Genomic DNA, 71,906 nt, shown 5'->3' on the forward strand with positions numbered 1-71,906 from the left:
TCCCAAGGGGTCGATTCCTCCTCCACCAGCTGGCTCTCCTGGTAAACCACCAGAGATCGCAGAGGCTGTGTACTCTTCGCATCCTCTCCATCCACTTCTTCCAAGGGTCCCCCAACTTTATCCAGCTCTCACCTGAAACCCCCGAAGCTCAATTCCTTCTTTCTGGGCTGAAGCCGAGCCTGCTGCCTGTGGAAAAGCCCCCGCGCCTAGGTTGCAGGCCACTTGTTTAACAAGTCCAAAGGTCAACTAAAGTCTGGCTGATAAACAGAACCAGTAAAAGAAGGTCTTCAGACCCCCAGCGTGAGTACAATGGGCTCTGGCAAACCGAGCTCCTGATCCAGGTCTCCGGCTCCCCACGACTGCCCCTGAGTCTCTCCCTCTCTCTCGGTTCCCCCCCTCCCCACCACCATTTGCATCTTGCCGAAAGCTGGGCCCTTCCCACTAATTTGCATATCTTATATGGCCTAATGGTGGCGATCATGGCAAGTTAGAAGTTTTCTGACTCCTCTCAGAGGAGACTCCCGGACCCCGGGGGAGTAACAGGTGTCTGGAGGCTGAAGGGTGGAGGGGTTCCAGAACTTGGGGCTTGCTTGTGGAACTCCCCTCCACCCTCCTCACTTGCACCCACCCACCCCCTAACCCCCTTCTTTTCCGTCCTTGGAAAATGGTGTCCAAGCTCACATCGCTCCAGCAAGAACTCCTGAATGCCCTGCTGAGCTCCGGGGTCACCAAGGAGGTGCTGATCCAGGCCTTGGAGGAGTTGCTGCCATCTCCGAGCTTTGGGGTGAAACTGGAGACGTTGCCCCTGTCCCCTGGAAGCGGGACAGATCCCGACACCAAGCCGGTCTTCCATACCCTCACCAACGGTCACACCAAGGGCCGCTTGTCCGGGGACGAGGGCTCCGAAGACGGTGACGACTATGACACCCCTCCCATCCTTAAGGAGCTGCAGGCTCTCAACACCGAGGAAGCAGCGGAGCAGCGGGCGGAGGTGGACCGAATGCTCAGGTAGGCAGCAAGCTAGGTGCAGAGTACCTGCCGGCGTCCCTGGCGTCCCCGGCTCCTGGTTTTGAAGGAGCCTGGGTCGACCACTCTCTCGGTCGGTTTTCTACCAGAGAAACCGCCCCCACCCCGGGATGCTCTGCTTCTCTTCCAACACCTGGACCCTTCCCAGTCCCTTAGCCAGGTGACCCTAGGGCCAAAGGCTTCATCTCTCTTGGCCCCCAGGCTAGAGTGGAAAGACCCATGGGCCTTCCCAGTGGGACTGGGACTCGGCCTGAAAGAACCCAAGGTATGAAACCTTTTGACTGGAGGTTTGACCCTGAAACTGAAGGTGCAGGTAGATGCAGTGATTTTCCTCAGGAGCAGAGGCTTGCGACCCCACAAACTTCAGGCCACTCATTTTTCCCGGCTCGGCCAGGCGGGCCTCTGGAAGAGCAGCGATCTGCCATTCTTTACCAAGGGACTGGCAGCACTGGAACTAGGATCTGGGAGGCCAGCTCTCTGGTGGGCAGTCCCCTCCACAGCAACTATGCAAGGGTCGGGATTTTCTCGAATCCCCACGCCTGTTTAGATTTGTAAAGGGGAACTTTTGCTTGTAGAGTGAGAGTGGACCCGCACGGGGCATAAGAAACCACAAATCTAAGCAAGCCGAGATGGGGTGGGGTAAATTCGGATAAGACCCCTTTCACAAAGATTTGGTCTCAATCTGAGAAAGCAGGGCTTGCACACATCTCGCCACCAGTTCTGCCCCTAGGAGAAGTCAGGCAGGTTGGAGGTCTCTCCGGAGGCCCGGGGTCGTTTGCTGGTCTTCCCCAACCGGCCTACGCTTTGACAGCTAGTTACTAATTATCCAAGGAGCCAAGCGGTTCCCTTAGATTGCACGTCGCTCCCGGGCCACTCAGCTTTAGGAAGGAACCCCTTGCTTGGCCTCAGACACTTAACCGCCACGGCGGGTTCCAAGGTTTCAGGGGCCAGTGCAGAAATCGCGCCGGACTCAAGCGGCCTCGGTCGCACTCCCGCAACGCCAGTTTGGGGTGGGATATGAACTTGCATTTGAATTTGTGCTCTGAGAATCCCGGAGACTTGCCCTCTGGCCAAGGCTATCCAGGGGACTTCCAGATCCCCCTCCAAAAAAAAAAAAAAAAAAGAAAGAAAAAAGTGTTTTGCTATAATTTGTAGACTGGAGGTTCTTCCCTCGCCTTTTCCCCGCTTGGTGGTGATTTCTCCCCGACCCGGGTTAGGGAGCAGGAAGGTGTGGAGTCGAGAAGGCTGAGTCGGGTCGAAGGAGGAGACCCTTGGAGAGAGTCTGGGGCTCCAGAGCGATCAGAAGGTGTTTAGGGCCTGGTGGACCAACCGGGCTGCCGCCGCCTGCCATCCCGGCCTAGGTCGTTTGTGCCCGGCCTCAGGCGGCCGCTGCTTATCGTGGCTCCGGGAGGAACAGGGGAAACCAGAGGAGAACTGGGGCGCCCCTCCGCACGCGGTCTCTTTTGGGGCTGGACGCGGCTGAGATGTAACATAAACTGTAGCACGTGGAGTTGGGGTGTTATTAATTTATTTCTATAAATCATCAACAGAAAGATACACAAAGAGCCGTGATTAGGTTGAAACGAGAGGCGGGTTATTCATTGGTGAAGTTGTAAACGCGGCTTAGAAAGGGAAGGAAATAAAAACGCCGACGCGGGCTTGCTCCCCAGGACACACGCACAGCGCTGCGGGGCGCGTCCCCCCAGGCCTCGGCGCCGCCCCAGCGCCCGCCGCAGCAGCGCGGCTTGATCTCTGCAGCAGCCCGCGGAACTCCAAGGCCGCGGACACCCGCAGGGCCCTGCCGACCGCGAGCCAAGGCCGGGTCCCGGGGTCTTGGGACTCAGCCCGCTTTCCTCCCCAAAGTGGGTTGGGGAGGAGGGCTAGGGAGGCCGAGATTCTCGCTGAGGTAGGGACGCAGGACAGACCCCGAGGCTTGCCTCCCTTTCCCAGGCGAGCGCTGCCTTCTCTCCACCGCCCCCGGGAGTGGCCGACTTTATTAAAGCAATTTTTCAAGAAATTGCTAGCGGTTCCCAGGTGATTGCAGAGTTGGCTCCAGAGCGCCAGGCGAATGCATTTTTCCTCCCACCCTGTTATCTAAGGCGGGAAAAAAAGAAGGAAAAGAAAAGATCACTTTGGGGGAGCGGTTGGATGCTTGGGGAGCTTGGACGCTCCACAAAGGAGATAGGCCAGAAAGGAAAGGTTGGGGACTGCGCGCTTCCCCCGTCCCCGGGTCCCAGCCGAGCGGGCTGCGTTAGGGAAATCGAGTGCTGGCTAGGAAATGGAGTCTGGGCTTCTTCACGAAAGCTTGGCTACCAGGAGTGGGGCCCTCCAGGTCTTTTCTGCTCCTGGGCAACAAAGTCATTGTTTGAAAAGTGTGTCGCGCGGACAATGCGGGCGCCGAGTCTGGCGTTTGACACCTGCGCTTGGAACACAATGGCTGCCAGCGAGCGCTCCTAGGGAACAGAGCCTTTATCCGGGTGCGGAACACCTGAAAGTGAGCTCTATTTTTCAAATAATAATAATAATTAAAAAAAAAAAAGTAACCAGCTCTCTGAGCTCTTCCCAGGGAATGCACGTGAATTCTCGGCTCAGAGAGGTATAAAGGTATAATAACTACGCCATCTTACCCCCCAACTCTAGTCTTTTAATTCGTGCTTAAAGGTTGGGCCTCAGTTTATGAGGTTTATTGTGAGCTTTGAAATATTATTATTTATCTAATCATCTCGATCTTTGAGCTAATTCCCTCTTTTCACAGAAACATTCGCACTTGGTAGAACGTTAGGCTATTTCGATAGATTTCTTAGGCACGCAAAAATGAGCACAGGTAAAGAAATTTAAACAAAAGGAAAACAGCCAGAAGAATCTGTTAAAGCGATACAGTATTAACTTTTAAAACCCAAATATTTTTTCCCCTAAGTTTTGAAGCTATTGTTCCTATCTGCTGAAAGTGTTTTCCACCCTAAAAATATCTGTGGAAATATCCGCCAGAAATAAGTTTTTAAGTGATCTCTGATGTTTACATGAATGTCCGAAATTTTGCCTATTACCTTGTTTTTCTCTTACTCGAAGTGAATTCTCCACGTTTGAAACTGGAACTCATTTTTTTTGTTTTTGTTTTTGTTCTTGTTTCTTCATTATGTTGTAGTCTTTGGAAATTCTTTTGTAAATACTTGAGAAATTCGTTATTAACTACTATATAATTAATCTGAAAGTTTGCATTTCTCAGAAACATCTCTTTCAAAGCCTGGATTCTCATATATTTAATATCAAGGTCTTGCTAAAATAATCACAACTATGCAAATGCTTATAAAATATCTCCGTTTGATTACTGGAGATCTTTTAATTCATTAAACAAGATTTATTTGACATAGAGGCACCAATTAGAAATAAATGATTATGCATTACAGTAGGGTATCTATTTTGGCCTCTGCTTTAACTCCTATTTTTATAGATTCATCTGAAACTAATTTTTCCCTTTATTTTTACGTCCTCTCAAAAGGATATGTGTGTGTGTGTGTGTGTGTGTGTGTGTGTGTGTATATATATATATATATATATATATATATATATATATATCAGCATATACTAAAGGAATTTTTAAGTTAACTGTGTAGCTGCATTTTTTTAAATTACCTATGTGAATTAGTTGCTTCTTGAATAATTTTATTCTGTACTCTGCATTATCTTCTCTTTTTACATCTTCTATTCAATAAACAAGAAAATATATTAGAAAAGTTGAAAATATTTTAAATAAATAAACCTCAAAGTCAAATACGAGTTTTTTGCACACTTATGTTTATGAGAAATGAAATGTATGACTACATTCCTAGCTCATGCTTGAAATTTGTAAGAAACATTACCTTCCAGGTTCCCTTCCCCTCTCAGAAGAGAAATGTAAAAATACAGGAAAGCAAGGCACTTGGGATCATTAATGTTTTACTCCAAAATTGAAATCATTCCTCCCCATTAAGTTTTATTTGGGAAGTGCAGCTGTGGATAATTTTTTTTTTTAACTTTACTTGCCTTGCAAGTGGTATGATTCTTCAATCATGTTATTTTATGAAAATTTTTCCAAAACACTGAAAGTTATTTGATATTTGGCTAAGAAGTCCTCCTTGCTTCTCAGGAGCTGGACCCATACAATCCACACCTATTTCATAAGAGACCAAGACCGACTTCTAGAAGGAAATCTGTGCAAGGGAGTTTAGATAGAAATTAAGTGAATTTAGAAACTGACATGATCTCCTATCATTGTAGTATCAGCCCGCCCCATCTCAAGCTTCCTAGTGGGCCTCTCACTTTTTAAGTCTCTTGAATTACAGGAAAATGAGAGAAAGCACAATAAAACATGGATTTGCTTTCTGCTTAATGAGAGAGAGTGCTGGTGGTCCTTGCTCATTCCTGAAAATGAGCAGTCATCTGTTCTCTGCTGACATCAGAAGGAAAAGAGAGTACTTACTGTTCAGGGGCCTGTAGCTCCTCTTCTGATTAGATTTGACTTTAACCTCACACCTCTCTCAAGGTTGTAGCTTGAACAGGTGGAGAAGGCCATGAAGATGGGTTTTATATAGAGTATAGGTAGAGCCCTAGCAAGAGCATATTTCTCCCCAGACATCTCCCACTAGCACCCTAACCATCTGCTTCTCTGTCTAGTGAGGACCCTTGGAGGGCTGCCAAAATGATCAAAGGCTACATGCAGCAACACAACATCCCCCAGAGGGAAGTGGTTGACGTCACCGGTCTGAACCAATCACACCTCTCTCAGCACCTCAACAAGGGCACCCCTATGAAGACCCAGAAGCGTGCCGCCCTGTATACCTGGTACGTCAGGAAGCAACGGGAGATCCTCCGACGTAAGTGTTCTTTGCCTGCCTCTGCCTCAATCTGGAGTGATCTGTATCCTCACTCTGACTTCTGTGGGCTGCCTCGGTTTCCCCTTCATCACGAGATCCATCGTGAGCACTTGGCAAATATAAGGAAGATGGCAGGTGCATTTGACCTTCATAGTTGATACACAGTGGGTTCACTTGTATCATTTTCATCTCTCCCAGCCCCTTACCATCCAGCTAGTTGCTCTGACAGGTCCTTTACCGTGTGCCATGTACCTTGAATATTTTGGTCCTTCTTTCTAATTTCCTTTTCTTTGACACCAAATGATAAAAGAGTGGAATATCTTCCACCAAGTACACCCAGCATCCCCCATTGATACATGGCCCCAGGCCAGAGTTTCCAGAGAAGATATTTCATAGCTGTCAATAACTTCCAATCATTCATAATAACTATTCTTTTCCTCCCTGCTGGAAAAAGTATTTAAAAGTAAAGGTGTTTGTGTAGATAAATATATGCAGAACCTGACCCTGTTCTTTAGGAGGGGAAGTGGTAGGATTGAATCCTGAAGCAATTTAAAGTACTGATGCACATTTACAAACATCAGTAGTTTGGGGACCTCAGCTGGTGACTATCTAATGAAGATTATACTTATGACTGAGGAAGGGCATAATAAAAGTTTCTATACTTGGAACTTTGACCCATCCATTCATGTTATTCCCACCCTTATCCCCAGATTTTCTTTCTGTCTCAAGATTTCTTTTATGGAATGATACTGGAAAAAGGTCTTTGGTTTGAATTCTAGGGAAGCTTGCACTGCGTTGGAATAACAGGGGTACAAATAGCACATTGTCTTTTAATTTTAGGACAGTAACCTTGACATCACACTTTCATAGAGTTTGACCTGGACTACTTCCTAGGAAAATTTTTTTGTCACTTATCTCTCGCAGCACACCATTCTCTGGGCCATGGCTGTATCTCCTTGTCAAGAGGTTTATTTCCACCGCTTTCTGGGTAGGGCATTCTCCCCCGCCCCCTTGCTGGATAGTCACTTTGAAAAATCACTAGTTGTTTTATGCTACACACTGCTCTGAAGCAATGGTGACCGTCTTTGTGATCTCAGTGTCTGCTGGAAAGCCCTTCACTGTGGAAGGAAAGGTTCTAGGTATTTATCTCATGTGCATGGTGGTTTGCTCTCTTGTTGGAAGCATTACATGGAGTGATGGGAAGAAGCCAATCGAGAACCATTTGTGGCTTGGCAGGGGAGGCCTTTTAAACTATGGGTTGACCCCCATCCACGATGACTAGCTCTGGAAGAATTTGTGTTCCTGACATGAACCAACTCAATAGTTCTTACAAAGTCCAAGAAAAATCTCAGGAGCCACAGTCTCCAGAGGCCCGAGAACTGTTGGGGGCTCACTCTGCACCATCTCTGGTTTGCTGCCTCTCTGTGTTCACTGGGAGTTCCTTCAGAAAGGACAAGGGGGCAGGAAAAGGGTGGCTGGACCTTCTAAAATGGCAGACGTTCCAGATTCTTAAGATGCTCAAGAAGGAATGATTTACAAAAGATGATGGTAGTGTTTGCAAGGGACTTTCTGTTGTCATTGTTATTGTTTTTAAGTCACAGGAGACATAAAGCTTAAGAAACATTCCTTTCCTCTGTTAATATCATACACACACCTAATATGTGCCCAACACTATGCCAGGCTGTGGACACACAGGTCCTTTTCTGCAGGGACTTACAATCCACTGAGGGAGTTGAGGTGTTTGGGTAAATAATGACAGCTGCTAAGAGCTTTTATAAAGGTGTACACAGGGGGCAGCAGGGAAATTACTAAATCACCTGGAGACATCATGGAGGGCTTCCTAGTGGAGGTGACATTTGAATCAAATCTTGAAGGATGAAGACAAGACACATAGCATGGGATCAGAATTAGGAAGGGAGACGAATAAAAGAAGAACACAAGTGAACGGAGTGAGTGGAAAGAGAAAGAGAGAGGGAAATTTTTTTTTAAAAAGATGATACACGAGAACAGATTTTCATAAAAAACCAAAACTAATAAATGGTAATATTCATGGGTCTGTCTGCACACAGAGTCTCCTTGTCTAAACTACCCCCCAAGCCTATAAAGAGATTGCTTAAACCAATCTCTCTAAGTTAATTTTATAGGCAAAGAACATTTTCTACCTCCCTCCCCCTCCCAATGAATCCAAAAGGAAGTGGAGGATTGGAGGTGGCTGGAAGGCAATCTAGTGGGAATCTAGTTCCTCAAGCCCCTGAGGTCAGTAGACCTTGCACCTGCAGGCAAATCCCCCTAGCTGATCCAGGCATGCTCTGGGCCAAACACCATTCAGGCTGCAGCCTCTTGAGGGCAGGTGACTGAGGCAGCCCCCACACTAGGGGAGACTGTGTTTTCCCGACCACAGACAAAGCTTCAGGAGTCAGTTTTGTCGCCTCCACAGAAGTCAGACTTGAGGAGTTTGGGGGTGTATTATTTAGGTTTTCTTTTTAGCCATATGTGATTTATAAACTGGTGGTTAGAAGCCCTATAGTCTCCAGGCTGAGTTTGCATCTTGATTCTTACCCCTCGTCCATGTAATTTGGGACAAGTTGTTTACCCACTCTGAACCTCAATTTCTTCATCTGTAAAATGGAAAGAGTAAGACTTCTCACATAGAGAGTTCTGTGACAATGGGTGGAATGAAAGGATACATTGAGAAGATGTTGTACCAAACTTCACCATAGAAATAGCTCACTACATGTCAACCATGACAACATCTGTTCGTTTCAAATAAAAAATCTTACATTGATCCCAGGTCCTTGGGATTATCTACATGGGGTTTGGCTATGTCTCAAGAGTGACTCAACAGGTGCCTTGCCAGACCACAGAAAGGAGAGAAAATATGGAGTAGACACCCTGGTCTTATGCAGGCAACTTCTCTTTCCCCTTTTTGATCATCCCTTAGGTAATTGCACACAGAGAGCGCCATGAAGACCAAATAACACAAGGAGCGTGAAAGCACTTTGAAAAGTATGACCACCATAGAAATTTGGGTCATTATTGTTGTCCTGACCAGGGGTTAATGTTCTTAAAGACTGTTTAGTGCCCCTTTGGCTTTCAGCCCAGTCCCATTCCAGAAGTGGGGAGGCCGAGTGACCAGGAAGTTAAGCAACTCATCTGGCACACCACATTATCACAAGGAGTCAGTGACTTCTTCCTTCTAAATTTACCAGAGACTATTTTAGATCTCTAAAGGCATTGTTGGGCACCAGAAGAAACCGTCCTAAGAAGGCCTGAGAATCATCCAAAAGTGGGTGAGCCCCAAATCAAAGGCACCAGTGATAGTTCAGTCCATCTGCCAGGGAGAGAGTTCATGATCTGGCCACTGCTTAAGCCAAGGCCCACCCTCCTGCAGCTGGGATACTGGGTCCAGGTTGGTTTCCCTGTGATGGAAATGGATTCTCACAACTGCTGGAGGAAAGTGGACTGAAGGACCACACTGGGAGGGGGTCCTCCCAGTAGAGGGGGTTCAGCTATGAAGTAGTGACTTTTGAACCTTAAGCATCTGGGGTCCAGTTGTCCAGAGGAACAGGAAAGAGTACATTTTAAAATGATGGCACAGCCAGGTGTGGTAGCACAAGCCTGTAATCCCAGCAACTCAGGAGAGTGAGACAGAAGGACCACAAGTTCAAGGCTGGTCAGCGCAACCTAGTGAGATCCTGTCTAATTTTAAAAGGGCTGAGGGTGTAGTTCAGTGGAAGAAGGCCTCTAGGTTCATTCCCCAGTACTGAAAAAAGAAATGATGGTACGTTGAGTCATTATCATAGGGCTCTGGAGGTTATGGCCACCAATGCTCTGAGACCTGCAGGAGTTACTTGTAATTGAGAAAGAAAAACATCAAGGTCCAGAACATGGGGACCAGGAGCTAGTAAATGAATTTATTATATGTCCTTGCTCAACAGAGTGCTTGGCCTCTATGTCTATTCATCTGTAAAAAGGAATCAATTACCCCTGATGAACTCTGCTTCATGCAGAAGCGAGGAAGAGGACACCATAAATCTCTTTAATAAAGTAGATATCGAATCTTATTTAAGCTGTCATAAAGTGAATATAAAATTTCATAATCTGGACCAAGTTGCCATCTTTTTCCATTCACTCAACAAAAATATGTATGCCTGGGCCCTGGAAGCAGACAGGGAACACCATTCCATCTATGTATATCTTTCTCCAACTCGTTGAACCTCATTCCTAGAAAGGTCCTGTGTTTTGGTCTCTGCACTTGTCATCTTTTAGATTTATTAGTAAATCTGTAAGACTTTTCCATCTTGGTTTGTCTTAAATTGACCCCTAGCACCCACATGTACATATACATGCACACACATACTCTTGCTTTTGAAATTACACTTGAAATCTAAAGTGCATCTTCTCTTCTTAATACAAAGCTCCAGGAATGTTTATTTCAAAGCATCATTTAAAAGGTTTTGGGCTTGGTATTTTTCCAAGAACTTATAGAATGCAAATGCCTAGGATATGTGAGGAGACAGGAAAAGTGGGGAGAGCTATCTGCAGTCTCTGAATGTGTTATGTCAGTGTAAATTGCACCTTTGAGCAGTTTCCCCCTGGGCCTGAGACTGGGCTGGGTTCAACCCCTTGCCATCCATATACAAGAGTTCAGGATGCAGAGTGTTGCTTCCTGTCGGAGGGCCAGAGAACCAAAGGAAAAAAAATTAATCTCAAAACAATGGCTGGCTACGTTTGAGCTCCTTCAGGGAAAGAAGGAACCGAGTGGCTTTGCTGGAGCAACTGAGGTGGGCAGTGAGCGGCCTGGCTCGAGGCCTCCCCTCAGGAGCCCCACGTGGAGTCACAGCAGCTTGCAAAGCAGAAGGGAGAGGAATTATGGGGTCTTTGTCTGTCCGTCCGTCCGTCTGTCCGTCCGTCTGTCTGTCTGCTGGGTGAAGGCTTCCGGCCCTATCAAATCTACTCCTTTCTCTTTTCAGAGTTCAACCAGACAGTCCAGAGCTCTGGAAATATGACAGACAAAAGCAGTCAGGATCAGCTGCTGTTTCTCTTTCCAGAGTTCAGTCAACAGAGCCAGGGGCCTGGGCAGTCCGACGACGCCTGCTCTGAGCCCACCAACAAGAAGATGCGACGCAACCGGTTCAAATGGGGGCCCGCGTCCCAGCAAATCTTGTACCAGGCCTACGACCGGCAAAAGAACCCCAGCAAGGAAGAGAGGGAGGCCTTAGTGGAGGAGTGCAACAGGTAACCCCACCAGAAGTCCACCTGTGGACCCAAGATCCATCCCCTCAGTCCTGGGATATTGAGACCCTGATGGTCCAGAGAAGTGTGGCTAAGAGGGATTTCCCAGAACCCCCATTTCAATGTATTGAGAAATAAGTTTGAGAAACATCATCTGGATACTTAGAGAGTCACAACATATGTTAATATATGAATAGCTCTGAGAAGTCCTCCAGCCAAGAAACCCATGGAGTGTTGTTGGTTGTTAACCGTGGCATCTTTCTTCTATGGAATACTGTCCAACACTCCCATCAATTCTTATTCTAGAAGATACTCTGGAGAATTTTGGTATAAAATATGATGCCAGTCAGCGAAGTGAAAAAAAAATTGTTTCTTTGACCTTTTTACAGGCCAGGGCAAAATTATATCTGAGCCACAGAATCTGGCTCTGGCCTCTACCAATTGTTGTATACCCATTGGTCCAAAAGGAAACTTGACCGGAGCCTAAAAATTAGTCAGACGTGTTCTTTCCACTTTGCCCACATTGACTCTAATAGAGTTCTTTTTTGTGTTTTAATAACTATGTGTATTTTTAAGAAAGAACTTTTGGAAATCCTTGGAATATCTTTTTGTTTCATCCCTGCCCTAGTCTACCTGGCTCCAGTACTGACTTTCTAAAAAACCTTCTCTTGACTCTGGCCAGGGCCTGTGGACCCTTTCTTTGTCCCTGGGCTGGGTTGGCTTTGGCAATGGTAGAATGAGGCCAGGAAGCCCAGGCTTGAAGCAGGGAGGCAGAGAAATGGACCTGTGCATGCCACTGGTTCCTAGGGTGTGCTGCTGAGAATTCTCCCCGCATCTAGTGGTATATAAAAATATTACTCACACCTGGGTTTGGGGTTTAATCGTCACTAATAAAACTAGAGACTGGCCATCTCCAGCTGCCCTCCTTTATATCCCACCCAATCTTCCCTCTGCAGGAAGTTCTTGGGTATGAATAAGGAATCTGACTTTCCTGACACCCTTTTGGGGTGTCCAAACCCTGAAAGCCCAGAAGTTCTCTCATAGTTCTATGAAGAGACTTAGTCAGAGCCACCAAGGGACTTTGCCTTTTGTGTCATGGGAAGAATGGCAGAACAAGGAGGTGTCAGGAAACCTTACATGGCCCCCTCCCTGAACTAGCTCTCTTCTTGTTAGGAGCCACACCAGAGACCCAAGCCCCTGCCTTCCGGGGCAGCACAGCCTACTCTGTGTGTGCTAAGGCCTCCCCCTGGTCATCCTATCAGATAACTACATGGATCGACCTTTTTTCAGGACAGGGTTTTCCCAGCTCCCCATTCAGCCATCCACCTCTGCACACTCCTAACCAAGACTCCTACAGTTGTATGTCTGGCAAACACTAGGAACTCTCCTTCCTCCCACCCCCTGCATTCTCACCATCCCCACTCTGTCCATTCCAGGGCAGAATGTTTGCAGCGAGGCGTATCCCCCTCTAAAGCCCATGGCCTGGGCTCCAACTTGGTCACTGAGGTCCGTGTCTACAACTGGTTTGCAAACCGTAGGAAGGAGGAGGCATTCCGGCAGAAGCTGGCCATGGATGCCTATAGCTCCAACCAGACGCACAGCCTGAACCCCCTGCTCACGCACAGCTCCCCCCACCACCAGCCCAGCACATCTCCTCCAAACAAGCTGCCAGGTAAGCAGGGTTTGGGCCTCACTGCACCGGACCTCACCATCCTGGTCCTCCCCACTGGTCTTATCTGGTTCAAGATTTTTTCCCAAGAAGTAAAATTTGAGGATGGCCTTTGGACTCCCATTGCCAGAATATTCTTGTGAAAAGGGTATGTGGCTCTGATTGGATTTCTTCCAAACCCTTATCAAGCTTTGGGTGTAAGGGATAGCTTGGTCTCCAGGGAGTCCTTTGCTCGATTCTCCACTCCCGTTCTTCTCCCTGTGTGGCCGCTGACTCAGCTGGTCAGATTCTGCCCCCGAAAGGCTGCATTGTTGGTATCAGGTCCAAGCTGCAGGCAGAGGATTTGCAGACGTGCATCACCAATCCCTGTGATGGAGAATGGCATCCTAGATACCCTCTGCCATCTCCGGTCATGCCCTACACTGGAACTCTCTCTAGCTCCAGCAGGAGAAGCCCAGTGGCCTTTAGGGAAGGATCTGTTAGTGGCAGCCTCTGCTTATAGGCTTTTACTCTCCATCATGGTTAGGGCAAGATCAGTCAATTGAAATCTGTTCAGTGATGAGTTGGCCAAAACTGGCAGACTTCCTACCGTGTGCCAGGCCGAGGCCTGGATTAGGATGTCCGTGCTGTGGGGTTTGGATTTGTCAGAATGGAACTTTACAGACTCCCTGTGGTAAGCACCCCTATACTGTGAGTGCTATCTTGGACACAAGCTGGGGGTCCAGCATTTCTTCACCTTAATTCTTCCAGGAAAGCTGGCTTCCCAGAATTGATGTGCTTATTTGGGTCTGTTTGGTACGCATGTTGACCAAGTGTGGCACAGCCTCCTACTCTTGGTGAAGGCTTGTGAAGGGAAGCCAGCAACTGATTGTAACTCAGGTGGTTCTGAAACCTGTTCCTTCTCTTGCTTGCTAGTTGCCCTTCTGATGGGAAAGGCCTAAGAACTGAGATCTGACCCAAGTGTTGGAGTGACCATGTCACCGGGACAGGTTCAGAGTCACCCCCTGGGCAGTATATGCAGTATGCAAACATTTGTTCTGAGCGTGACACACCCATAGCATGGACTCTTCAGTGGTCTCTGGGAACCTGATAGTTCCCAGCGTGAAATAGGAGCCTCATCTGGAGTTTCTCCGGCTCCTGCTTCCACAGAAAGGAAGGGCTCAGGTATACAGAAGAAGAAAGTGGGTTATTCTTGAGAGGCAGGGAAGCCCTCAGGAAAACGCTAGCCTCATGGCAAAGAAACTTAGCCTCTTTAAGGCAGTTTAAAGCAGGGTTCAAAGGGCAGGTAGATGGCGTGTGGCCTGCCTGGAGAGGGATGGGAGTACTTGCCCACTGTGGTGATCCACAGGGCTGCCTGGGAGCTGCAGGGGGTGTGGCTGGGTCGAGGAGCATTGTTGAGAAGACAATGGCCATTGTGCTGGGACCTGTGATCTCCACACCAAAGTCAGGGAGCCTGCAAGCCAAACAAAGGCCAGCAGCTTTTTGACAAGCTGGGGTTGTGCTGAGGTCACCATAGGGTCGTTAGCTTAGGCTTTCTGTATCCTGAGGAGAGATACGGAGAACTAGGGCTGCAGGGACAGGGAGCAGGTACTGGAAACAGAATGGGGGGATGGAGGTGCATAGGAAACACAGCCTGGATACCTCATGGATGAGAATCTGATTCTCTGGGATGTCCCAGAAGTCTGGACCTTTTATATAAGTCATGGAATGATAGAAACAAGAGGTTCTTAAAAGAGAGAAACCGAGGCCCAGAAAGAGGTAGTGATTTGACAAGCCACCAAGTAATGAGAGCAAACAAGGACTGGATCTCAGGTCTGCGGACCCTCATGCTATACTTTCCCCTTAACACACACGTTACCATGTCCCCACAACAGTGCCAGGAACTCACAGCCCTGCCCTCTCAGAATTTGTTCATAGGAAAGATATCACACCAGCATGGCACCCCCACAACCAGCTGGGGATCAGTGTTATCTTTGGTGGCTTCCTGGTTCATTCTAGGGAGGGAAAAATCCTACTGCTATTTATTTTATTTTCCTTTCTTTTGGATACCATGGATTGAATTCAGGGGCACTCAACCACTGAGCCACCTCCCCAGCCCTATTTTGTATTTTATTTAGAGACAGGGTCTCACTGAGTTGCTTAGCACCTTGCTTTTGCTGAGGCTGGCTTTGAACTCACAGTCCTCCTGCCTCAACCTCCCAAACCGCTGGAATTATAGGCTTGTGCGACCCTACCTAGCCTCCAGCTATTTCTGGAGCAACATTTTTGGGACTTTGTTCCTATTTTCAATGGCTGCTTCTCCTCTGCCATAATTAGGGGCTTATCACAGGAGTCATTTTCCCCAGTCCAGGGACTGGATTCTGTAGGTATAATTTTGAATCTCAGGTTATGAATGTGGCTAATTCACGTAACTTCTCTGAGTTTCCTCTCTTTAAAATAGAGAAGTAGTACTTCACAGTCCGCATGAGGATTAAATGTTTTCAAGTGTGTGAACGCCACCTTCCCCAAAAGACCACACAATTTTTATCATCACTCCTATTAGGTTAAATAAGCAGTCGTAGAAAGAATGCCAGGTAGCAGAACACTATGTTTTTGTTGTTGTTGTTGTTGTTGTTGTTGTTTTGTTTTGTTTTGTTTTGTTTACTTTCACACGCTGGGACATTATTTCTAATAATGAGATATATGCGATATATCGTGCCCCTGGACTGGAAGCAGAGGCAGCTGCCATGCTAGTGCTTATGGTGCAGGATCAGAGCACTGTGTCCCCATCTCAGGCTGCCGGGATGGCACATGAGCTTCGATGGGGCTCCTGGGTAATAGGCCCAGGGTAGGTGGACAGCAGGTTGGAGCCCAGTGCTCAGAGAAGGCTTTGGCGGTACCCACAGCTAAGGTGTGATCTCTAACTAAGCCCAAAACATAAAACTGAATGCAGAATACCAAAAGAACTCTGTGATCCTGAGGCAAGACCAATACCCAGAGTCAGTGTTAGCAACCTCTAAGTCCCCCAGTCTCATACCCCCGACTCCCCACCCTGTCTCCTCTGCAAACACCAGCACCTGAGCTGGGAGACAAAGGCAGAGCATCCTTTCCCTTACTGAGTCCTTCTCTCCCAGCCACGCTTACTGCCTTGTGGCCCACTTGCCCAAGATGACCACAGTGTGACCCTGGTCCTGGAATGTCCGGCACAATAGGGGTGGCAGGAGGAGCACTTTGCCTCTGTCAGCGGCTGATTGGTTACAAGGTGCCCTACAAACACATTGTCAGCAGAATCAGCTGTTTTCAGCGTTGGCCCTCCTCGGCTTTACAATCCCACACCAGCATGCAGCCAGGGGTTGTCATGGCTTTGTCTCCCTTATGCATGCTTAATTGACAATTAAGTTGGGGCTTTGAACCAGCCTGGCTGCTTCTGATGAGCCTTCATCTTTCCAGGGAGTGTCACAGGGGCACCCTTTGTCTACTCTTCTTGGGGGCCTGAAGTTACTGTAGCAGGCTGCAGGCAGCCATTTATCTTGAGCCTGGAAGGCCTTTATCTGCTCCCCCCTCATCCCAGCTCTCGCCAGCAGGAGCTGTCCCTGGTTATAGGCCCCATGACAGCCTATTCTGAGGCCATTGAGCAGGCTCGGAGTGATGGCCTCTACCTCCATTCTGGAGCTGAATCAAGAGAAAGGCCCCTAAAAGGTCAGAGGGCAGGGCGGCGGCAAGAAAAAGGACTGGTTGGAGACTGGTGCTGGTATTGATGGCTTGAGGAGAAGGAGGAGGAGGAGGAGGAAGTTGGAGTGGGATGGAGGCTGGGCTAGCCTTGGCCCAAACCGCAATATCTGCTGCATGATCTGGGGTGTCCTTGCTCACTGTACATTTCGCTCCAGTCCCCAGATAAGTCACCTGGCCACTGCCTCAAGGAGACAAGGGTGGGACAAATCATCATCCTTCACTCACCCATACATCCTATCCTCACCTTTGGGTAGAGAGGTGGGGGCCCATTCTCCTGGAAAGAAAATGAGGCACAGGGAAAAGACATAACCTCTCCAGGGTAGCTCTGAGGTATCCTGAACCTCAGCCTCTTTCCCTTAAAGGAGAAGGTGTTACTGCAGCTGCTTCTCCCTCCCTTTGACCTCTATTTGTCCCATTCCCAGCCCAACCAACTTGACTTCCCTGACTTGAAATCAGAACTTGCAAAACAGTGCCTGCCTCCCCTCGTCCTCCTTCATACCTCCTCTCAAATGACCTGCAGGAATCTGACCTTGGGTCTTAGACAACCCTGACTCTGGGCCAGGTTGCCTGTGAGGATGCTGTTGTTCTCTCTGACACAGAAATATACAAGACCCAGGGAAACCTCAAAAGTACCCAATGGCAAGATGGTAAAGAATTCCATCAGCTAATGTTGATTGAGTGCTTCCTGGGTACCAAGCCCTGGCTGAGCACTTACATGCATCATCTTATTTAAGCTTCACACAGCCTTGCAGGGCAGAGACCATCTGCACTGGTATCCCTATTTCGCACTCAAGGGAAGTAAGATGATTAGGGTGTAATTCCCCAAGTTCAGAGAGTTAGTAAGTGGTGGAGGCAGGTGTTGAGCCGCCCATCTCTCTTTGCTTTGAATGACAGGGGCTGTGGGAGAATATGGCCAAAGAAATGGTAAGGATCCCCAGCCTGGCTAGTTTACTATTTCCTCCCCAACTGTTCCCCCAGGGGAATTCTGTGGGAAGAAATTGAAGCCCCCTCTTCCACAGCTCATCCCCACATGTGTGGAGATTTGAACTGCCCTTGCATTCGGGCCTGTCTGGGGCACTAAATGCCTTAACAACTTAATGGGGGCCTCTGAGACAGTGCAGGCACCTCAGCTCACCTCTGGGAGCTCCGCCCCCTCCCTGGACAGCAGACAAGGGGAGGGAGTTTATGACGGTAGTTGTAAAAATATTCATTCAGCAGCAAAGGTTCTCAGAGTAAATGAGACCCATTGTCCCTAAGTTGCAGATTATTTCAGTTTGGAAGAGGGACACATCCTGTCATGGGTTGTGCTGCTGTAGGAGACACTTTCATATTGACTTGGGGTTCCATGGTGGACATGGCTTCAGTGTTTTCCGGCTAAGGGACTTTATCTGATTGCCATTTTATCTCTTGAATTCCAAGGTCATTTTATCTTGCGGGTGCCACCCCATTGGCTCCCACTAGATTGGAGAAGACAATCGGGATATTAATGAGATTAAGAGGCCCAGCCTTCAATGTATTCTGCTGTCAGCCTCCCCTGATAGGGGACTATCCCTAGTCTGCATACAAAGAAGCCAGGCTGCTGGGCTGGTGGAGCTCTGACCTCTGTACAGAAGCCGGCAGATACCGGACTCCTATCACTGAAGGCAACCCCTGGCCATGTCTAATCCCCCTGAAGGATCCTTAGAGGATTCAAGGACTTCTCACCAACCCCAGTCTGCTCTGAGGAGGAAGGAAACTTCCTGCAAGCACAGAGCTCCAGCCTGCAGCTTATGGCAGAAGTGCTCTTAGGACCTGTTTGTAAAAGGTGTGATGGGAAGTGACAGGAACTTAGAGAGAATTAAGCACTAGAGGTGCAGAGAGAGGCAGAGATCTGTGCAAGCCTTTGAAGCCACCTGCTTAATGGGAAGGCACAAGATCTGGCCTTTTGCCTCCACTCACTTTTCAAAGGGAAGTAAAAACACAAATGAGGAAGGAGAGGGAATATGTGTGTGTGTACATATATGTATATAAATGTGTACATAATGTACACACATGCATGTGTGTGTGTGTAAATATATAGTTACATATAAAACATATCCCCCAAATAAAATAAAGTCCTGTGAAGCTCTCAGTCCTGGTAATTATCCTGGCTGTTCACAAGTACTCTAGAATAGGGATCAGCAAACTTCTTTGGAAAGAGCCAGAAAGTAAATATTTTAGACTTTTCAAGCCATGCTATCTCTGTCACAGCCACTCAACTGACTTTGTGGCACAAAAGCAGCCACAGACTGTATGTAAACAAATGAGTGTGGCTGTCTTCTAGTACAACTTTGTGGAGCTGAAGTTTGAATTGCATGTAGTTTTCATCTATCATGATATATTCTTCTTTGATTTTTTTTCATCCATTTAAAAATGGAAAAACCATTCTTAGCTTATGCATCATATAAAAACAGGCTGCTTTGACCAGCAGACTACAGTTTGCTGACACCCTCCTCCCCCAGCACATGCCCACTTTGGGACAATGGTTCATACACTTTGACAATCTTTGGAACCACTTGGGGACCTTCTAAAAGTCCCAGTACCTAGGTTGCAACCCAGCCCTGTGAAATCAGAGTCTCTGGGAGTAGGACTAGGCATCAGTAGTTGTTGAAATTTTCCAGGTGAGCCCAATGTGCAGTCAAGTGTAACCCACAGTGTTACAATGCATTGCTTATCAACTGGGCATGTGTTCAAATGCAGATTTTGATTCTGTAGGTATTGGGTGAGGTCTGAGTTTCTGCATCTTGGTGCTGTTGAAGAGGGTGTTCCAGGGTCCACACTTTGAGTAGTGAGTATCTTGGAGGTACACAATTAACAACTAAGCTCCCTTTGTCTCCCAGTCTACCATTGCCAAATGATCACCAACTCTGACATTTAATATGCACTGAAGATACTCTGGGGAAAGACTCTTAAAAAATACAGTAGGCATGGCAAAATCGGAAATCCAACCTTACTTTGGCCACTTCTGTGTGACCCTGGACAAGTCTCCAAAATCTCTGTGCCTCAGTTTATTGATGTATACAGTGGGAATACCTACTTGGGCACATGCTGAAAGGATTAATAGGATGAAGTATGTGTATATGTATATGTAAATTACCCCAGACATAGCAGACCATCATAGATGATAGCTATTATCATTTCTTGCTGAGGCTCATGTTTTGTTTTGTTTTTTTGGGTTTTTCCCTTTCCCCATCTCTCTTCAAGATTTCATTCAATCCTTTTTGTTTTGTTTTGTTTGTTTGTTTCTTTTTTGATAATGCTGAGGATTGAAGCCACAGCCTTGAACACAGCAGGCCAGCACCTCACACAGAGCTGCATCCCTAGTTTTCAATCTGGATTTTTATGGAATTTGAGTATTTCCAACTAGATACTCATCTTGGTGTTTGCAACAGACTGTGCCTAGCTTCTTGTAGCATCTTGGCAATTTCCCACTCCTCCTGAGAGAACTGCTCTGTGATACCATAAGGCATATCCAGGGTCATGAGGCCTTTAGTACAAATATAAGACAGAGTAAGAGGAAGTTGGAAAGGGTCATGAATTGGCATTGGGGGTGAGGGCTCACGAACATGGAGCAGGAGGTCAGGTTCATAAGATGACCATGAATTTCCTATACCTAATAGGGAATTTTCCTCTGTGAATTGATGGAGGTGTGAGCACCCCACTTGTGTGTATTGCTTGTTAGTAATGAGCCCTGGGAACCTGCCAATTAGAGGGGGTGTGGTTCTTTCCTGGTGGAGGCCACCTCTGAAGAGCTTAGTGCTCTTTGTTCTTAGAAGGGAAGTTCCCTCAAACTTCAGGCAAAGGAGCTGTAAGAAGAGGAGGTGAATACAGACCTGCAATGAGCCCAGGAAACCTCAGAAGCTCCTGAGGGCTCATGTTCTGGAAGCCACTTGCCTCACCCCATAGCATGCTTTGCCTTACCCTCTGCACTGACTCAGCAGCCTCAGCAATAGCACACTTGTGTGACTTCAGCCATCAAGCAGTCAATCAGCAAGGGAGGCTGCCACCTTTCTAACACTTTTGGGAGGTCAAGAGCTGAATCCTCTCAGGAGTCATACTCTGCATGTTGGGGAAACACAATGGACATGGTCTTTAGCATTTAGTGACCTGGGATGTCTGCATGTCCTGGGATGAGCTGCTCACAGGTTGCCTCTTTCAAGATCAGACTGAGCATGTGCATCCAGGAAGCCAGGAGTAGCATTCAAAATAGACATGGCTTGAATTGTGCTTCTGTTGTTATCTGACAGTGTCATCTTGAACAAATTCTTTAGCATTTTTGAGCCTCAGTTTCTTTGTCTAGGAAATAGGAATCATGACACCTATCTTCTAAGGGCTGTTGTAAGGCTTAAATATGATAAAACACACCTAGAGCCAAGCACAGTGCCTGACAAGGAAGGTTGGATGCCCTTGGTGAGCAGTAAGGCTGACTCAGGAACCTTTGGGGTGTTGAGAGCAGGGAGGGGCTGTGGATAGCACTGGGTTCTTGGCAAGGATGTGGTTTTGCAGTTTCACTCTGGAAGGATTTTCCTTCCCATGTACTTTGTCATTTGAGATATCAGAAACCATGAAAACCAAGTATTGTCAAGATCTGTGATTCTCAAGTCTCTCCCAGACCACATAAAGGTCATCCAGGGAACTCTTTAAAAGTTCCACCCACCTACTTTAGGATCAGAATTGGTTGTTTCAGCATAGGAAGTTGCAACAAATGTCTTGAGAGTTGGACGCACAGCCAGGATTACTAGTCTAGAGAGAGCAGGAAAGTTCTGGAAGGAGTTGACAATAACCCTCATGGTGCCTTGCTCAAGCGGGAGAGGAGAGGCAGCTGGAATCAAAAGCCCTGAATGAGGATTCAGGAGACCAGAGCCACTTATGAGCAGGGGTGACCTTGGGCAAATCCTCTTACTTCTTGAGGATTCTGGCAAATGAAGGTGTTGCACGAGGACCTTTCCTCTCTGACGGGTTATTTTGGAGATTTGTGTAGCTTCCAGACTTGGGGCCCACAGCTCCGATGCATGAAGTACAGAGGGAGGTTCGCCATTGTGGTACTTTAGAATTGAGCTCATCATCTGCCTCCCTCCTCCTTCTCTCCCTCACTCTCTCATTCTGTCCCCAGTTCAGGAACTGTGTGCTGTTAGAAGCCTTCCACCTTTATTAGGGATCATTAGAGCTTTACAAGCACCAGCAGATCGGGTGGGGCCAGTCACAATAAACAGATTTATACTGGGTATAAATGAGACATCTATAACTGCTGGAGGTTAACACTTTCAGGGCCCCTGAGTGGCAGCCTGTGTGTCCATGCTTTTTGGCCCTGTCCACCACAAGGTCAACATCTGCTGAACTGGGTTGATAGTGAAATCCAAGCAAGTCCTTGTTCAGCAAGGGTGGAAGCCCTCTAAACAGCATCTCCGTTTTGTGTGACATCAGTCTACACACTGGACACCAAGTTAGTGCTTTATTTATCTCTAGGTGTTTTATAGATGGAAATAGAAATGAACAGCCCATCCTCTTTGCTGTCTAGAATCCTACTGCCAGGTGAATTATAGGGTTTGCATCCCTACCTGCCAAAGAAAACCCAAAACAAATAAGCCTTATTCTTACCATGAAGAAGGCCCCTGGAGTTTGTAAACACCTACCTCGCTGTGTGCTTTCTGGGTGGGAGAATTGAGGGTTATACTGACATCAAAGCCAAAGCTGGATTTCTTCAGCCAGGCCTGGCACATAGCAGATGCTCCACGTATTTGTGGAATGAAGGTATCTGTCAGAGAGCTTTCTGTCCAAAAGCATGATGCATAAATGCCCTATTTTGCAAGTTTAGTGTTCAGTTTTAAACTGAGCATAAAATTCAGTGTGTTTGATATAACATCTCTGTGTCTTATTTAAAGCATCTCTTCCCTTTTCGAAAAACAGTGTCAACCAGCTCCACCTCTGTTAACACTGTTTACCTAAAGTATACAGTTCACAAAATAATATCACCATTAATGCTACCAGGAAGTTTTCAAAGAATATAATATGACTTTCTCCCTAATGTTCCAGAAAGCTTAATTTCCTCTAGTCTAGTTTGCTAGTTTAGTCAATCCATTTAGTTTCATTCTACTAGTTAGTTTAATGTTCTTCCAGTTAAGTTCTTTGATAATCTGTTACCAGTAGCCCCAGGGCAAGAAGAGACTGAGAACTAATCTTTCCGAGTTTCCACTGAGTGAGCTGAGTTCTAGACGCACTGCAAATCCAAGCCATCTGGAGAGACAGAAGCCAAAGTGCTTGGCTCTGGGCAGACATCAGTTCTCTGAGGGTGCTCCCTGAGCGCTTGACTGGTGCTTCTGTTCTCCCAGCTGAAGGAAAGCTAGTTATTATCCACCTTCCAAGGTCTCTGCACCCAACACCTGGTGCTCCTTGGGGCCAGCATCCACAAGCCTGCTGGGTGATCAGTGGCTATCTATCATGATGATGATGCTGATGATGATGCTGATGGTGATGATGATGAAGAGGCTGGGGTCTGGCCAGGCAAACCCACATAATGAGGCATCTCTGAAACTTGCCAGGCCTCAAAAGACCTTCTCTCTGGGTATCACCTCCCAGTAGGATATTGCTTCTGAATGGGTTGCAGTGGAAAATCTCTCTTTCCTAAGGCAATTTTATTAGCCCTTCAGTCACAATACAGATGTCTGTTTATAGGGCCTTACTTTGTATGGACACCCAGTGGCTCAGTCTGCTGATGGCTTTATAGCCTTTCTCCCATTGCCCACTCCCACTAGGAGCATCACCATTCTCCTCAACAGCCAAGCCTAGGGGCCTTTGTTGCAGCCATATTATCCCTGCCTGCAAAGGCAGCCTCAGAAAAGACCAGACCCCAGGAGCCAGACTGCAGCAGGTCACTGTCTGTCCCCACAATCTTTACACCTAACAACACCCATGGTTAACCCTTCTTAATTTTGCCCCAGTTTTTTTTTTTTTGCAGAAAAAGGCATTTAAGTTACTTATGTTGCCATAATAAATCCCCATTAGATGACTTTACTCCTTACTTCTGAAATCAACCTAATGGACCCCCAGAATGGGTTCAAACACATCACACTCACCCTTGATGGACCTGTCTGGTGCCTTCAGACATAAAATCACTCAAAATTGGCAGTACTATTTCTCCAATTTTGATTGTATTTTAATCTCTCCTTTCTTTCTCCTATTTTTCCTCCTCAAAAAAAAAATTTGCCTCCTTTTATCACTGAAAACCCAGGAGATTTAGAGGACAGATGTATACCATTCAACTCCACCGAGCCAAGTTGAGGGAGGTGGGAGCCCTCCATCAGAGTTGAAGCATAGGTCATTCATTCCTAATTTGTTCATTTAATACATATTTGAGTGCCTGGCACAGGCTGGGCAAGGTGCTAAGGAGAAAACAGACAAGGTCCTACCCTCATGGGGCCTACATTCCCCTGAAAGGTGCAGCCAAGGAACAAATCTTTAAAATCAGTTCAAATTATTAGTGGGTCATCATGGGTGGTTCCACTTATCTAAAGCTGTTGTGGGGCTTATGGGGAAGAGGGGAAAGTGTCAAGTTCAAAATAACAGACTTGCTAAATGTTCCCTGAGAAAAGGCAGTGGAAATGACCTTGTCCTCTCTGAGCCTCAGCTTTTCACTCTGCCAAGTGGGCATCTGTGACACATTGAGAAGCAGACAGTGGGAAATACTCACAAGGGTGAGGACTGCTCAAATTCTCAAGGGCTTGGAGCGGCCATCTCTAGGCTGAAGTGATCATTACAAGCTTCCTGATGTTTGCCTGCCAAATGCGGCGAGGACAAGGTGGGGCACCTCAGACCCAGTGGGAAGACACTCGAGGTTTCTGTTGTTCTTCTGCCTCCTCCCTGTGTGATGTTTTCAGGTGCATGGGGGCACTTCTAGCTCCTGATCTCAGCCAAGATGCTTTTAATGGAAGATTTTTTTTTTTCTTGGTTACATTTGCTTTGATTTTTTATAAGAAAACCAGTTTGTGGGCTTCCCTGGAGTGTCACTCAACTTTTTACTCCTTGAGTCAAGAATGTTTACCGTCCCCACGGGTCTGTCTGTGTTTCTTCTCTTATGAATTGGGCTCCTACCTAAGCCACCTTAGGATCTGGAATGGAAACTAGCCCAGTGTTTAAATTGCTTTCATCTCGCACCAGCTTTTTTTCCTCCTAGGCTCTCAGATTTTTAATCTCCTAAACTCTTTGCAAACATTAATCTTTTTTCCTTAGGAGGAAATATTATTAAGAATTGGCAAAAAGTACTGTTACAAAGGAGGAAACCGAGGCAGCAATGCAAAGTCATTTGAAAGCTTTCATTTCTAGAGTTCCTGGGTTTCAAGCCAGGGAATTTGTTCACATTCTTCTAACCTCAGATGAGTGTCTCACAAGTTCACCAGACTGGATCATTTGTCTCCCTGCCTCTGCCCTCAAGAGAAGCAACTCGTGCTTGGAGTAGGGGGAGGTTAGAGTTATCAGCACATAGTAAAAGGCCATCAAGACTAGCCTAACCCCTGCCCCCCCCCCTTCTCTCCCCTACACAAAGTTGTGGTTTCGTGGGAAAGACAGCTGTCTGCCCATAATTTATGGACATGGACATTTCCTTTTGGGAGAGTTTTTCCTTCACCTGCTCCCTCCTGCCTGAGTTTAAATTCCCAGTTTCCAGACCCAATGGAGCTGGGCCACACTCTGCATGAGGTTAGGAACACAGGGGAAGAATGTGTGTGACAGAGCCCTGGCCAGTTGAGTAATGTTTACTCTGTTGGTGGCGGGACACTCACTTGTTGGCAGAGGTCCACCAGCCAGAGGAACATTCCTGCATTATCAGGGATGGGAGGTTGGCTTGAAATGTCAAGGGGGAAAGGCATCCCACCAGGTTCTGGGTGGAGCTGGCAGACTTCAGTGAAGGGAACCCCCAGGCTTCAGTGCCAAGGACCACTTGAGGACAATCTGAGCCCCCACATTGCAAGAGAGTCCGCACTTCCTCCTCTCTTCTTATACAAGAACAATTCTGGATGTGAGATCCTGGCTGATGTTGCTCTTTGATTTGCCTAACATTTTGTCTCTCAGCAGAATCCAGAGCTTCTCTGATATTATTCATCATTCTAGTATCTGAGGAGAGGAAATCTGTAGGCCCATTTTACAGATTGGCTGACCCAGAATCATCACATCTTTGAGAGAGAGAGAGAGGATTTAAAGTATCAAGAGATGTCTTGTTGATCTCTGGAATTATGGAATAGGGATTGCAACCATTTTTCCAAGATCTTAGAGAATCATATATCTAGGGCTCTATGAGCTACAGTTATAAACCCTGAAGCACAGGTTTCTATGGTTAATGACACCCTCTGAGCATCTGCTCCCTGGGGTCCTCCTGTAAGACAGTTGTGTCTGTCTTTGAATACATTTGCACAGTCGGTTCTATGTAACCTAAAAATCACCATGCTTTGCTAAGGAAAACCACAGCACTGTTGGGAAAATCAAGTTTAAAGGCACAATTCTTGAAAACCTTATCAGTGACACATTTTAAAAAGATAAGAATCCAATAAAAACTTTAGCAGAGTTTTACACTTGATAGTTAAGAAGTACATAAATGCTATGCAGTCATAAATATGTACTTGAGCTTGAAAAACTCCTGACGTTTGCTTAAGGAAATGGGTGTCAGAGACAGAGGGGTGTCTGAAATCAGAAGAACATTGTTACCTTTTTTGGGGGGGAGGGGAGAGGGTACTGGGGATTGAATCCGGGGCCTTGTGCATGTGAGGCAAGCACTCTACCAACTGAGCTATATCCCTAGCCCCATGTTGTTACTCTTGATGGTCATGAATGTAGCTTGCGGCAACAGAGTGACTGAGATGGCTGGCAGATGTTCAGGATGTGTGTGTGCGTGTGTGTGTTTGCACACGCATGCACACAAGGTGGATTTGGTTTAGTCCTGCACCGCCCCATTCATCTGGATGCAAATTTCTGAATTCACTTGGTGTTTTTCGAATGAATTTCATGTGACTCTCAAAGTATTCCTTAAAACAGCAATGGATTGAAACAGACTCACACTTTTAATACAATTGCTACATTAGAACTGATCATATTTTCTCCTGCTAGAAGCGATGCCCCTTGTTCTGGGACCTGGGTTCTCAAAGCAGCTGGGGTCTCATTCCTTCATTCAGTAGATAATCACAGTTCAGGTGCTGTGTGAGGCTGAGGATGTGGCAAGGAATCTCCTCCTTTAAGGAGAGGAGAATAAACACATCAGGGTTCAGGATAACACAGTCCTGGGGGACGAATAGCCAGCACAAGTAAATACAAAGGATGGAGCAGACAACCACCAGGACCAATCAAGAAGGGCTTCCCAGAGAACCGACAGTTAGTCCTCTCTGGGATGAGATGTGGAGAAGGGAAGAGCTTTTCAGGCAGAGCAAAGAGTGTAAGCAAAGCACAGAGGCAGGGCAGGCAGGGCTATTTGAAGCGGGGCCGGTGATCTCTCTTGGCTGTATGGGATGTGGCAAGAGATGATGCACATAAGACAAATTGTGAAGTCCCAATTTTACCAGTTTTAGATTTCTAAGCAGAGCAGCGACTTGGTATGGTTTTGTTTTAGAAAGAAATCCCAGGCCATAGTGGGGTGAAGGGCATCCTGGAGATGTGTACTGGCCCAGGAGGACAATGCAGGGAAAGCTGGCTCTTTGGAACCATAGGCTTGGTCTGTGCTTTTGACACTTCTGGTCAGTCATATTGGATAGAAACTGGACAATCTGGGTCTGTCCCCTATGCTATTAGGAGTTTAGCAACCACCCAACCCCCATGGAGCTGAGGCCCAGGAATAGGGGAAAGTGGATGACCTCAGCAGGGCCTCAGGAAAGTCTCTCTGCTCCACCCAGGATGCTTTTTCCTTCTGGACACACTTTCTGTGGTTCACTGGGGACATGGTCAATTAGAGGCTTGAATGAGGGAGTGGAAGGTGTGGGCCACCCTCTGGCATGGTCATTTTTCCTTCGGGTGCTCTGTGGCTGATTACCTGGCATTTTTGGCAAGTCGAGGCTGGTCCAGAGCCCTGTCATATCTTCAATTTCAGAGCTTGCCATGGTGAAGGGAAGAGTCATTCCCCTTCTTAGCAATGTGCCTGCATGACAGGCACTCAGTAAGCTTTTGTGATCCCAGCTTTCCAAAAAGTGTCTTAAAGACAATCTGACAGTAGGAGGATCTGTTGTGTTTTCAGCAACAACTATATGCCAAGTATGGCCTGGGTGCTTTCACATCCATTAATTCTGTCTTCTTCCCAGTTGATCTCACAGGTGGATGTTGTAGACAGTAACGAAACTGAAGCTCAGGGAGGCTAAATAACCTTCCCAAGGTCACGCAGCTATTACACGATGGAGCCAGGATTTAAACCCAGGTCACCTGGCTCCACTGTGCACTCCACTTCTATTCTCATTTCAAGTGTTCTTCTGAATTTGTGAAATTTTACTTGGCTTCTCCTTCCTCTAACAAGAGCACCTATTTCTATTACGTCACCCTACTAAAAAAGATGGCTGGCTGGGTGCAGTAGCACTTTCAGGGTCCAGCGAGGGTCCAAATCCCTGTAAGAGGAGCATCAGTAGAAAAGGATGCAGGTAGATCTGGAGTTGAGGAGCAGCCCCTCTACTCCCCCCACCACCTATCTCCCACCATACTGCAGTGACAGTAGCCCCCTTCCTGCAGTGGGCATTCCCTTGGCTTGTAGGTGAGGAAGCTGGAGCTTACCCACAGAACAAGTGGCAAAGCTGTGATCCAAACAGGGATCCCCCTAACTCCCAGCCAAGACTCTATCCCTGAGCCAGAAATTTTCAAAGGAAGGTTCAGAGGCACATCAGTCTCCCAGAGCCGCTCCCAGGTTGTGTAGCTTGTGTAACAAAATTCCACTGGGGAAGAAAAACTATGTAGCCTGAAGCAGCCTTGGCCGAGCTGCCTGGACTCTTAACAAATGGCTCTGGACTCTCTCCTGCCATACTCCCTTCTAAAGAAGGCTTTTGTTTCCTCTAGATATCCTTGGTTAATTATTTTTAAATAAATAATTGTGTAGATGGTGGCAGGGGAGAAGCCTCACTCTGACCCATATTTGATCATCAGGGGACTGGCCATTTTCCTTCAGCCAAATTAAATAGGCTAAATCCAGAGACTGTTTGACTTGAGACCAAATCGATGACGGGGACAGGCTGGGAGGTGAACGCACACCTGACTCCCAGCGTTATCACCATTCTCTCCGGAGCAGAGCATCTTGGGGAGGTAAATAGCTGGTCAGGGAGTCAGGAGAGAAACACAGTGAATTCCAGTTCCTCTGAGAGAAAAGAACAACAGGGCAGAGGCCAGGCCTCCTCCCAAGTTGCTTCCAGGGCAGGACATCAGTGGTTCTGCCTTAGCACCATCCTTGGGGGAGACAGTTGCATTCACTACTTAGAATCTGCCCCCATGTTGTCTAGAATTCTAGATTCATGGGACAAATGTCAGGTCCATCCTGATACCAGCTCCCTCCCCCCAGCATCCCCACCCCCAGTTGCCATGAATTGGAGATTAAGCTAGGAGCTCTAGAAATGTTATCTCTAATCCCAAAATATCCCTGTTCATGGATGGGGCCGGGGGTGTTGTGGCTCAGTGGTAGAGCACTTGCCTAGCCTATGAGAGGCACTGGGTTCGATTCTCAGCACCACATGTAAAATAAAGAAAGAAAACAAAAGTCCATCAACATCTAAAAAAATTAATTTTAATAGTTCTGTTAAGGTAGTATTCTCTTCATTTTAGGAAAGGAAGCTAAGACACGGAGAGGGAAAGCAATGTTCCTATGATCACACACATGTGTGATTAAGAGCAAAGGCAAGATTTGAACCTGAGTTGGTCTAGTTCCAGAACCTACAGTCTTCCCACTGACCCTTCTTGCCAGAAAATCTGTCTTTTTATGGATTGGAAATCTTCAGTGTTCACGAGGTTCACATTTCTTTCTTTTTCTATCTATGACTCTTTGAACTGTTGGCAAATCCTGCTGTAACTGGGTGGCCAGTGTAAGTGGAGAAAAAGGACCCAATTTAATCCAATGGGATGGAGTCGAAGGTGGTGAGTCCTTAGAGGACTGCAGACAGGTACAGAAGAAGACAGACAGGACTGGGCAGAGTCTGTTGATGTGGAGAGATAGAGGCCTTTCCTCTTTTAACTTCAGAGCTCTTGTTCTTAGGGGAGTAAAAAAGTGTAGTGCCCTGGACCAGAAGCCATTCCAGTGCCAAACTCACCCCCATAGCGGCCTTTGAATTGAAGGATGAGGGGGAAAAAAACAATAGGAAAAGCCTGCAGAGCAAAGCATCAAGCCACTTCCTAGCCAAACAAGTTGCTTTGGAAGGTTAGAACCTGCTTTAGCATTTGTTTTTGTTTTTTTCCCCTAGTCCTCTTAAACTCTAGGTCAAACTAGCCTTGGGTCATATCCTTAGGAGGATCCAGGGAAAACTGGCTTGAGTGTCTTCTTAAGTTTTAGATTAGTGAATTCAAGGCTACTGGCTATGACAGCTTGCCAGAGGGGACTCAGTAGCCTCCCCTGGAAGGTGGGACTCTGCTTGGGACAGGAGGCAGGGCAGGGTCAACAGCCACAGAATTTGTATACAGGGATGGTTCATCTTGGAACACTGGGCAAGGGAAAGGATGGCCCAAGAGTTGGCCCGCTTCTTCAAATGATTCCAAGCCTAAAGCATTTGGTCTCCCTCCCTTGCAAGACAGGACCCCCTCCTTCCCAAACCTTTTTGTCAAATCGAAAACCAAATACAAAGTACATTGTCTAGGAGGGAGACGGAGGAGAGATGCCCTCAAGGACCCCCAACCTTGTCCTTGGCTATTTTATGGAGACTTCAAGCAGGACTTGCTTCTGCAAACTGGCCCCGGGTTCTTTGCCCTTCTGCTTCCTTCAGTTGCCTGGTCTCTGTCCAGCACTTGCCCTTTCCTGAGAGCAGACCTCCTTTTTGATTCCTAAGGAGGGTCAGAGCAGTGAGGGTTAGATACACTTGACTCTCCAGTGGTTTACTAAGCGTTCACCTCCTGCCCACGTGTGTTGCCTGCCTCACCTCTGCAGACACACCTTTCCCTGGGCCCTGGAAGTCAGACAAAGGGGACCCATCAAAGGAATGTGGGATCCAGGGCCAAAGACAACTAATTATAACCCCATCCATGCCCTGCTCTTCCTGTGTCCCCTGGTCTCTAGGGCTCAGCCAAAAAGTGGTAGACAGAGACCAATGCCTGAGCTGTGGCTCCTATAGAGGTCCCTGGACAAGTGCTTCTTCTTTGTCAAATGGTCTACTCATACTTTGTAATTCCATATAGCCAAGAGACACCAGGAAAGCATTTCTAGAAGATATATTGAAGAATAGAAGAAATACTCCAGCCAGGATGAGAAGGCTGATCTCAGCCTCCAAATCCAAACAAAACAAAAAACAAAAAAAGCCAAAAAACTATGCTAAAGCAATAACAAGCAGGATTCATTCAGTCTTTGATTCATTCAGCAGAAGTTTACAGATGGCTACCAAGTAGCAAGACTCTGGATATATATCCTATTCTCATGGAGCTTACATTCTAGAATTAAAGTAGAGGCATGCTATTCTTGTTCCAAAGACAACTGGTAGATGTGTGTGTGTGTGTGTGTATGCGTGTGTGTGTGTGTGTGTGTGTGTGTGTGTGTTCAGGGGAGGAGAAGGCAAGTTTGACTTCTTGTCATCCACCCCTGAAAACAAGGGGAGCTGAGTCAGTATTCTGGGGCCCCTGGTGACACTAATGTTCCCTACTGGGTCTGTTGTTGTTTTGCAGGAGTACGCTACAGCCAGCAGGGAAGCAATGAGGTCACTTCCTCTTCAACAATCAGTCACCATGGCAACAGTGCCATGGTGACCAGCCAGTCAGTTTTACAGCAAGTCTCCCCAGCCAGCCTGGACCCCGGCCACAATCTCCTCTCACCTGATGGTAAAATGGTGAGTACACCTGGGCCATTGTAGCTCTGGAGCTGATAAGATAAGAGGCAAAACAAACACAACTTCTCACAAGGCCTGCCTCAAACAATGAACCATTGTAACCCCACAGGGGAAAATGGGGGCTGTCCAGAACTGGAACGGAAAGGTAGAGCTGGTGACCTAGCCTTTGGCGGGTAGAAGAGGTGTTCGGTTTGAACCCAGCCAATAAATCTGACAGAGCTCTGCTCTCATTTTATTGATTGAATGCCTCATAAAGGAGCAAGCCGGGTGGGACGCTGTTTGTTTTGGGGCTGCCAATGACATTTGTGTTGATAAAATGTTCATTCATCCCTCCCCTCCAAGGCCTCCAAAGCCAGTGTTTTAACCCAGAAAGCACCTCACTTTGAAACAAGCCCTCTCTTTACCATCCTCCTTGGTACTGGTGAGGAGAGTCCTTAGCAAGTCAGGATTTAGTGAATAGCAGGAGATGGAAGAAGGTTCTGGAACTGAGATTCTGAAGGACACGCATGTCGTATCTGTGAAGATGGAAGCACAAAATGGCAGGTGGGGTGGGGCGGTCACTTGGAGCAAGAAAGGCGGACTTTGAAGTTACAATTACCTGCATTCGGTTCCAGCGCTTAATAGTGGCATAGCCTTGGGCAGGTTAACTGAATCATACCTTCAGTCTCTTTTCCTCATCTATAAAATGGGGGCGATAGCAATAGGGTTGTTGTGGGGAGCATAACAACACGTGCAATATTTAGCAACAGCATTCAACACAGTCTAGATTTAATAAGTGGCAGTGTTTCTGTTATGTTAAGGTTGATGTTATTCTCATTAAATGAAATTTTCTATAACTAGACCCAGAGCCCCACACCCAGGTGTGAGTTCAGCCAGCCTACTTGGTAAAGGAATGGATAATTTGAATTTTTCAAGGTTCTAATCCTGTGGCAACACAGGGCAGGGGAGAGCGACTTGTGAGACAACAGAGGTATTTCGACACTAGTGAGGGTAGGAAGTGGAAAACTCTATTCTTTGGGTCATGCTCTGTGTTTCGGGGAGGGAGGAGCTGCAGGTTCCTGACTTCCCCAGGGGAGGTGGAGCTGCACACATTCCCGCAAGGCATCTGACCTGGAGGCCAGTGGGGGCCTGAATGGGGAGAGGGCAACAGGGAGCAGATGCCATTTTAGACCTTGACGTGGGTGCTGTGTAGGCAACACAGGAATAGTGAGTCACAGGTGATCAAGCCCCAGCTCCCTGGAGGAAAAACAAAGTGTAGTTTCCGGGGGAGAGCTGGCCCAGCCAACTCCAGTTTCAGGGGACCTGAGCTGGTCTCCCTGGTGAAGGGCAGTGGGGAGGGGATGGGATCCTTGTAAACCAAAAAAGGAAAGGACACCCAAGTGGGAGGCATTTTGCAGCCCTCTTGCCCTTCCCCCATCCCTTAAGAAAGATCCTTCTTCCTGAAGAACAATTTGTGTTTAGCCACCTCATGAGAGACACGGGAAAGTCTTTATGATTTCTCAAGAGGCACGTCAAGACCCAAACAAATTAGAGTTAAGCATTACCCAGGCTTCCCTAGAAAAAGGAAGAGGTCTTCACTTTTCAGTGGATAAACTCTTCCAAGGCCCAGGCTGGGGATGCAGTTCTGGGGTAAGCGCTTGCTTGGTGGTGAGAAGCCTGGGGTTCCATCAATCCCCAGCACCACCAAAAGAAAAGAAAAACCAAGTCTCGGCTCTTACAGCTTAAAAGTCCTTGGGGTTTCCCTTGGAGCTCTCCCACTCTCCACTCTTCCTTCTAAGAGGCCAGCTGCCTCGCCCAGGTCCAGGCTGCTCCAAATACAGCCTGCAGACACTTTTTCTTCCCTTCCTGTTCCATGGTGCCCCACTGGGCAGCGATTATTGGATTGATGATTGACCAAGATAGCGCTCCACACTGTTAGCAAACATCTGGAAGCTTGTTGGCAGGGACCAGATTTTCCCCTGTCTCCAGCACTCTGGCTCTTATGCTATGTCACTATCACTGGACACCCCAAATCAAGAGCCTGTTCCCTGTTAATATATAACAAGTCCATCACAGATCTTGGCCCACCAAAGCAAGAGTAGAATATGGTTCAAAAGGAACACAGGTAAGGGGACCCACATGTCCAAGTCTTGTTTCTCATGTACCAGCAGAAGGGTGGAAAAGTGCTTAACCTCAGTTTCTTCATCTGTTAAATGTGGGATAATAGGGCCTACGTCATAGGGTTGGTGCAAAGATTGCTTACAGCTCTGTTCTAGGAATGACAGTTTCTGTGTCTAACTTTCAATAGGACACACCTTTCAAATCTGCCTCCAGGGATCGGTTTTAGAAATAATTCGATCTATTTGAGCTTTCTTTTGCATTGTTGGCCCCCCACACCTTCTTACCAAAATGATATGCACTGACAAAAAGCTGGCCAGGTTTAGGGTTGAAATCTGTGTGTGTTGAACTTAAAAAAAAAAAAAAAAGCACATACTGGATACTTTCACAGTATCAGGCAATATGGCCCAAGGTTGAAAAGGTCAGGCCTGAGAGGCAGATTATCTGCTTTCAACCCCATTCTACCCACTTGGACACATTTCTTAACTTCTCTAAACCTCAATTTCCTTGTCTACAAAATAGGGGTAATAATACCACCCACATAGGTGGTAGGCATGTGAAGAAATTGGCTCAGGGAAAGGACTGTCAATGGCAGCATTATATAACTCAGCTCTCCAAATTGTCATGTTAGGGTCACCATGATATCCTTGGCAGTTCTCTGGCTTCTCTCAGTCTTTGAGCAAATGAAAAGTAGTAGTCACCTTTTAGAGTAAGAAGTAACTTGACCAAGGTTACTCAAACAATAGTGAGTGGAAAGGATTCAAACTCCAGCAAAACTAGGTTTGAATTCTGGCTTCCTCTCTTACTTATCAGGTGACATAGAATTAGTCTCAACTCTTCTGAGGATCTGTTTCTTGATCTGTAAGGCAGGGACAATAATAATAATGCCTGGGTCACTATTGAGAACAACAAGTAAAAGCAATTAACAAGCTCTAAAGCTATACATATTTAAATTGTTTTTAATCATTGGCATCCACTCGACTGTTGCACCATCTAAACCAAATGTTGAAATGGCAGTAAGATGACTGTCACTTCATTGACTTTCTCCAATGGACTATATTACCCAAGGGATTGAGTCTGAGAGCAGGTTACCAAATTTTTTTTTTTTTTTTTTATGACTCTGACATTTTGAAAAACAAGTCCAGCAAACAGGCTGGTTCTCTCTTGTTTGATGTGGTTGGAATTCCTTCTTGGTCATGTGACTTCTAACTCATTTATTGATGCTCATTTTAAAAACACAAACAAACCTGTTTGGATTTTTTCATTCTTTTTTAAAATTAACCTTGGAAACTATGGATTTGACCAGAAGGGCAGGGCCAGAGATCGAGTCTTACCTGAGCACTGATTTGAGACCCATAATCTGGAAGAGCTCTGGGTAGAAAAAGAAGGAAGAAGGGAAGCTAAATTGCTCAGACACATGATGTATTCTAACCCTAAAGCATCTCCCAGGGTTCCTGATGCTCTTCACAACATCTGAGCTTGTTCAGAATGAGGGAAAACAGTCCTTTCCTAATAACAAATTTAGAAATTATTTTTAAACTATAAATAGCAAACTATCGTGAAAAAAGTGTGTGTATTAAACTGATAACTCTATTCTAATCAATAATAATTAATGGGAACATTAAAAACATATCTGATAACATCAGGATCAAAACAAGCACACCTATTACAGTTGTTTTTGTTTAATATTTTTCAGGAAGTTCTAACCGACAGACATGTAGAAGCGTTTGTTCTAGCAAGGAAGAGCCTCTGTTAACATTTTTTATTGCTTTTTCTTTTTGTTGTTGTTGTTTTACTTGTAGATGAAACAATGCCTTTCTTTCTTTCTTTCTTTACTTATTTATTTATTTTTATATGGTGCTGAGGACTGAACTCAGTGCCTCACAGATGCTAGGCAAATGCTCTACCACTAGAGCTACAACCCCAGCCCTCTCTGTTAACATTTTGTGCTTGTGATGCAATTATACACTTGGAAAAAAAAATATATGAGGGAAAAATATTGGTAGGAACAAGTAAAAGGATTCAATTAAGTGGCTGAGATTAAAGTAAACAAGCAAGAATCAGAGTAGATTTTCCTTACTGTCATCAGAATATAATGGAGAAACAAAATGGGGAGCTTGCTTAGTAGCTTGTCATTACAATATTAGCAGCTTGACAGGAGGGAAGGAAGAAAGGAAGGAAGAAAAAAAATGTATAGTGAAGAGTTGGGAGGAAAAAAAAAACAGAATTATCCAATAATGTTTTAGCTCCCCCAATCCTTAGTAACAATTATGGGGGGAAGGGGGAGGGGTGCCCCACATAACAGATAAGAACTTGGGTTTTAGGGTCAGACAGACCTGGGCTTGAATAAAAGGGGTGCCGTTTACTAGTTACAGAATCTTAACTTAACAAGATACATATCTACTCTGAGTCTCGATTTTTCATCCATGAAATGGGAAGGACAGAAGTATCCTCCTGGGATTGTAGTGGGGTCTGGACTCAGGGACAGTTTCCCTGTGCTCCTGCCTGGTTCCTGAATACTCTCTCCAGGAAACCCCAGGGCATTTCTTGAGCTGTTTTTGGCGTTGTGTCTCTACACCCATAATGTAGAAGGCAGAAGGCAGAACAGAGGGTGCACACAAAGTGAGCTGGGGACACATAAGCAGGATTTCTGAAGCAAAAGTAACGTGCAAAAACGATCAACAAATGCAAACCCCATGAGGGCAGCAGCCTTGCCTGTTTTACTTGCTGCCCTATTCTCAGCCCCTAGAGTATCTGTTCCACAGTAGGTGCTTCATACTCATGAAGTGAATGGATGAATGAGCAAGTTAGCTGTGCCAAGGAATTGCTAAGTCCTGTCATTCTGGAAACTGCCCTCAGTATTTCCAGTTGCACTCATGCTACTCTTGTTTATCCTCTCCAGCAGATAGCAGTCTCAGGAGGAGGTTTGCCCCCGGTCAGCACCTTGACGAACATCCACAGCCTGTCCCACCACAATCCCCAGCAATCTCAAAACCTCATCATGACCCCACTGTCCGGAGTCATGGCCATTGCACAAAGTAAGTTCTCTTCTTGGTCAGAAAACTTGGGGCCAGGGAGAAGAAGAATGGGAAGCAAATCAACATGATTTTTAAAAAGGACCATAGGCACTCCCCTTTGTATCTAACTTCTTTAGTTCCTTTTCTCTCTCCTTAACAATATTCATATTGTTTAGTTCAAAGCGAGAGGAAAATTTTGGAATGGATTTGAATCCTGATCACTAGCTGGACGGCACAGGTCAAATCATTGCACTTTATGAGGTTCAATTACCTCATCTATAAAGTGAGTTGTTGAAGCCATCAAATGGCAGTGAATGCTGACATGCTTGTAAATCTATAAAGCATGAATATGTATAATGTCACAGCTTATGTATGTGGCATATTTTTCATGCAGTTCTTTGTGTTGGTGGGGATGGAGCAAGACATATTGGGTTTCCTTCTGAATAGAGCCAAGACCTCTTTATAACTAAAGTTGAAAATACATGGGGAGGATCCAGAGGGACACTGTCACATTTATGTGTCTGAGCTTTGGAAACTTTAAGGAGAAATAGGTAATTTAGGCACATGCCTAAAGACAGAGAAATGTACCAGTTCCTTTCAGCACCAGGAGGCTCCCGTTCTAATACAGGCTGCTTCCCATCACAGACAGGCCATTCTTGTCCATAGGGAGTCAGAAGCAGGCTGTGGCTGTGGATATCTCTGAGGAGTTTTCATGTTGACAAGTGTTCTGTGTATTCGTAGACTCACTGGGACAGCTCAGGGCAAGTCACTGATTCTCAAAACCACCATGGTGACCCTTAGAAGTATTCTGAGATGACTCAGGAGAGATCTAAGGGTGACACATTGGTCATCTTTTACTTCACTCTGTATTGCCCTGTGTCCTCTTGGCCATTCTTATGTCTATTGTCCATGTGAACCACCTCTTTGTTTGCTTCCTGAATTTTTCTTTCCTTCCCTCATCTCTCCCTAAACTGGCTCTCAGATTTTAGGATCACTCGGAACTGGGATCACTTCCTAAGGGAATGACTTACATGTCCTTTGAGGGCAGAACAGGGCCCTCAGGAGGCACATAGATTTATTGACTGAGTTTGACTGCTGGGAAATCAATACATTCTGTGTTGATTTATGCAGAAGGAGAATGGGAATGGAGAAGCCTTTAGAAAACTTGCAAACTAAAAAGTTATTTAAAATTTACTCTCTTTTCACAAACCCTCTGGCATGTACGTGGACAATGATAACCAAATTAACACCAGGGTTTGGATTGAGAATGAGATAGGATACCTGAAACCAGCTTGCTTGCCCTCTAAAAGATTTAACTAAAAAAACCCATGGGTAAGATATGCACTTCCATACTTCTGTAACCAAAATAATACACCAGTGTTCCACTTGCCTTCCTTCTTCCCATGTCAAGCTTTGGCTGACATACACAGTTGTATATATTATTTTGGGTACAATCTGAACTAAAGTTTTCTACAGAGCCATTGCATATTTTTCAATTTTGTCCTTCTAAATCTCCTCTGCCATACTTCTCTGTCTTCCCACAATGTTCTCTGATAGCAGGTGGGCAGCACTGGAAGGTACATTAGATGGTGGGTGTGCATGTGTACTCGGGGCACTCAGTGTGAAGAATGGCGAGATCAGCAGCAGGCTTCTGCAGAGACACAATGGTCCCACCCCAAGGAGTATCAGATGAAGAGCCAGTTGCAGAAATTCTCATTGAGCCAACACTCAAATGTTGTTGAGTAGGGAGGCTGTGTCTGGGGATAAGAGGACTCAGGATACAGGATCTGTCCATGCCAACTCCTCATTCTCTATTGTCCACTGGACTGCTTCCAACAGAAGCTGCTTAAGCAGGAATCTGTGCCCAGAAAATGGATGAAAATATCAAGAGTCACACTGCAGGAACTAGAATGACATCAGAGGCTCTCCATCCTGGAACTGAGGCACATCAGGATCGCAGACTCTGTGGAAAATAAGATTCCTAGGCCCCACCTCTGAAGGTTCTGAGTCATTAAGCTTGGGCAGGGCTCAGGAATGTATATTTCTTTTTTTTTCCCCATTTTTTTCCTTTTGCAGTTCTGGCAGCGGGGGGTGGGGGGTGGGGGGGTGGGGGGCACCTCACACATGCTAAGCAAGTGCTGTACCATTGACCTACTTCTCCAACTCCTGGAAGGTATATTTCTTAAAACAGAGCCCCCAAAAGGCTCTGAAGCTCAGGAAAGTTTTAGAACTATGCCCTCAAATATCAACCATAGTCAACAGATGAATTTGCTTTTTCTGGCCATAGATTTCCTCCCACAAGAGCAGTGGCCATGGACTCCTGGAAAAATAGCCAATCTGTGGGGCTTCCTAGGAGACTGAGACCACAAGTAGGGGTTGGCATAGTGAAAAAAGATATCAGAGTTTCAGGTGATAGGCTGGCTTGGGGAGAAACCCACCCCTCCCCAGTCAATTGGAGATGGTGCTATTCTGATGATGATCAGAGGTCCCACCCCCACCTCCACCCAGGAGAGTCAAGAGGAAGATTACTCCCCCTTCCTTTCTGTTCAGGGGTCTTAGCTTTTAGGTTTCTGATAACAATATCAGCTAAAGCTCTGAGTAAGCAATTGTTGAGGACTTTGTGCTATCTCCACTGAGGACTTCCCACAAGGCTACTTATGAAACCATCTCTGATTCAGGAAAGGCTCTCTAGGTGTCCTTTCTGAATCTAGACCTTTTTTTCTGGATTTCTTTCTTCAATCCCATTCTTCCCCTTACTTCACTGAAAGCATGAACAAAGGAACTTTAATCCAAGAAAGAGGTTTGTGTGTCTTCTCTTGTCCCCACTCTAGCCCTGCCTCAGCTGTCTTCCCCAGAGTCCTGCCCAGGGAGTAGCTACAGAGTGCATACCAGGGGACCCAGTCCTGCTCCAGGTCCTAAAGAGGTCTCAGGATATAGACACAGTCCCAAGCCACAGAGGCCCTCATGCCCCCAGAACAGAAAGATGGCAAGACCCACTGTCACTGTGAGGGATGACCTTTGACTTACTACTTCCTCCTTCCCAAACCTGGAACTCTTGATACCACAAGCCCTGTGCAGACAGTTAGGATATACCTGTTTCATAGACCCACTGTGTTCCAGTGCTTTCCTCCGGCTCTGCTATAGTCAATAGAGTTGTCACTTGACTTCCCTCGGGGTCTTTGCATAGCCTGCTATATAGGGTCTTCAGACCTTTATTTTGTTTTGAATCAAAATGTGGGTCCCTACACACCACTGCCCTCTACTGGAAAGATAAACCTGGGTAATAATCCATGACCTAGAATGAACACCTATAACTCTGCCAAGGGCACCAAGACAAGCATTTTTTTTTTTTACTGTCCAGTGTGGGTGGAGAAGGCAAGTAGAGTCAGCTTTCCCGGGTTTCTGATAACTTCAAGGGAGCTGAGTTGGGGAGTTTCACAGGATTTGGGGAGTTTCTCCAGCTCCAGTCAGATTGGTTTCATGCTTGTCTTCATTCCACAACCCACTGTGGAATTTGAACAAGGAAAATCATCTCTCCAAGACTCAGTTTCCTTGTCCACAAAGTTGCCTCCCATGCAGTCTCGTACCTAACAGGCTCATCCTGCATACATTGAGCAGGAGTTCCGTCAATGATGGTTGTCATGTGGTCACCTCTTCTCATCCCTGAAGCCATCTCTGACCTTTCTCTCTTGCCCCCACAGGCCTCAACACCTCCCAAGCACAGAGCGTCCCAGTCATCAACAGTGTGGCCAGCAGCCTGGCAGCCCTGCAGCCCGTCCAGTTCTCCCAGCAGCTGCACAGCCCTCACCAGCAGCCCCTCATGCAGCAGAGCCCCGGCAGCCACATGGCCCAGCAACCTTTCATGGCTGCTGTGACTCAGCTGCAGAACTCACACAGTAAGGACACAGAGTGATGGGGGAGGAGGCACCCCATCACTTTCCTCTTTGGGTCGTGACTTTCTTGGAAGGTTATTGGCTTGGTCACTTTTCCTTACCCATAATCAATCAAAATGATTTATCAAGCAGAACTCTTTGTCATGCCTTGCTCTTCCTTTTTCACCTCTTACCTATCCACAAGATTCCCAGGGGCAGGTGTGTGAAGAACGGCTTAGGCCTCCATGTAAAGGGGAGTTGGAGATGGGATGTGGAACACAGCACAATCTCCCATTCCAGTACCTGTGGGAAAGGTACCACTGATTAGCTGTGGCACTTTCCCAAGAGGGCTCAACTTAGGCTCTTCAATCCAAGATTCCAAGAAGCCATTACCAAATAATTCGAGGAGGCATATAATGTGTATCTTGTTTGTCTCTCTGAAATAAAAGAATCTTCTGGAGTCCCTACACCCTCAATTTATAGGCCCTAGATATTTCTAATAAAAAAAAAAAAACACAAACATAGGTGGAAACTAATACCTGCACACTAACCCAAATGAGTGTCAGAGTTTATACCCTTCACACAGAGGAGACCCCACATCCAGTTTCTATACCTCCCCTAAGTTTGCCTATCTCTGTCTTCCATCCTGAGACAGACCTTCAGGCCTCTAGGCCTCTGGCCAGGTCTTGAGTTTGGGAGGAGTCACGAAAGAATGGATGGTGTCCCTGCTTCAGAAACACCAGGAAAGTGTCCAGTGTAGACTCATCCTAAATCAGACAGACCTGGATTTGAATCCTGGCTCTGACTCTTAACAGCTATGCAGCAACTGGCAGATTACTTACCTATGCCCATTCTGTTTCTCCCTGGATAAAATGGGAATAGTATGCTTTATAGGGTGGTTATGAAAATTAAATAAAAATAGGGATGAATTGCATAAAGAGTCTACTAAGCATAAAGAGTATTAGAACTGCAAGTGATTGCTTACTAAGGGACTCTCAGAGGGCAAGGATGGAAAAGGGGATTTGAGTTTCTCCCCTGGAAACTCCTGAACAAAGCTGTAGGTCTGAAAGAGAACAGCCAAGTTCAGCCTTCTATCCTCAGGGGCTCAGTCCCTACTCGGGCCGGCAGAGCTGGTTTCTGGGCACCATCTCACATTCCAATCACATATTCGTGACTTCTAAAAATCTGCCACATCCTGTAGCAGAGTCTCAGACCACAAGTGGCTCACTTCTCTCCCCCAGAGCTAGGTGATATGCTCCTTCTTTGCTCCTACCCCCTTCCTTGTCTGGGCAGGCTCCTTTCATGGCCAAGCCTGGGACAGTCAGAGTGGTCATCAGTGACCTGTGGGTTGCTAAGGCCCAGCAGGCCTGGCTAGCCACAAAGAGAGAACCCAACAACCTCCCTGCATAAGAAGGGCAAATTGAGGCAGCATGTGACCTTCACCCCCATTCCCACTGGAGGACTCCTTGGTAGGCTTGGTAGGTTCTGACAACAGGCTTGTCCCTCCCTCCCTTATAGCCAATCATCTGCATGTTTTCATTAGTTGATCATGTGACCTGGAATTTAGATTATTCTTTTTTAAAAAACTTGTATTTGTTATTTTTAGATATTCATGACAGTAGAGTGTATTTTGACATATTATACCGACGGGGAGTATAACTTATTCTAACTAGTATCCCATTCTTGCAGTTGTACATGGTATAGTTTTACTGGTCCTCTATGAACATAGGAAAGTTATGTCTGATTCATTCTACTGTCTTTCCTATTCTAATCCTCCTCCCTTCCCTTCATCCCCCCTTGTCTAATCCAATGAACTTCTATTCTTCCCTCCCCCCTAGATTATTTTTATTGATAACTAACCTGAATCATAATGTTCCAGATGTGGTAGACAAGTACTGGTAAAACAGAACGTTGAGTCACGTGCTCCTGAAAGTTTTATTTGAATCTGGTCTCCTTTGGTTTATCCTTTCTATGTCTATGATGTCATAAGGCTATGACATCATTTCAGTGCCAACTAGAATAGCCCAGAATAATATAATTAATTGTACATGTGTCTAATTGCAGTTGTCAATCAGTCTACAACTCTGGCAGAAGACCTGATGTTTTGAGTCATGGCTGAAAGAACAAACCTGTGCTTGGCCATGTACTTCATGTTGGCTGGCTACTTAGAATTTTTTTTCTTTTTTGAGAACTGAGCTACATTGCCAGGCCTTTTTATTATTTTATTTTGAGACAGAGTTTCACTGAGTTGCTGAGGCTGGACTCAAACTTGTGATCCTCCTGCCAATGTACCTGGCTAGAACATTTTTTGACTTAAAATCTTAGTTGTGCCACAAATAATTAAGGATCACTAGCTGATAGCCAGGTACCTATTATTTTATCGAAAGTCAGAGGAACAGAAGTGTTCCAAAGTACTACTGTATACAAGACACTGTGCAAGGCTGTTCGTGATATCTCCTCACCTACAATAGCTATCAGCCCCATTTTACAGGTGAGGAGACTGAGGTTATATAACTCAATGAAGGAGCCAGGTCTTTGCCACATTGCATTCTTTCCAAACATAACCACAACCCTCTTTTATCTGCCCAGGGAAACAGGAGCTATACCATAGAATGTGGAGGTCTGTAGCTGCATATGTAACTACATCTACACGTTGATTTTGTCTTCCCTCTCTCTGCAGTGTATGCACACAAGCAGGAGCCCCCCCAGTATTCCCACACCTCCCGGTTTCCATCTGCGATGGTGGTCACAGACACCAGCAGCATCAGTACACTCACCAACATGTCTTCCAGTAAACAGGTAATGCCTGCGGGATGGGGCGGGCATGGGGCGGTGCGGATTCAGCCACTTCCGAGGCTCCTTCAGTTACTTGCTAAAAGAATTTCTGAGGTCACAGGCCCAAGGGGCTTATGCTCCCCCAGCATCCCTAACAAGAGCACTAAATGAGGACTGAAGTTTGCCAGGTCACTGGAGCCTGAATCACACAGAGCCATTAGGCCTTGAGATTGAGCACTCTGCAGTGGAATGGCAGAGGGTCATAGAAAAGGTGTTTCCATGCAGGACTCCGGAGATGGTCAGATCCTTTGTTGAGTTTCTTGCTTTGCAAAAGTGGTCAGTGGGGAAGGTGTGTGGTGCGTCAGGAATCCTGAAGCTCATCCCCCCAGGCCAGGATCCATGTTAGACACAGACACTGGAAGCTCCAGGGAATGACCCGATTCTGCCATCCCATGGAGACTCCCCCAGTAGACAGTGTGGCCATTTCAGGGGTCTGCATTCAGTTGGTGTTTTATTGAGAAACTTAGAATCTACTTCCTGGTGTGCTACAAGTGGGGAATCCAGAGGCTTAGTCACTGCTCCAGTTGATGAGTAATTGCCACTTCCCCACAGAGGAGACAAACTAGTAAAGACAAGCAACCAACAGCAAGGCTCATGGCTGCAGCTCAGATAGCTGGACTGCAGCAGGGCCCTGTGGGTTAAAAAACAAGACGCCATGTCTGCACACAGATGATGAGTCCAGAGTAACACAATAAGGCCTTTTAGTACCTGGGGTCTGAGCAGTGTGGGAACTGTTTGGCCTTTATTGATTACTAGATAAGGAGGCGACAACCTTGAACTTCATGTCAGAGGGACTCTGCAGGATTCTGTCTAGTTGATGGTCTTTTTCCATCTGAGCCCTGCAGAGCATACCTCATCCACTACCTTGTGCTTCTGAGATTCTTTCATGGGCTCAGCAGTCCTTGCTCTTTACAGTGCCCCCATCTTCTAGGCCTAGAGTGAAGTGGAGCAGATGGGTTCTATTTCTCATTCTGCCATTAACTACTCCTGTGAACTTGACCTCCCTGAGCCTTCAGTCTTCATGTTTAAAATGAAGATGATTGTAACATCCTCTTGTTCCAAGGATTCAGTGAGGTCTCGTAGATTAAGTGCCTGGCACATTTTAAGTGCTGAAATAGACACATGGCCTGGGCAGCTGGGCTCTGGCATTGGGGGTGGAGGGAGAGGGGTGTGGGACCTGCTTTGCCACTCTTCTCTCACCCAATAGAAGATGAAAGGACAACCCCCACCCCACCCCGTTGCCCTGCCCTTCGACTCCTGTGCGATTTCCCACTCTTTGTAGTGAGCAGGGAAAACATTTATCTGTGCTCACAAATCTCAATCAGGAGGGCAGCCAGGCGCAGCAGCCCTCCTTGGGAATACCTTCCCCTTTGAAAGGTTTATCAATCCATCTGCCGCTTGGTCAGCCCTAGACAGGACTGTGATTAATTATTCCTGTCTTTCCCAAGTTGACTTTGATGCTTGCTTGTTGAAACGAGTCCTATGAATCCAGGAAATGGTCTCTTAATCAGAATGCTTTAAGATGCTCCCCAACATGCTGCTACCAGCGCCCAAGTGGCTTCTCTCCTCTATTGGACACGGTAGCCAGCCAACCTTGACACTGCGTGAGCCGCCTGTTAATATACTATGAACTTGTCTCTGCATCCTCAGACAGTTCAGGAGTCTGGCAAGAGACTAGTTTTTTAATTATGAAGATGATTATTATACTCAGTAAGGAGGAAAAAAAACCCTCATGTAGAACTTTATAGTTTATATTTCTCATGACCACTATATCATCATTTTCTTTTTATTGCAATCTAAGTACAAAGAAACTGAAGCTCAGAGATAGACCTGCCCAAGGTCACACACAGATTGTAAATTCTAGAGCTTGACCTCTGGACTTTGGTCTTTGACTCCAAATCCTGGACTCCTTCCATTTAAACAACATTTTGCCTTCCAATACTCATCTTTTTCTTTTTTTTTTTTTTAACCTGCCCTGTTGAATCCAGTGCAGCTCTTCCACTGAGCCATATCCCTAGCCCTTTTAATGTTTTATTTTGAAACAGGGTTTCTCCAAGATGCTTAATGAGGGCTTGCTAAATTGCTGAGACTGGCCTCGAATTGCAATCCTCCTGCCTCAGCCTCCCAAGTCATTGGCATTACAGGTGTGTGCCATCACACCCAACCCAATATCCCTTTAAAATTCCCATGGTAATTGTTACTTACTCTGTTGTCTGTGGTGGTCAGGAACCAAAGTAAAAAATTAAGCTAAGTTCCAGTCAGATAAATTTCTTCTTTCAAACCAAAGGACAAGGAAGAATAGAAAAGCAGAATGAAATAAAATGAGGTTCAAGTGCTACCTCCTGACAGCACAAAATATCCAAGGTGAAGACAGTTTTTACAAACTCTGTTCCTAGTGCAAAAACGTCACAAGTGAGTTGCCAAAGAGTCCTGGTAGCAATTTTTCTTTTTTTAAACTATTTTTTTCCAAGAAGGATTTTAAAACCATTGCTAGGTGTCAGGAGGCATATGAGGTGAGGGGAGAGAGTTTTTCTTGTTAAAATGTGTTGGGAGAACTTCTGGATTAAACATAGTTAAACACCTCAGGCAGGGCTTCTTGGAACATTTCGCTTGAGTGTAGAAGTGGGTCATTAGTGTGCACTGTGCTCAGGTCACAGGGACACACTCTGGGCAATGCTATTTTAGAGGCATGTGCAGTGGTAGGAAAAGCTGAGAGACCTAAATTAATCCCAGCTTCGTCCCACTCTGCTATGTGACCTTGGACAGTTAATTGCCCAGTGTAAGACTCAATTTCCTCATGTATAAATGGGAGGAAATCCTACTCCCATCTCACAAAATATTCAAAGTGGAGCTCCTTCCCAATTCCTCTCCTGTCTGTCTGTGATGCTTTCTGAAGACTGGTGTCTTTCCTTTCGCTGTTTCTTCAATATTGCACTCAGTGCTTGGTCTATGTGGTCAGAGGAGTTCTGACAGTAACAACCCAGATCCTGGATCTGGGCTCCTGATCCCTGTTTCCCATTCTGCTGACACACAGGTCCCCTCTCCACCAGCTCCTGGGAAAACAGCAAGTAGTCCAAGGGCTACTCAAAGCACCCAAGCCCTTTGTATTCACCTAACTGCCTGGGCTAAAGTAAATATTCAGTAAATATGGATGGATGATGGATGATGAATGGATGGATGGATGGATGGATGGATGGATGGATGGATGGATGGATGGGTGGATGGGTGGATGGATTCTGAATTAGTATATTTTGAATACCTTCCACTTTCCAAGCATCCCTCCAGGTACTTTTTTTTCTTACCTTGTCTGGCTAACCCCCTACTCGTCCTGCAAAGTAAATATTTGTATGCCTGATTTACAGAGCAGAAAATTGAGGTTCTGAGGTGGGGAGGGTTCTGGACAAGTTTACACAGATGATAAATTCCAGAGTTGGACTTCTCATTACAAATCCACTAACAACATTCACTTTCCAATGTCCATTTTTAAGCACCCATACTCAAGACCCAAGAATTTGCAAGTATAAGGCTAAAACCAGTCTGTGAACTTTTGTCTGTTTGACCCCCAGTACTTCCTGTTGTGAAGACAGGCATGCCCTAGAGGCCTTGGGGATCACGTTTCAGGAACCCCAGGCTAGCACTTTCTTCTGCCAAGAATCCTTCTGCAGCTACTGCCATCTGTCCTTCCCAGAGCATGTGTCTCCCCCTCCTCCTCAAGTGGTGGGTGCTGGCAAGTTGCTTTCCGAGTGGGTTTGTGCCTGAGCTCTTGCATAACAATGCCCCACTGGTCTGGAAATAAGACCAAAGCAAGCACTGACCTTGGTTAGGACAAGTGTGGGCAGGCTGTAAGCCGACTCTTGTTTCCACAACTTTCTCTACCCACTACTTCGCTTCCTACTTTATAGGGAGGGCAAGAGAGGCCCCCAGAGCAGTCACTAGTCAGGGGTGCTGACAAGAAAGAGGTGGGCAGCCTCACCATAAAACCTCTGTGGCTGTACCCTCCCTCCCAACTCTCTTCACTGCGGTGGGGCGGGGCACAATGGTCTGAGGGCTAGGCACCAGCCCCAGAGTTAAGCAGATCCAGGCTCCAAATTCTATCACTTTCTACTTGTGTGACCTCAGGGAAATGGGTTAGCCTCTTGAACCTCACCTATAAAATGAAGGGAATGACACCTCTCTCATGGGATCATTGAAAGGACTGGTTGTAAGAGGACTTATAACGCATGTCACCTGGTGCCTGGCCCAAAGGAAACAGACAGTTCATGGAAGCTGGGTCACACTCAGATTCCCCCCATGGTGACCCTGAGGATTTCCAGAGCTTGGGAAGGAGGTTTTTAAATGACAAAGGGCATTTTTGTCCCTGTTGTCACATGGAAGATAGAAGGAGATGGTCTTATATAATGGTTAGGAGCACGAGCTTTGCTGTCGTGAGAATCTGGGTACAGGTATTTACAATCTCTTTGGGCTGTACTTCTGTAAAATTGGAATTATAGTTTTTACTTTCAATTAATAGAGCAACACTTATAAGTTAATAATGATAGAAGTGGGTTATCTGTGTTAGCCTTCTCTCCTTCCTCGCCCTCCATTCTCTCTAGAGCCCATTGCAGACTGGCTTTTGACCCCATGTTCCCCTGTGTACTGCTCGCTCACACCGCCATGTTGCTAAGTCCAGCAGTTACTTTTCATTACCTTTGACACAGCTAATCACTCCCCTCCTTTTCCCTGGATTTTAGGATGCCATCTTTCTGGTTCTCCTCCTACAGCTCCTTCTCATCTCCTTAAGTAGCAACTCATGTGTTGGAGAGAACAGGGCTCTTTCTTCAGCCTCTTCTTGTCTATGCCCACACCTGATTGTCCTCCAATCCCAGAACTTTGGAACAAGTGCATACACTGACAGTTCCTTAACTCAGTTCTGCCCACAGAGGGCCCCTTGACAAATGCAATACCTTTGACAGGCACATGAACATGCCAAATATATCTGATATGCCTCTCAAACTGAATAGACCTAAAATAGGAACTCTCCATTTTACCCCTATTGGTCCCCACCCAAATTTCTTCCTCCTTGGGCTTCTCCATTTCCAAAAATTGTACCATTTGTTTATGTAAGATACCTGAGAATACTGTTGATACTTTTCTCCATGCCACACACCTGATCCATCAACAAGTGTTGCTGGGAATCCTTCAGAATGCATCCTAAATCTGGCCACTTCCCGCCACTCCCATTGGTACCATTCTAGTCCTAGTTCAGGCACTCCTTGTCTCCAACTAATCCCCTCAGAGGCCCCATCAGTAGCCAGAGTGATCTCTGTCTTTTTTGGGGGGCGGGGAGGGTACCAGGGATTGAACTCAGAGGCACTCAACCACTGAGCCACCTCCCCAGCCCTGTTTTATGTTCTTTTTAGAGATAGGGTCTCACTAAGTTGCTTAAGGCCTTGCTTTTGCTGAGGCTGGCTTTGAACTTACGATCCTCCTGCCTCTACCTCCCAAATCACTGGGATTACAGGCATGTGCCACCGTACCCAGCTCAGAGTGGTCTCTTAAAAAGAGAAATCAAGCATGTCCCTCCCCTGTCAAAGCTCCCCAATAGCTTTCCATTACAACACAAACTAAAATGAAGACTTACAAGGCTCTGCATGGTCAGACCACTGCTGGTATCCCCATTCTCTCTCCCTCAGCTTCAAGGGTACCAGGCTGAAGTGATCCCACTCTTTAATGTGCATCTTTATGTGCTTGCTCCTCCATTCAGCTCAAATGTCATCAACTTGAAGAGGCCTTTCCTAACCCTCTCCCCTAAATTATTCCCTTTTCCCTCAACTCACCTTAACCTCCCACCACGCTTATTTTCCAACAAAGCACTTATCTCCACTTAAAGTTGATTGTATAGGAAGATGTGTATATGCATTTACTTGTTTGTCATTCAAAACTCCCATTAGAACAGAAACTCTATGAGGTTGTGGGCAGACCTTGTCCACAGCTGCATCATCGCCTGACCCCTAAAAGTGCAAGTCCATGGCAGGCACCCAACAATGTGTCTAGTGAATGAATGGCAACCACCTACTTCAGAGGGTTGATGGGAGAGCTACTTTGCAATGTTGGGAATCAAGCCTAGGGCTCAATCATCCTGGACTAGTATTCTACCCTTGGGCTATACCCCCAGCCCACGATGGAAGAAATAATTGCAAGGATGTGTATGAAGCCCTGAGTGTGGCTCCCAGCCCAAGGAAGGACCACAGTCTGTGTAGCTGTTACCATCATGAAATGAACCCTCTCAAGATGAGGGCCACTGCTACCCCATCCCAGGTGGATGGTCACTTAGGGATCTTATGGGGAGGCTCCTGGGGGGCTGGGTATGCTGGGCCTCTAGTACTAAGGGACCACAGTGCACCCCTTATCAGATGTTTGTGTTTAGACTCTGAAGGGGGCAAATAACTCTAGTTCCTTTGACAACATTTAGGGCTCTGCCACCATTTTATTATGTGAGCAAACATTTGATATCTGGAAAGCCCATCCCTAATGACAGGTCATAGAATCTCACTGGCGTCTCCTTATCTGCCCTTCTTGTTTGCTCTTCTATTGAAACCTGCAGGGTCACAAGCCATTTTCCCTCTCCTCTACCTGAAATCTGAAAATTGGAAAAAGGCTGATAGTGGGAAGTAAAGAAACTCAAGAGTGGGGGTGGGCAGAGGGAGAAAGAAAAGGCAAAGGGTATGAAGAGAACCCTGACCACGCCCTCAAGAATGTAGGAGGGACAGAAACCTGTCTCCTTACATGAATGCACAGCTCAGGCCCACTCTAAGAGCCCTCAAGAGCAGCATGGAGAGAAGCCCCCTGTGCAGGATTGTGCCAAGCACCATTTAGAGGACTTCAGCTATATCAACCCATCCAAACCCACCACAGCCTTCATTTATATGGGAAGAAATTGAGGCAGAGAGGGAGTAACTTGACCAAAGCACAGCATAAGTAAGTAAAAGACTCCTAGTCCCATAAAGATCTCACACTGGGACTAGAGGTATAGCTCAGTTAGTAAAGTGCTTGCCTTGCATACAAAGGCCCTGAGTTCAATCCCCAGCACACACACAAAAAAATCTCACATTGGGAGATCATCCCGAACCCATTTGAGTCTCTGCACACTCTCTAATTTTCATAATCATTAGCTCTCTTTAAGCCTTGTTTTTCTAATCTGTAAAGTAGACAAAAATGGTAACCCCATATGGGGTTGTGGTTAGGAACACTGATTTATGAGATAATAATGGAATGATAGGCCTCTGGTAGTCGTGGTAGATGTGTGTGTGTGTGTGCGTGTGTGTGTGTGTATGCACATGTGCGCTGTGGGCAGGGAGTCTTGAGAGAATAAGCCACTAAGCCAAAAGGCAGATCCCTGGATGCGAAAAAAAGTGAAAGAGGAGGAAGAAATAGAAAAGGAAAAGGAGAGGAGGATGTTGCCAAACAGTTTAATTAAAGGAGGTCCAGTGCTCTGGAAGGGGGAGCTGCCCCACACAGGCGGAGTAACTCCTCTCAGAGGGCTGCTCCAACCATTCTGGGGTCTCCTTTTCCAGCCCCCAAGAAGCACAGCATCAGAGGCTTCATCCCTTGAATCCTTTCCCTAGTCCTTCAAGTTTCTTGTCCTAATAGTAACAAATCTTGAGAAAGCACTTTGCAATTTCTAAAGTTCCTTCCTGGATGGAAAGTTTGAGTAAGGGGTCATTTTCTCACATGCCTTATGGCCTTGCTGCTCCATGTAGATCAGCGCATGGGAACAGCCTGGGAAATTCTTAGAAATGCAGATTCCTAGGCCCACCCGGTCTGAGAATCAGAATAGAACCAGAGTCTATGTTCTAATGGGCTTTCTGTACTGGTAGGGCCATTAAAGTTTGAGAAGCAGTGATCTAGGGCACCCCTGTGCTTAGAGATCTTAGGAAGAAACACTTCCATAAGAGGCAACCCACCCAATTGCCTTTGCCACTGGACTGAGTGCTGTGTAAATACCACTCTCACAAAAAGAGGAGCTCAATTTCAGGGTTAGGGTCAGCATGTTAGGACTATTACAAGGTCCCCAGCAATTCACTTCTCTCCATTGAAGTGGCCAGAAAAGCCAGCTCCAAGAAAGTGTGCTTCAGAACCAACACTGTAGAACTGCCTAGCCCTAGATGCCCAATCCCCCACCCCCCAGCTCTCTCCAGCTGAGCCAGGTGTCAGCTCCCTTGGAGAAGCCAAACTAATGTCCCTGGCTAATGCACATAGCTGAGCTCTCTCTCCTCTCTCTCTGCAGTGTCCACTGCAAGCCTGGTGATGCCCACCTATCACTTACTTGGTGCACAGCAACAAGGACTCTGTTTTCTACACCGTCACCCTTTGGGCAGCTGTCATGGAAAAGCCCAGTGACCTGACAAGCACCTGTGAGAGGTCCCTGCTTAGCTGACATCCTGCTGGCACCTCAGACAATCCGCTCTCGGGAGGCGCAGCCTGAAGCCCAGCTTCCCTTCTATGCAGTATTGTCATGATGCCTCTCCCAAGATGTCGAGTGCTCCTGTCCATCCTAGAGGTGGGCCACACTAAACCGCGCAGGAGGCAGAGGGAAAACGGTAGAGCCCGTGTTGTGACCCTTCATCGAACAAACTGATGCGAAAACTTGAATCTGTTACTGAAACAAGGAGAGGAGGACATGCACTGTTGAACTGAGCCAAACCCACTGTAAATATAGGCAAATCCCTCTCCCCACCCCCAGCCCAAATGATCTCAAGATTTCTTTTAAAGAAGTAAATTTGTCCAATGGGTGTAAACTATAAACTACTGTAATTAAGTGCAATTTCCCCTCCGCATTGTCTCCCTCTACCCTGTATAATACTAAAGTGCCTATTAGTTTTCTTTGTAAAGGTCAGAGTTGAACTTTCAAAAGTGATTTGCCACCTCTTTCTTCCCCATGGAGAAACACCCCAAATGGGAAGTGAAGCCCTTCACCCACCTCCCTCTGGCCTGGACACACAGAAGGACAGCATCCTTTGGACTGACCACCAGCTAACACCCATCTCCCAATGTTAAGACACACACCTCTGGATGCCTGGAGGGGCTGGAGATGTCAGAGTGACATCCTGGCTTCCAGTGGGGCCAGGAGTTCAGCCAGGGCACACCCAAGAAACCTCAGGGCAGGGACACTGACTGGCTGATAGCAAAAAAAAAAAAAAAAAAAAAAAAAAAGAAGAAGAAGAAGAAAGAAAAAAAAGTGGCCATCTCAGGAAGCCTCCTATTAAAACAGTTTATTTTATCACTGCCCAGAGTCTCATATTTCTGTCTCAGATACCTCCCCTGCCATGGTTCCACCCAGAGCCTCTGGCCCTGGTCTCCTTGGGGTTTTCCACATACCCTAGGGATCGAAGCCTGTGTCCCCTGGGATGTGGAAGAGCCTGCACCTGCTGTACTATCCCTGGAGTCTTTGCGTCAGCTTGCCTGCTATTCAAAGTAGGGGAGCTTTGGTTCCCCCAGTCCACCTCCTGTGAAGGGGTCTGGCTGGAGCAGGAGCCAGCATGGCCGCCTTCCCTGCAGCTCACAGAGGCAAAGCTGTGGAGCCGGTTCTCGGGGGCATAGAAACAGGCAAAAGGCAGGAAGACTGAAAATGCAGTGGGTAACTTGTTCCAGCCTCCTTTTAAGCATTCATTCCAGCCAGCCTTCCAACCTTCTCTTCCTTCTGTAGGGCTGCCAGGAACTAGGAGAACGGGCTCCTGTGGATGTCACCACTTACCCAGATCCTCTCCCCAAGTGAGGATGCTGATGAACCCAAATAGTCCAAAAGGTGAAAAGCCAAAGGGCTGGAGACGCTCAGCAAGGACTTGACTACCAAGAACCCAACTCCAAGATAAGGGGGAGGGGTGCGTTCCTTTGCTGTCTCCTTTTCTGCATAACTGGGCCTGCTGGCCTGTGCTTTCTCTACTTCTAAGGGTGCATTTCCCAGGAAGGTATGAGCAAGGAGACTGTGCTGACCAGGCCTGACCAGGCGCTGAAGGACAGGTTTTTCAAAATCCCAATGGAGCCAGACGTGGTGGCACACTCCTATAATCCCAGCAACTCAAGAGGCTGAGGCAGGAGGATCGCAGATACAAAGCCAACCTCAGCATCTTAGTGAGGCCCTAGGTAACTTAGCCATCCTGTCTCAAAATAAAAAAATAAAAAGGGCTAGGATGTGGCTCAGTGGTTAATTGCCCCTGGGTTTAATTCTGGGTACCAGAAAAAAAAATCCAGTGAAGTGAAATACCTACAGCAGGCAGGCAGGCAGGCAGACTACCTTTGAACATCCATGAATAGAAAATGAAATCAGTAATGAAAACCTACCTTAAATTCTATTAAATTGTTTCATGCCAAACAGTTGTGAGGTATTCCCTCCAAAGGCACAGATAAACACCCTGTTCAGTGCTGAATTCAGGTAGATAAGAATACAATGCAGACAGTCAAGGAGTCTGAGCTCCTGGCCCACAGTTGGAGGCAGTCCTTTGATATTCCATACTTAGGGGTATGGAATACTGGCCTCCATTGGTTCCTCGGTCCCCTGGGATGAAGTGATTGAGAGAAAGTTCATGGGTGGGGTTGAAAAGCGTTAAGGACATGGCCAAGCACAGCACCAAGCACTCTATGTGGAAAGATGACAAGACCCCTTTTACGAACTGAGATGATCCAAAAAACGTCTCAAGATCCAGGAAGAGGAAGGGAATATAGGCATCAGCCCTAGCCTAGAACTCCATATCTGGATCACATTGTTGCAGGAACAACAAGTGTCTACATTTAGCAGATTTTAGAACTAGAACTTTCACTGGTGTAATAATCTTCAGAGCCCAGAAGGTCATAGAAGTCTGTGGGGATTTTTCCTAACCAGACCCTATTTGAACCAAGACATGTAAAAAGATGACCCTGGCAACTGAGAATCCCTAGAAAATTCAGCAGGTTTTTGTTTTGTTTTTTTGTGGTGCTGAGGTTTGAACCCAGAGCCTTACACTAAGCAGCACCCCTGCCTCAACCTGGAGCCTCATAGCAGCAGCTTTCTAAACCAATCAGGAACCTCCCTCAATTAAATGAAAGAGAGGAAAGGGTATCCACTCTGTCCAGACATGGGGGGTCCTGTGTCTGTCTGTACACACTGAGTCCAGGCTAACAGATGGATAGATGTTCCAGGACCCGCTGTCATGTTCTAGGGTGAGCACTGGGGGAGTCAGACTTCCTTCGAACATCCATGGATAGGAAATGAAATCAGTAATGAAAAACTTACTTTAAATCATATTAAATTGTTTCATGCCAAACAGTCGTGGGGTATTCCCTCCAAAGACACAGATAAACACCCTGTTCACTGCTGAATTCAGATAGATAAGAATACAATGCAGACAGTCAAGGAGTCTGAGCTCCTGGCCCACAGTTGGGGGCAGTCCTTTGATACTCTTTTTGAAGCCAGAATGCCTTGATTAGAATCAACAACCCTACCACTTAACCTCTCTGGTCCCTGTGTACAATTGGGATGGTAATACTAGTACCTACTTCATAAAGTCCCTTGAAGTGGGGCTGGGGTCTTAGAACAATGGTAGAGCACTTGCCTAGCATGTATGAGGCACTGGGTTCAATTCTTAGCACCACATATAAATAAATAAAAACAAACATCCATTGACAACTAAAAAATATTTTTTAAAAAAGACCATTGAGGAGTTAAAAAGTGAATACATGTTAAATACTTAGAACTCTGGCTGTACCATGAGTACCATGTGTTAGTGAGGACTCTCTCATCCCAGAGCACCCCTTCAGGGAGTCTTCTGGGCTTGGGCAATATTTCCAGATAACCTCATCACCAGTTTGATGCTTTGGTAAAGAAAACTGCCAATAATTGGTAAAATGCTTTTGTTTGTTTCTATGGCAAATAAAGCTGAGTCAGAGAGGCCCAAGGATAGGGGAGAGGCTTGACTGGGGTGAGGCCTTGTCTTCCTCAGGGAAAGAAGAAGACACAGCACGAGAAGTGTACTCATACTGTATGGGGAGAAGACACAGTAAGAGGAAGGCCATAGAGCATACCCTGAAGCTGGGGCTAAAACTGGCTTCCTGCTCCTACAAAGGTTGGTTTTAGAATATGGGGAGCCAGGAAGGTTAAGTTCTGGAAAAGGCAGAAGCTAATTTTTGCCCAAGGATAAACAGGGCCCTTGGGTCCCCTTAGAATTAGGAATGAATTCAAACAAATGCCATCAATAAGTACTCTGGAAAAATGGCAATTGTCAGAAATGGATGGTGCAATGGAATATGACATGTGTTTATACTTCTTACCCAATCATGTATTTATACTTCTTACCTATCACATAGGCTGAATACCTATGAGAAATTGCAATGAGCTGAACCAAGTGCCTATAAGATTCCGCCTTCCCTCCCTCCCTTCCTCTCTCTTGCTACCCTCTCCTCCCTCCTTCCCTCTTGGGTGCAGAGGTCATTGTGGCTAGGCAAATACTGGATTGCCTGCTGAGATTTACAACATGACTATTTTATAAATGAATCTCGGGTGTGCAGGACTTTGCACATACTGGGCTGAACTTTCTTTTTCCTGGGTGTATTTATATAGAAGAAACACTTTCTAATGGAGACCAAGCAAAGCAAACATGGAGCAAGCAATATCAAAGGCAGGAATCATCAAAGCAAGTTTCATGTGGCCTTATGTGTACATTTATGTCAACAGATCACACAACACAAATACGAGATATTTCCTTTGCACCTATTTTATTTTCTCATCAGATATATACTGTTGTAATCCCAAAAGGAAGATTTCTTTCCTGTACTCTATTGTCTTGACATCCTTAATAAACTGATAGATTGTTAATCCAAATAAATTATGAAAGGGATAAACAGATAAAGCTGGTTTTTCAAGGTTTTGTTTTGTTTTGTCTTGGTACTAGGGATTGAACCCAGGGCAATGTAACACTGAGCTACATCCCCAGACCTAGGTAACAGAGGTGATAAGAATATTTGAAGATAGCAGGATTTCCTGATGGCTTAAACATGAAGAAAGAGAGGAAGGTTAATTTTCATTGCTGTGACCAAAACACTCAACAAGAACAATAAGGTAAGTTTTCATTACTCCCCTCTCTTTGGTTCACAGTTTCACAGGTTTAGTTCATGGTTGGCCAAGTCCATTGCTCTGGGCCCATCCAAGATGAGGCAGAGCATCATGGTGGAAGGGGATAGCAGAGGGAAGCTGCTCACCTTGTGGCAGCCAGAAAGCAGAAAAAGGGGAGGGGTCCAAGCAGAAAAAGGGAAGATAAACCATTCCAAGGACCCCAGTGATCCACCTCCCCTGACCCCACCCTGCTGGCCCAGAGTAACCACCCAGCCCAGTTGTCCATTCAAACTGGGATAGACTGATTGGGTTCCAGCTCCCATAGTCTAATCATTTTACCTCTGAACATTCCTGCATTAACAGGAGATTTGGGGAATATCTCATATCCCAAGTCATAACAAAAGGCATCAAAACTAATTTCAGGGTTGGTTTGGGCTCTAAACAAAGTAGGAAATAGAAAGTAGGAAATGAAAAACTGTTAACTGAGCATGGGCTCTAGCTTGGTCATTCTCTAGAGTGGCACCTTAGGGAATGGCCTGCAGTAAGTCATGCTGTGATGACTGATTACTGAATCTATAATAAGATATCATGTTCTCCAGTAACATGACATTCACTCAACAAATGTTTACTGAAGCTATGTGCTACTTTCTCTTCTAAGCATGGAAAGAAATGCAGCTTTTGAAAGGTCACTTCTTCATAAAGCTTACATTCTACTGGGAAGGAGTCAGCAATAACTGAATAGCACTATACTAAATATGTACTAAATAAACAAAGGTGCTGACTGCTAATACATACTAGGGGGAAAAAAAGCAGAGAAAGAGGAGAGAGGAGGTGGGGGTGCACTGGTAGTTGAGGATTTATTTCCCCTGCTGCCATCTCCGCTAAGAGACTCCAATTAGGGACTGGGGTTGTGGCTCAGCGGTGGAGCGCTTGCCTAGCACTGGTGAGGCCCTGGGTTTGGTCTTCAGCACCACATAAAAATAAATAAATAAAGATATTGTGTCCAACTACAACTAAAAAATAAATATATAAAAAAAAGAGAGAGAGATTCCATTATTTCCCTTTAGCTGCTTTAACAAATAACCAAATGAGTGCGTGGTGCCCACCTGTAATACCAGTGCCTCAGAAGGCTGAGGCCAGAGGATTGCAAGTTCAAGGCCAACCTCAGCAACTTAGTGAGGCCTAAGGATTTAGCGAGACCCTGTTACAAAATAAAACATAAAAAGGAGTGGAGAGGACTCAGTGGTTAAGCAGCCCTGGGTTCAATCCCTGGTACCAAAAACAAAACAAATGACCAAAAATTTGGTGGCTTACAACAATATATGTGTTTTCTCCCTGTTCTGGAAGCCACAAATCCAAAATCATCATTGCTGGGCCCAAATCAGGTTGGCAGTTGGATTATACTTCCTCCCAAGGCTCAAAAGGAGAATATTTTTAGTAGCTGTCAGCATTCCTTGGCCTTTGGCCACATAATTCCAATCTCTGCCTGTGTGGTCATTTTGCTTTCTCTTCTGTGTCAAACCTTTCTCTTCCTCCCTTTTATAAGAATACATGAGATTGTATTTAGTTCTCACCTGTGTTCTGTGGGATACTCTTCCTTAAACACCTCTGCAAAGACCCTTTTTCCTTTTAAGGTCGTTTGCAGGACCTGATAATTCTAGGGGGTCATTGCTCAGCCTAGTACAGAGACTTTACAGCCAACTCAGAAATTCAAACCCAGAAAGACAAGGTGATAATTTATTTTTTTACAGCCCTTTCCATTCTAATTCATCATTATTTTTATAAAATAGCTTTTCTTGTCCAGGAAACATAGCTGGTAACAAGAAAGATACTTGTTCCTTAATCTTTATAAAAAATCTTAACAGGAGCCATGATTTGGGGCAACCCGAATCAATAAGTAAATGATAAACTTAAACATGTTGCTCATGTTTGTATCACAGTGACAAAACAACAGGCTGCCACGGTAATTAGGGTTAACCATTCATCTACTCATTTGTCCATTTAGTAAATATTTACTGCTGCCATAAAGAGTTGTGGTTAAGAGCTCAGCTAGGGAGTCATTCAAATCTGAGTTCAAATCCTGACTCTACCACCTACAAGCCATATGATAGTTGAGTTTTTTTTGTTTGTTTGTTTGGTTTTTTTTTGGTACCAGGGATTAAACTCAGGGCACTCAACCACTGAGCCACTTCCCCAGCCCTTTTTTTGTGTTTTATTTAGAGACAGGGTCTCACGAAGTTGCTTAGGGCCTTGCTAAATTGCTGAGGCTGACTTTGAAGTTGTGATCCTCCTGCCTCAACCTCTTGAGTTGCTGGGATTACAGGTGTGCACCACCACGCCCAGCTGGAAGCCTTCTTAACATCTCTGAAAATGGGGTTGGTTGGGGATTAAATGAGAAAAAATGCATAAAGTCCTTTGCTTTGTACATGAGAAAGTGCCTGGTAAATGTGATCTAGCCCTACGAGGAGGACAACATGATATAGCAAGATGGGCTCCCTCCTTTGGTCATCAAATGTCTCCCTCTTCTAGAATGTAAGTTCTGTTAGAGCAGGGACACAGCGTTTTATTCGCTGGTCTGTCCCCATCTGGCACTTGGCGCATATGAAGCACCCAGTAATTGTTTTTCTTAATGAATATATGTATGCACGTTATGGACTTCACCAGTTTAGTTCTCTGAGCACCCCTGAGATTCAAAGAAACGAGTGAGTCATTGGTGCTACTTTTATAGATGGAGATGAAGAGAAAGCAGAGAGGAAAAAAAAAAAAAAAAAACGACTGTTCAGGGTGGAACTTTATAGCTCATGAGGACTCTGGCGAGTTAGACCTGCAGCTTGTTTAATGCTTTCCTACAAGTGAAAGTTAAAAGGACTGAAAGAGCTAAATGAGAAACAGGCCTCTTCTCTAATTCATTTCAGCTTCTAAATTGACACCCAAAGAAAGGGGGAAAAATTAAAAACCACTTCCATCTATCCATGGGTCCAATCTCTATACCCCATTTGCAAATATGCCTACCATTCATCAGATTTCAGATTACAAACTACTTTAAGGCAGAGATCTTCTGTTATGCCTTATTTACCAGCTTAACTAGATCTTCAAACTTCGGTCTGCAGTATATTCCCCATTCACTTTCAATAAGCAAAGCACCTAGTGTGGAAGGGGAAAGTTTTTCTTATTCAAAAGAACCCTTCCGTGCGGAGGGAAAGTGAAAGTTAAGGGAAATTGCATGGAATTGGAAGGTGAGCCTCAGGGTTATACACAATTACATATAAGAGGAAAGGAGGAGTAGGAGAAAAATTATATAAGTGGAAGAAACGATTTATAGTAGAGGGGATGGAGAGAAGGGGAGGGGAGGGGAGAGGAGGGGTGAGGGGACAGTGGAGAATGGGATAGACAGCAGAATACATCAGTCACTAGAAAGGCAATTTGTAAATCAATGGAAATGTAACTGATGTGACACAGCAATCTGTATACGGGGTAAAAATGGGAGTTCATAACCCACTTGAATCAATCTGTGAAATATGGTATATTAAGAACTATGTAATGTTTTGAACAACCAACAATAAAATTAAAATAAAAAATAAAAATAAAAATAAAAAATAAATAAAAAAAATAAAAAATAAAAAATAAAAAAAAATTTAAAAAAGAACCTTTTTACTTTGGGCCAGGAACTGTGTTGGTAGCTGGAGATTCTAAAGTGCCCTGAAGAGGATCCCAGCCCAGCTGGGGAGACAAACAAATTAGCAAGTGATTTCAATACAATATGTATGTGTTAGAAAGTATAGTGGTGGAACAACGGAGGGAATTCTGCTTGGGTGGAAGTCAGAGAAGCTTCCTTGGTAGATACATGAATGCTGTCGTGAAGAAGGAGTGACAGTTAACCAGGCAGATTAGGGCTCAGGGGTGGGTGGAGGAGGCATTCCAGATGAAAGAACCACAAATTCAAAATGACTGTCTAAATCAGAGTTCCTGGAATTGCTTTCGTCCAATTTTTTCTTCTGTCCTCACTGATTTTGTCCACCAGGTCTGCATGCCTGGGACCATCTGAACTTCCCTTGCCCTGGCCCTATAAATCAGTATCTGACACAGTAGAAAATATTCTTCAGGCTGTAGGGTCCCCAGGTCAAGGTAATGGGTCACTAGCCAGCCAGTACCTGGACAGAGAGAACCAGGGACTGAGAATCAAGTCTGTGGGCCCCACATCTCCCATGAGCAGAGGTAGGCCATGGGGTAAGGCACGTGATATTTGCATTCAGAAACTGCAAAGCCACTAGCTTGCAATGTGTCTGCAGGTGGAGGGTAATTTTCCTGTTACTCAAGGACTTCTGCCCAGGCTCTGATTGGCTTGGGGTGAATTGCTTTAAGACCCAGAGCCAGGCAGTGATAGATAGGAGATGTGGTTTGGTAGGCAGAAGTTTAGAAGGCAGGAAATTGCTTCACTGGGCACAACCATTCATAAGAAACACCTCTGGGAAAAAGAGACCCAGGCTCCTGGCAGCTCTGCCCTGGCTATTTGTTTACATCAGCAACAACCCGTGTTCCTGGTTACACAATGTAGCAGCGTCACTTTGAGTGGGGGATCTTTGCCCCTTGGAAGAATAAACACATTCCTCACTTGCAGTGGAATTAGCCGGCCTCACAGACTTTCCAGTGACTCTCCTCGAGATCTTAATGTCATAGAAAGGTGACTCTAAACATGACTAACTGAACAATCCCACTCACTCCAAATGCAGCCGACTTTTCCTTTATGGCAGTAAAGGCTTAGATGAAGATACTCTAAAGCTGAATGGTGGCAAAGAGCTGTAATCCTTTGTCAGGCAATTGCCAAAGCCATTCCAGGTTTCTCAGGAACAATCCAGTCCCGGTTCAGGGGTCATTGGTCAGTTTTGGCAGAGGAGGGTGCAGGGTGTGGTTTGTTTGAATATGTTTCAAAGCCCGTGTTTCCATTGTCCCACCAGCTGTGCACGTCCTTAGCTGTGTTCTAGAGTCCAGGGATCTTGCTGCCTAGAGCCATCCAATCTGTGTGCACCATCGGGAGGAGAGATAAAGGGCAGCAGTTAGAGTCTCCAGATCCATGGGGGTCTGTCTAGCAAGTCATTGGCGGCTGCCTGCCCAGCACTGTTGAGAAGAATCAAGAGTCACACCCTGGCCAGGTGTGATGGCCCACACTTGTAATCCCAGCAACTCCTGAGGCTGAGGAAAGAGGATCGCAAGTTCAAGCCCAGCCGCAGCAATTTAATGAGGACCCGAGCAACTCAGTGAAACCCTGTCTCTAATAAAACATTTTTTTAAAAAGAGCTAGGGATACTCTGGTTTCTCTTCAGATTGTATAACTCTTTCGCCTTTTACCATGGGGAAACAATTTCTGTGGGGAACAATTCTGAGACTTAACCCAAATTTTTGAGGCCTTGCATTTGCAGGGCTGATAAAGGTGTGCAAAGATTAAAAAATAAAATAAAAAAGTGCTGGGGAGGCAGGCGCAGTGGTGAATACCTGTAATCCCAGCAGCTCAGGAGGCTGAGACAGGAGGATTATAAATTCAAAGCCAGCCTCAGCAAAAACAAGGCACTAAGCAACTCAGTGAGACCCTGTCTCTAAATAAAACACAAAAAAAATAGAGCGGGGAATGTGGCTCAGTGGGCAAGTGCCCCTGAATTCAATCCTCAGTACATTAAAAAAAGGGGGGATGGGGTGGGGCTGGGGATGTGGCTCAGTACCCTTGGGTTCAATCTCTGGTAGCAAAAAAAAAAAAAAAAAAAAGTCACGCCCTGGGCCCACTCCCTCCCGTCTCATTCGTAAACCTCATCTCAATCCTGGCCTGGCCCTGGGCTTTGGCAGGCTGCCTCACTTCTCTAAGATCTTGGGTTCTTGATCTGTGCAATGGGCAGCACCAGGTCACTAACCTCCCAGTTCTAAGGTGAGAATGAAATGAAGCAATGGATTTCCTCATTCTCAAGTGTTTATGCGCAGGATTTGATGCATGGTCTCTGGGGCTGTGGAGCAGGTGAAGGGGCTTGGAGGAGAATTTCATTTTATGATTTTTCAACCTTCATATGAGAGATCACAGACAATTCCTCATTACCTCTGATTTAGTCTGAGACCTACCAGCTGCATCTTTACACAGGCAGAACACCCAGAGGCAGGAAAATTGGTGACAGAAAACCCTGGGCTTACCCCACCTGGGCTTGTTTGGTTTGATTCCCTAGAGGCTGTTTGATTCAATGTCCATTTGCCAGCTCTAAGGGCACTCAGACTACACCATTCTCGCTACCCACCCTCTCATCAGCACCTCACACAGTGACCACTACATAGTAAGTTCTCTAAAAAGAGTTGCTGAGTGAATAAGCATGGGCATGAGGGCATCAATCAATCAATAACTGGGTTGCACTTCTTTTAAAATGTGAAAAATGCTGATATAGTGACTCCATAACAAACCTACTATGGACTTTGGAAGGCCTTACTTCTACATCATCAGATAAGCAGGCAGTCTGGATTTCTAGTTTCCTTGAACATATAAAGCAGTCCTGTCAGGAAAATCAAAGTGGGGCATTATCCCAAAGGTCATACAAGGACAATCCCTAGTTCCAGATTATTAGTTTTAAACTCCCCTCGGGGTCCCAAACTCACTGCTACCCCTTCCCTGCCCTTTTTCTCTGAAGAACTGTAAAGACAGGATCTTCCTGTGTTACTCAGACTGGCCTCAAACTCTTACCTCAAGTGATCTTCCTGCTCGGCCTCCTTAGAAGCTGGGATTGCAGGTGTGCACCACTACACTTGGCTTGGAAAAATGTTTAGAGCCACTGACCCAGATACTTGGGGAATAGGATTGCAGGATCCATAAACTCCAAACCCTTCTAGAGGGACCAGAATAAGCCCAGAGGTAGAGGGATAATCATTCAGTTATCAGACTCGAGGAGTGTGTGGCCAGGGTGGCATAGGACAAATTTGGAGGAGTAATTTGGGATCAAGGGCAAGAGCTGTGCTACTGTATTAGAGGCCCACATTGGGTGGCTCTCTGAAATGTGGTACATGTATCTGGGCCCTCTATCCTAAAAGGCAAGTTTATTAAGCCACAGGAGAAACAGCTCAGCTTCTGGTACCTGGAATGGAACCCAGGGGTGCCTAACCATTGAACCACATCCTCAGTTCTTTTTATTTTTTAATTTTGAAACAAGATCTCACTAAAAGAGAAGGGCTTAGGGTCTTCCTAAGTTGCCAAGGCTGGCCTTGAACTCACTATCCTCCTGCCTCAGCCTCTAAATCACTGGGATTATAGGTGCGCACCACCAACACCTGGCTTAACTGCATTTATATATAAAAGCAAGTTCATACATTGCGGTAGGAAACATAATTTAAATGCATTTTAAGATAAAATATGAAGCTTCCAAGAAATTTCCTGTTTGCAGTGCTCTGAAATCCAGACCCCTTTGAGAAACACTCATCCCTGCTTCTCTGCCACTAGTGGTACTTCAGTCAAGAAATTCCAGAGGGAGCCGTGCAGGAAATACTGTGCATACAGGACACTGTCCATGCATGTTGCTGGACCCTCATCCCATGCAGTAAAGGTCCCCTTCATGCAACAATGACATTGGTACTGCAACAACTTCTCTATCACCTGGTCTGACCCTTGGTTCCAAGAGATCAACTTGTTCTTCTCCCAAGTTCTCAGATACGAGTCCCGTGTATGCCCCTGTTATTATTCTCTCTGCTTCAGTTGGCCATGGCAGCATTTGGCACAGGTGAGACACTCCATAAACATATATGGGGATGAACTGAGATCTGGGCAGATGCGACAGTCTCCTCCTTCCTTCCTCCTGAGGTCAGAGGCAGCTCTGCATACTGAATCCACAGGGAGCACACAGGGCAGCATGGGCACAGCTCTCAAATGCAGCTCCAGCTGGGGCCCAGTGAGGACAAATTTCACTTCTTTTTGTCCCAGGGCTAATGGGCTGAAAAAAAATTTTCCAAGTAGAGACACAAGAAAAAACTTTGATCCACATTTTTGAGAGGATACTAAAATCACAGGAAGCAGCTAGACCTGCGGCAGGTTGGTGAGTTAACAGGGCAATTCTAGAATGTACTGAGGTTGAGGGTGAATGGGTATCTACCTGGGTCTGGGGCATCTGGTAATCTCTAAGATCCTTCTGGGCAAACTTTCTTTTTTTTTTAAAAAAAAAAGGGTTTTTTTTTGTTTTTTTTTTTAGTTTTCAGCAGACACAACATCTTTGTTTGTATGTGGTGCTGAGGATCAAACCCGGGCTGCACGCATGCCAGGCGAGCACACTACTGTTTGAGGCACATCCCCAGCCCCTGGGCAAACTTTCTTAAGACTGCAGATTTCCAATTTGTCAAAGCAGGTTCCCTAGGGTCCCCATAGCCTATCTCCCTCCTCTGGCCCCCAGGGCCCTCAGGGCCCCCAGGCAAAAGAAATTTCCCTACACCTCCTTGACTCCAGCACAAGCCCCTTAGAGTGGGAACGGTGTCTCATTAATCACTGTGCTCCTACTGCTTAGTGAAGTCACTACACATAAGATGCCCTCAATAAATATTTGCTGGTACTGAGACAACTGCATTCACCTAGTCGTAACAAATATTTATATTCTGTGCTGTCTATACTGGGCATAAGAATAGGAAATAGTTTTGGGCTAGGGGTGTGGCTCAGTGGTAGAGCACTTGCCTTATGTGTATGATGTTCTGAGTCTAATCCCCAGAGCTGCCAAAAATTTTAAAAAAAAATGAAAGCAAGGAAGAAAATATTCCTTCCCTTAAGAAACTCATAGCTTAGTAGAGAAGGCTAATGCAGAAAATGCCCAGTGCAGTGGACATGACCCAGTGCCCATTGTATAAGTACCACAACAGAGGCATGTCCAAAAATAAAAGGGATAACACCAGAGCCTTCCTAACAGTGCAGGTCTTGCCTCCTAATAGTGGGTGGACCCAGAAGCCATCAAGGTGGCTGAAGTCATGGGGGGCAGAGGAAGGGTCAACTTTGAAGGTGGGTTTTCACAATCACAGGAATGCCCAGAGTGGGTGGGCTGAGGGTGACCTCCCCATCACCCTGTAGGAAAGTGAGGCCCAGCTAACACCTGTTGAGACAGGTAACTCTTATTTGCCCATTGTCCTGTATTTGCAGAGGAGGAGCGAGGAGCTCCAGGCAGTAAGAGTGAATGGGTCACAACCAGGTGAGCCTCCTTTTGGCACCACAAGCATTAGCACAGAGATAGGCAATCATCCTAGGCAGGATTTATAACTCCAGATTTCAAGGTCTTATCATAAACAAGCTCTTTCTCAATTGCAACATGTCTGGGTAAGGGGAATAAACAGATAGGGAAAGCTGGAGAGAGGGGATGGGGGTGGGGGTGAGAATCTAGTAACCATGTGCAGGGTAGGATATGGCAGAAGAGAGAGAGAGGGAGAGAGAGAGAGAGGAGAAAGAGAGGTAGAGCTGTTCATGGCTCACTGTCGTATGGGACATTGAACTGGTTAATAATAAGGTTTTACTTGGCCCATTCCTGTGTCCAGTCACCATGCTTTGGAACATGGTGAAATCCTGGAGCAAGCCCAAGGAGCCAGCCTCATGAGAACATGATATCACTCAGGTCCCTGCTCTCACAGAATTTCTCCCCGGCCCCTACAGGACTTCTCTCCAGTTCATTTTATTGGTTGTGGGTAGAAGGCAGGTGGCAGTATCTCTGGTCATAATCTAAAGCTTTGGAGGCAGGAATTCAGCAGAGCTGTCCCTGGGAAATGGCAAGTTGTTTGCCCATGCTGCTTTGGCTTGGAAGAAAAGGGGTGGGGTCTTGTGCTGGAGTCAGGGAGGCAATGGATGGAGGGTAAGAAGGGAGAAGAGAGTGAGTCGACCTCAAGGAAAAGCACATATACTTGTCCTTGGCTCCTGCAGGCCCCAGTGCTGCCTCTGGATGCCTCTTTCTTCCTTCAAGTCTTCCCCTGACTACCTGATGCTGCCTAAATAAAAGCAGTATCCAGGGCTGGGGATGTGGCTCAAGCGGTAGCATGCTCGCCTGGCATGCGTGCGGCCCGGGTTCGATCCTCAGCACCACATACCAACAAAGATGTTGTGTCCGCCGAGAACTAAAAAATAAATATTAAAAATTCTCTCTCTCTCTCTCTCTCTCTCTCTCTCTCTAAAAAAAAAAAAAATAAAAAATAAAAGCAGTATCCAAGGCAAGCAGCAAACCCCCCTTGTGCCCTGGATCATACCCTGCAGACCACCTTGAAGGAAGGGATCAAGTGTTCTTTCCACAGCAGGCCTGTCATCAGCCCTTCAGGATGTGGACCTAGTCTATGTTCTGCTCCTGGGTGGGACTGCAGGCTCAGCAGGATTTGGGAGATGTCCCTTGGAGGACCCCCAGGGTGTGCCTCTCACCTCCTGCTTCTCCAGAGACATCAAACGCACCAGGCCTGGGCAGGCAGGGTGGAGTTAACAAACACAGCAAGGCTGGGGGAGGTTCCCAGTCCTCTCCCTCAGACTCCCAACTCCAGCCTGAGCAAATCCCCCCTGTGACTTCAAAGCCAGCAGCTTGTTTGCCTGAGGAACAACAATGCTTAGGGAACACAGGGCAGCAACAATGCTTTCCCTTTTGACCTAAGAAAGCATCCCTGGCATCATTGGCCAGGAGGCCTACCTATGCATGGAATCCTGCTCAGGCTCTGATGTGGGTATTCCTGCCAGCCTGCATGGTTGATCTAAGACCAGGGGAATGTGTTGAGCAGGCCTAATAGGAATTGTGTCCCTACAATTCTATAAAGACTTTCTCAACTGGGTGCAGTGGCACACACCTGAAATCCCAGTGACCCTAGAGGCTGAGGCAGGAGGATCACAAGTTTGAGGTCAGCCTCAAAACTTAGTGATACCTTAAGCAACTTAGTGATACCCTGTTAAAAAAAAAAAAAAAAACATTAAAAAGAACTGGGGATGTAGCTCAGTGGTAAAGTGTTGCTGGGTTCAATTCCTAGTACAAAAAAAAAAAAAAAAAAAAAAAGACTGATCAGGTCTCAGGATAGAGAAGATAGGCTCCTCCACAGTCCCACCCCAAAGCAGGGCATGACTGGCCACATCCATGCACTAGGAATGGAGACCACAACACTAGGCACTTTTTGCTCCTCTTTGTGTGCAGGGACCTCTCATCACAAATGTGATGGTGTGATGCTTGTCTATGCCAGAAATATGTGTGTCATATTTGTGTGTGTGCACAGGAGTGTGCATATCCCAGTGATCCCTAGCACCACCACTTGGAGCTCTCAGAACTACACCCTTGACTCATAGTCTGAAAGCAAATATTTATGCTTGATCTAAAAGCAAGGGCCAAAGAACAGTATAGGAAAGCAGTACAACCTGTCAGCTCAAGAGTCAGAGGAACCTCTCTCAGGGCTGGATCCTTAGTTTCCCTTCAGCTTACTTCTGCAACACACATCCTTTTGGGACTCACTTTGAGATTTGAAAAGTGCTCCCAATTGCAGCATCCTGCAACCAATCAGACCTTCCACAAGATTTGGGAGTAATAGTTACAATAATGATTTTTCCGTATAGAAGAGCCCCTGTACATTCTCCACCCCATGCAAAAAACAGTATGGAGAGTGTCCCTGCTCTTTATGAAGACAAGGCCCTGCAACAGATGCAGTGTAGGGTAAGGAGAGGTATATGGAACCAAAGATCACCCAAAGCTGCCACTTATATTCTATATGACCCCGAGAACATTATTTTTCTGAGAATATTGTATGTCTTCATCTATAAAGGTTTAAAATCTTCTGGAAGATCCTGCCTTAAGAAAGTAAAGTTCTTTATCAGGCATACTGGCACACATCTGTGATTCCATCTATTTGGGAGGCTGAAACAGGATGATCATGAGTTTGAGGCCAGGCTGGGTAACTTAGTGAGACTTAAAAAAAGAAAGAAAGCTGAGCATAATGTTCAATTTTCTAGTCCTGAAAACAAAACAACAATGAAAGAAAGTAATACTCTTGGTGATTATAAGGTGAAATAATTAAAAAAAAAAAAAGTAGCTCTTAGGCAGTAACCCAGGTCCAGGGCTGCAGACTGCACATGCCCAGTGCTATTCCCTTTCCAGCATAGAGAGAAAGTGTAGCACAGTGGTTAAGAGCCCAGATGGTAGAGCTGGACTATCAGGGGTCCAATCACACTCTGTCACTTGTAACTTTCAGTAAGCATTAATCTCTGTGCCTTGGTTTCTTAATTATCTGTAAAACAAAGATTACAATAGTATCTACCCAAACAACAGTGGATAGAATGAAATGAATGAATGTATATAAAGTACCTAGAACAATGGGCAGCACACAGTAGCACATGCATGTTTGTAACTTATTACATTTCCAGTACTAGATACACCCAACACTGTCCTCGTAGATACTATACAGGGTGAATATGAGGACTTGTTGGGGTGAGGGCATCTTGATGCATCTGCAAGTGTGGATTTGTGAGAAGGGCAGGGGTGAGGGAGATTGGGTAACTAGAATTTCAGTCTCAAAGACATCCCCTGAAGTTGATTTGTGCTAGTCCAGTGAAGGGCAAAAGGCAATCCTACTAAATTCCTAAACGAGGCGGTCTAGAGCTAAGCTGAACAGAGCTTTTTTCTCCTGATGCTCCTTCCCTACCTGTGACTCTTCCATCATCAATTAAGGTTTAAAAAGAAATCATGACATTTTTGGTTTCATGTAAAACATATAATTTCAACTCTACAGCAAAAATTCCAGAGTACCAGTGTTCTAAAATTGGAGGACAGTGTTTCATCCTGTCTTGGAACAGCAGTCCTACTAACCTCATCCCTGCCCCCTGACCAAGCAGATATTTCCTGTAACCTGTTGGCAGCCACCAAACTATAGACACTACCCCAGAATAGATGCTACCACTGTTCTGGTTGCTTCCCCACAGACCTCATCCTAACCTAGAGAGCTCCCAAGCACTATAGTAAAAACGGGTAAAAGGAATGGAATTTTTTTGTTTCATAATCGATATTTTATTTGTCACATTGAAGATTGGTACACAGACATTTCACTTTATAAACAATTCTTAATGCATGTACCAAAAATCTAAACAATCTTATAGTGTGATTCTTTTTCAGTTATTTCAGTGACTTTCCAGGTTCAAATTTGAAGGCAACTTTTCTCCTTAAGAGAATATCAAGAACCAGTATCTTCCAATGCTGCTACACTGTCACATAGGTCCCATTCATTCACAATGTGGTCATTCATATAAACTACATACTCAAATTTTCCATCACAGCACATTAAAAAAATTATTAGGGGTTGGGATTGGGGCTCAGTAGTAGAGCGCTTGCCTAGCATGTGTGAGACATTGGGTTCAATCCTCAGCACCACATAAAAATATATTTTTTAAATAATATATTTATAATTATTGAATTTTTGCCACTAAAGATGTTACAGAATATACGTGGTTCTGCCTGGGCAACAATCCAGGAGTGGTCTTCTTTAGAAAACAATTTTACTAGAAAACATAGGAATAGAAGTAATTTAAAACATTCAACACAATAAATGTAGGACTGTGACTCTAAACTGTCATTTAACATGCTTTGTATTGTGGGATATAAAACTAATCCCCGCTTATGAAATGTTTAAGCTGACACCTAGGACAGTGGAAGTCTCCCACAATACAATATCCCACTATTTTCTAGTTGTACCCCCAAAATAGATAACTTCACTTCTTTTGGAGGGGCATGGTGGTTACTGGAGATTGAACCCAGGGGCACTTAACCATATCCCCAGCCCTCAGCCCTTTTTATTTTTTATTTTGAGACAGGGTCTCACTAAATTGTTTAGGGCCTCTAATTTTCTGAGACTGCCTGTGAAGTTGTGATCCTCCTGCCTCAGCCTCCAGAGTTGCTAGGATTTCACTTCTTTTTAAAACAAAATCATTTACACTTTAAAAAATGGAATAAGGGGGGCTGGGGATGTGGCTCAAGCGGTAGCGCGCTCGCCTGGCATGCGTGCGACCCGGGTTCGATCCTCAGCACCACATACCAACAAAGATGTTGTGTCCGCCGATAACTAAAAAAAACAAATATTAAAAATTCTCTCTCACTCTCTCTAAAAAAATTTTTAAAAAAAAAATGGAATAAGGGAGGATTTCCTCCTTTTAAAAAATGTTTCTAGGGCTGGGGCTGGGACTCAGTGGTGGAGCACTCGCCCAGCATGTGTGAGGCACTGGGATCAATCCTCAGCATCACATAAAAAGTAAATGACATAAAGGTAATGTGTCCATCTACAACTTTTTCAAAAATCAAAAAAAATAAATAAAATAAATAGATACAAGTTTCTAGCTGGGAGTGGTGGCACACCTATATTCCCACTAGCTGGAGAGGCTGAGGCAGGAGGATCACGAATTCAAAGCCAGCCTCAGCAACTTTGTAAGGTCCTAAGCAACTCAATGAGATACTTACTGTCTTTTATAAAATACAAAAAGGGGGTGGGGGGACCGCTGGAAATGTGGCTCAGTGGGTAAGTGCCCCTGTGATCAATACCCAGTACCCACCCCGCCCTCCCCCAAAAAGTAAGTTTCTAGAGCTAGGAATATTTAAAAAAAAAAAAAAAAAAAAAAAACTTGCATTTACAAAATAGTTGATAAAAGTGTTCCTCTGAGTTGTAGAAGGGAGACGGGACCACTGCTGAGTCGCGGCGAATGATTAATCTTACAGCTTCTTCTACTTCATCAGAGGCTGGACGAGCTTCGTTTCTAGTTTCCCCTTCTCTGCAGGTAAGCCTTCAGCTTCTTGGCTAGCCACTTCAGCCTATTTTCCCTCTGCTCTCCTTTCCCGCTTTGTTTGCAATTTTTTGTCTGAAAATTTCTCCTTTCCCTCCGCCTGCCTGGGCTTGGTGTCCACTTTCGCAGGAGCCGACAACCTCCTCTCGGGCCCCTCCTTCGCCGCTCCTGCGGCCAAGCTGAAGGTCTCTTTGGGGCGTCCTCGTTGGGGACGCCTGCGGGTGCTGCAGGTTGAGGTGGCGGGAGCTTTCCAAAGCTGTGAGAAATTTTAAAAGAAAAACAAAACAAAACCAATATGCCACCATGGCTTCTGGCTTTAGTGATTAGGCAATGCAGGACAATCTCCTCTTACATTCCCCAAGCCCAACTCCCTCCACAAAGGCAGGCTTTATGGCACATATAGAGGTGGGAACACAAATTATCAAATCGTGTGTGTGTGTGTGTGTGTGTGTGTGTGTGTGTGTGTGTGTGTGCGCGCTTTCTTGTCTTCAGGGTCTTCCCCCCCCCCCCCCGCCCGTATTTATTTATTTATTTATTTATTTATACAGGGATTGAACCCAGGGGTGCTTCACCACTGAGCCACATCCCTGCCCTCTTTTATTTTTTATTTTGAGACAGGGTCTAATTAAGTTGCTTAGAGTCTCACTAAGTTGCTGAGGCTGGCTTTGAACTTTTGATCCTCCTGCCCCAGCCTCCCGAGTCACTGGGATTACAGGCATGCTCCATCATGCCTGGCATCTTCTCTGTTCTTAAAGACAAATATTACATTTTCAGCACTGCAGTTCAAGTGGAAAA

At 45.8% G+C, this 71,906-nt stretch overlaps 1 protein-coding gene across 2 annotated transcripts; it reads left to right on the forward strand.

The window, feature by feature from the left end:
* Positions 1–664: 664 nt before the first annotated feature.
* HNF1B (HNF1 homeobox B) lies at positions 665–51,675 on the forward strand (the record flags this gene model as incomplete). Of its 2 annotated transcripts, XM_081272558.1 has the most annotated exons (8): positions 665–1,008; positions 5,680–5,879; positions 10,853–11,117; positions 12,551–12,786; positions 31,315–31,475; positions 36,478–36,610; positions 40,291–40,485; positions 51,563–51,675. In XM_081272558.1, the coding sequence occupies 8 exons, from the start codon at positions 665–667 to the stop codon at positions 51,673–51,675; spliced, it is 1,647 nt and encodes a 548-aa protein (XP_081128684.1). The 2 variants fall into 2 exon arrangements, with proteins under 2 accessions (XP_081128684.1, XP_081128685.1); XM_081272559.1 differs by lacking the exon at positions 40,291–40,485 and having other exon boundaries at positions 10,931–11,117.
* Positions 51,676–71,906: the final 20,231 nt, after the last annotated feature.

The sequence above is a fragment of the Spermophilus citellus genome (genome assembly GCF_964194105.1).
Source record: "Spermophilus citellus genome assembly, chromosome: 17".
In the NCBI taxonomy this organism is placed as follows: Eukaryota; Metazoa; Chordata; class Mammalia; order Rodentia; family Sciuridae; genus Spermophilus; species Spermophilus citellus.